Genomic DNA, 72,089 nt, shown 5'->3' with positions numbered 1-72,089 from the left:
GGGATAGAGTTCTGCACTTTGGATAGCTCCTTTAGAGTTCCGACTGGTTCTGGCTGAAACTCAGAGCAGATTCACTGCCCCACTAACATTGGAGCCACCAGCCTTCACTGGATGCTATGTCGTCTACCTGACCACCGCCTCCAAGCTACCTTGCTGTCCTCAGGTGTGGTGAAGGATGCTGTCCCATTGCCAGTGTTGAAGTAAGATCCATCTAGCACTCTGGTTGACTTTTGTATGTGCAAGGGTGTGGCCAGAAGCCATTTCCATTTTTAGACTGCCAGAAAAGGTGTACCAAAATCACAGTTGCTGCCTCTCCAGGAGTACAACCCAGCTCACACTAACTTTTCCCTGTCTGGACATGGTCATGTGCCTCTGAGCATGATCTCACAGAGGCATTTGGCAGCTCTTCTGAGAGTATTTACAGCACAGAAGCACATTATGTTTTAGATGTATCTAATGAGCTAACCACCACCACCATCTCAGCATTAATATTTGGAAAGATGCAGCTCCCTTTCCCCTAGTGGATAGCTAGGAGGAGAAGGAGAAAATGCATGCAGATGATCTCAGCTATCCGTTTTAATTTTCTACAATTGCCTTAGGACTGAGGCTGTTGGATAGTCAGGGGGCTCACTGGAGTGGATTCACCCATCTGTGCTGAATTCAGATGCTCCATCTGGCAGCCCACCAAGGAATAATCAATGTATTACAGCAATTCAAGAGTGGTGGGTAGAGTGCTGGACATGGCCTGGGAAGGCCTGGGTTAAAATCTCCACTAAGCCAGGAAGCTCCCTGTGTAAGGTTGGGCAGGCCCTGTGGTGCAGCTAAGCAATTTTAGATCCTGGACTGAGTGATCTTATGCGGGCGGAGGCTTTCGACTACTATGTTGTGTTACTTCAGTTGTGAAGCACACAATTAACATTCTCCCGCCCACTGCCATATCTTGCTCTACAACTGCTTCTGCAACTTCTTCCTGTTATATGTTAGAGCAAAACAAAACCGTTTGCCAACCCTGATAAAATAACAGATACTCCGAGCTTGTGCAGTTTTGCATTTCAAGCTCATTTCAGTCATAGCACCATCATGATGATGAGAATAAAAATAAGACAAGAGGAAGGATGCTGCCTTGAGTAGCTTTAGTCCCAGTGGACCTGCTGGGGTTGAAGCTACTGATGTTGGGCCTGTTGGTTGCTACTCCAATCACCTGCCATTGGGGTGATGGTGGCCTGTGGGGGCCCTGGACTCTGAGGTCCTGCCCTAGCAGTACCACTGTGCTGGCCAGCCACACTCTAAAATAAAGAAAAGAGCACAACTTCCTCTATGCTGTCCTGACCTCTTTGGAGGAAGAGTGAGACAGAAATGTAGTACTTACATCTAGCAGCTTGCAATATGCATAGGTAGAGTTGCCTGAATTGCAGCTTGCAGAGTCCAGTTTGTGCATATCTGTGCTTGGAGAGTATTGCACCTGACTACGCTCTGACATTGTCTACACTCAGGACCATAGTGTCTTTTGCATGACTGTAGAGCAAATAACTCTATAAACCTGGAAAAGTAGGTATCCTGCTTTTTAGTTTTACTCTGATGGTGTGTTCCTGACGAAAAGTCTCTGTGCTGTTTGAAAGCTTGCTTCCCCCTCCCCCTTCTAAATGGCTATAGTTTGTCCAGTAAAATATGTCACCTGGACCTATTCTATAACACAGCCCATAGAGATTTTACTGTATCCTGGGGTGGGGGGCAGGCGGAGGGATTTAATGTTAAACACAGACTACAAAGGAAATATTTGTATTGGACATTTAATTCAAAGTACAGATAAATGTCATCTCATCTTAAATACTGGCAGCTGCTTTTTCTGATTCAGTACCTGTGTGGAGTTAACTTGGCAGAATTTTCTGACCCAGCCGATTTTGACATCTATAGATTGTTTTGCTGTTTCATCACCAGCTAACAGCATCAGTTTGTTACTGCAGTTACTGAAGCAGATGCTAAGGGATGAACCATGCAACTCAAAGAAACAGGGATGCTATTGGCTATAGAGGATGAAGAAGGATAATATTTTCATGGATAATGGAGGGACTGTCTGCCTTGCCTCCCCCTGAGTTCTAGCATCTTTTTATCTGAGAATTGTGCCAGACTAAGTCCTCGTTCACACATACCCATAATGATACCATTCATTGGGAGATGAGGGATCAGTACCTCTTAAGCTGTTTCTCCTTCTGCCCCAATAACAGCAATTAACTAACTGTATAATATTTAATAGCAATTAATATTATATTTTATTTATTTAAAATATTGCTAAGCTGTCTTTCAGGGCAGGAGCCCTCCCAAGGCAGCATGCAACAATAAAACTCACATAATAAAAGCCAATATGGTAATAAAAACCATAAAAACAGCACGACAGTAACACTCACATAGTAAAAACCGATAGGGTAATAAAAACAGTAAAAACAGCAACAGTAGCAAACATCCAACCCCCCCCCCCCCACTGTTTATTAATTTATGTTCCACTTAGTATTTTATGGAAATGTGTTAGGTATGTTATGAGAACCAGTTCCTTACATATTATGGTCATGATAGGGGTGTATAAAACTATGCAAGGTGTGAGGAAAATGGGTAGGGAGAGATTTTTCTACAGTTCCCACATAATACTAGATTGACCCTGGGGTCATGTAATGAACCTAAATGGTGGGAGATTCAGAATGGAGAAAAGGAAGTACTTCTTCACACAGCACATAGTTAATACATCTCTCTGATGTATGCCGTCGTGTTCCTGTGTCTACAGTGTCCCCAACTTCCTGACAGCCTTATTCCCTGAGTAGGTAGAAATAAACACTGTATTTGCATTTCCGACCCCAACCCCCAAAAGCCAGTTGATCAGAATAAACAGTTTCTTCACTTTTGAAAGCCCACTCCCCAGGGACTTGTGACAGATGCTTTGCCTCAAGGAATTGCCTCTCCAGGCTCTTTTCACTTGCCTTATTGTACCATCTTAAGGCTACTATCCTATACACACCAACTTTGGAGTAAGTCTCATTGAATTCAATGGGACTTATTTCTCAGTAGACATTTTACTGTAAAGTACTTTATATCAAAGAAGGATTATGCTGCAAATTACTTTATATCAAGGAATCAAAGGAGATTTCACAACTTTAGCCTTTGTCCCATCTTCACTTTCCTACCTGTGCAATGCTGGCGAGTATGAGAAGAAGGCTGTTTCTATCAGTCATCAAGCAAGTGAGCAGGTATACATTACTTTGAAGGGGAGGAATAAATTCCTGCACTTCAGCAGAATGGGATGTATATATCATCTGCCGGTAGGAAGGCCTGCAACTATAGAACAAGCAGACATTTACTGTTGGAAAGGTGAAGGCAGTTTTTAAAAGCTACCTCAAGGATTAAAAGTTGAAAGACCTTTCTCAGTTCTGTTGAACCTTGTTTAGGTAGTCTTTTCACTTGAGCAGAGTCTGTTACAGATGAATAATGAATGGATAAAAATCAGGGGCAATGGAGTTTAGAAGGTGGCTCAAGATGATTAAAGCGCTCCTGTTTACATTTCAGCTGTTAGTTTGAGGCCAGAATTGAGGTGCTGGTAGATAGTTGGCTGTTGTCAAATCCAGCAACTCAGCATCTCTTCCTCTTCCTCCTCTACCTCTCTGATAACAGCTAACACTACAAACACATATGCATTTATTACATGTGCATTCTATCTTTCCTCCAAGGAGTTGGAGGTAGTGTACATGGTTCTCCTCCCACATTATACACACATAACAACTCTGTGAGGCAGGTTAGGCTGAGAGATAGTAACTGGCCCGAAGATGATGCAGTGAGCTACATGGATTAGTGGGATTTGAACACCGGTTTCCAATGTCCTAGTGCTACACTCTGACCACTACACCACACTGGTGTCATTATGTCATCATAGTACTGCAAGTAAATGCAGCTCTGCCACTTGAGAAGAAGACACTGGACTGCTTGTTTTCAGTGGCAGTCACTTGTCTCCCATTACGTCAGCTTCTAGTCTAATGTAAACAATAAAAAATAAGGAAATGCAGGATGAGAATAACATGGCTCAAAAGATACTGAAATAGTTTTATTCTTCTTTACTAAACGTAAAAATCAAAATTCAAGGTCATATGATAATGAAGGCTGCAATCCTTTGCACACATACTTGGAAGTAAGCTGCATTTAACTCAGTGGGACAGTTCTCCCTTTCTCCCATGTGCTCTTTTAATGTTAAAGGAAGACCCCTTGCCCTTGCTGAATATGGGAAGGGGATGGACATGCAAAAAGTAATAGGTGTCCATCACTGTCATGGACACTTTGGCCCACAACCATCCTTTCCTTGTGCTAAGGGAGTCAAAGCCTACTTTTTAAACTCTGAGTCGCTCACTTCTCCCTTTACTATTTAAGATGCTTGTTCAGGATAATAAACACATGCCCAATGACTGGAGTAAGAAGTGGCCCAAGGAGACAAGGAGAGTTTAGAGGTAGATGAAGACAGAGGTTTTTGTTGCAAATCATATTATTGAAAAGCATCCGTAAGAATAATCCAATTCATTGTATCTTGTTATCCTGCCTTCATGCTGCCTCTTTCTGAATTATTCCAGAAAAACCAATTAGTCAATTACTTGTGGATATGACAATATCAGATCATCACACTGGGTTGGATACAGACTTAGCCATACTTACAGTGGTCTCACTGAAATCAATGGAATGTACATTGGTCATGACTAACTTAAGTACCATTGATATCAATGGGTCTACTCTAAGTATGAGTAAATTTGGATCCAACCTACTATTCCTTGCAACAGGCTTCAGAAGCTTATTAGTAAACTGTTAAGTATTCTTGAAATTGAGGGAAATGCAGCAGATGCCGTAGACACACCTTCAAATGCTTCACTGTCCTTTTTAATAGCTGGATTCCATTAGAAGTGCATTAGCAAAATTTAAAACCCATAAAACTGGCCAAGTTACTTTCAGTTTTGATGAAAATCCCAGAGCCAGACAGTGGAAACTACATTTTCTTTAGTTAGGTTCAGACTAATCCTTTTCTCTATTACACAGAAGACAAATTCATGATTTGCACAAAAGAAAATTTGGACCTCTTAAACTGAATTGTTCATGGATGGTGACTAGACTAGGTGCCAGTCTTGTCTGACGTACCAACCCCTTATTTGGAAGGTGAAAAAGTAACTTCCAATCTATGTCCTTGGTTTTGTATAAAACGTCTTTACTCAAAAGTTCAATGGACTACAGCATTGAGTGCAACTGAAATCAATCCTGCCCTTTTCCTGAAATCTCCATACCTGGCCCTCTACCTGCAGAGAGGCCTGGTAGGCGGACATCTGTATTAAATGACAAGTCACAGTGCCTTTTCCCATATGTTCCTGACCATGCCCTGAGACCAGAGACCCTGCTCCAAGTGCTGCCACTTACTGAAATTCAGTAGGTGGCTACTCATGAGTGAGCCTTTTCTGTGGTGGCCCCCAAATTGTGGAATGCCCTCACTAGAGAGGTCGGCCTGGTGCCTACTTCGTTGACTTTTTGGTGCCAGGCAAAGTCCTTTTTCATCACTCAGGCTTTTTAAAATAATGATTAAGTGCGGCTTATTTTATTGTTAAAGATACATTTAATGCCGCATTTTAAAATGGCCTTTTCCCTTGTTTTTGCTGCTTGGAAATTTGTCTCTTCTTTTAATCAAAATTATTTAAAATCAGTATTGCTGCCTTTAAAAATTAAAAAAAATCTTTTGATTTTGTTTGCCACTGGTTTTGTTGTATTTGTTTTTATTGTGGATGCCGCCCTAAGAGCTTCAGCATTTGTCTCCCTCTCTCATAATACTAGAACCTGGGGTCATCCTATGAAGCTGATTTTATCTTCAGGACAGATAAAAGGAAGTTCTTCTTCACACAGCACATAGTTAAACTATAGAATTTGCTACCACAAGATGTAGTGATGGCCATCCATTTGGATGGCTTTAAAAGGGGGCTGAAGAAATTCATGGAGGATAATGCTTTTGATGGTTACTAGTCCTGATGACTATATGCTACCTCCAGTGTCAGAGGCAGTATGTCTATGTACACCAGTTGCTGGGGAATATGGGCAGGAGGGAGCTGGGTTTTCCACAGGCAGCTGGTTGACCACTGTATGAACAGAACGCTGGATTAGATGGATCCTTTTTTATGTTCTTATAGCTATAAGTTGTCTTATAAATTGAATTAAGAATAATAATTCTTACTTATGACTCATTGTGGGTGGCCATGCATAGACTACCTTGTACAAAGCTTTCCGCTCCTCCTCACAGGGCCCCCTACCAGAATTTTCATCCCATTGTCCTAGCTATGTTGCACAAACAATGGTTTACACTAGCACAATGTCATTAGGACTAGCACTGGGACACCTTTGGATACTACTGATTAGGTTGCCAGCACATAATAATGTGGTAAATTATGGACAGACAAACCCTTCACCTACTCAGTAGACCATTAATGCCTAATGGCTATAATAGCTCCTTATTCTCCTGTTCTAGTTTTCATAGTTGGGTAGGATAAAGAACACAACACTATATATTATATTTCTACAAAACAACTATTTTTTTTTTGCTCTTGAAAGTACACATGTTGCTGTTTGCTCCTTCGAGAAGCCCCTTTACCCCTCTCTCACATACTTATTTTATGCCTGAGGTAAAATTTTGCCCTAGCCATAGATTTACTGAGTGACCATGAGCATACCACAGTCCCTCAGTCAGCCTTGCTTTGCAAATTAGCAAAATGGACATTATAATGTCTCCTTCACAGTGTTATTGTGATGAAAGAAACATGATAAAACAATTGTAAAGCACTGTGCACATTCATATATAAAAGTATTTATACAGACAGACATCACATTTAAACAAATGGCTTTTTAGCAAATAAGGTGTCATATAAGTATGTGTGTGTGTGTGTGTGTGTGTGTGTAATAAATTACCACTTTCCAGCATCCAAGGCAGCCTACAAATATTAAAATCAAATTTAAAATAATCTTCAATGCAAACCAAATTAAAGTAGCAGCAGAAGTATAACAAAACAATCAACCATCAAGGCATGGGTGGGGACTCTCTGGCCCACAGGCCAATCTGGTGCAAAAGGCAGGCCCATCTGGCCCACAGGGCCTCAATCAAGGCCCCTCCCCAAGTCCCACTCCTTCAGGACTAGAGGAATCCCTGCCATCACTGGTTGGAGATAACAGGAGGGATTTTCTTAGCATGCCACTCACTATCCCAACTGGGAGTGCAAGCAGTGTGCTAAGCGCTTCACCTGCCTTGCATCCACCCCACTGGGGGAAGGTGTGAGGCAGACAAATCCTCCCTGGCTTCAAGAAAACTTCTGGCTGGATTCAGATGTTAGTCAGAAACTCTGAGAAGAAATTCCTGGCTCTGTGCCATTGTTATCCCTCACACGGTCTGCTGCAGGCTTACAGATTCATCGGTAATGGAAGGGGCAGTAACTCTGTGGGCAGCTGGAATGCCTGGGAGATTCAATCTTAGGCCAATCAGTGGTGAAATCTCTTCAGAAGCACCTGTGGTGGAGTTCTCCTTTACAGGCAAGGGGTGTCCTGCTATGACCATTTGAAGAGTTAATCTGAAAGTCATCAGATACTACTGAGTTAAGGTTGAGTAAAATTTAATTAAACTGTGTTGCATCCTTGTGGAAGGGTGTGCCTTGGTTTCAGTCAGGGGTGGAACATTGTTAAAGACCTTGCACCACAAGGGAAACACCCATTTTTGAAATCACTGATACCAATGACATACGCTTTGTATGGGAGGCTGGCTTGTAGAAGAGAGCGAGCTTCTAATTTGCTTTCTGCCAGCATGATGATTAATGCAGCTTCAAAACACCTCATCAACCATTTATGATGGATAGCAAGCTCAGTAATAGGAATGTGCGGCTCCGTCATCGTTACTTGGGGTTTAGCGTTCAGACCAGTTAGGCCATAAATTACTTTTGCCTTGGGAAAAAAGAATGAACTTCTCAGGATGATAATAAGGGACTCAATTTTGTTTTGTACATACCAACTCCATTACAATGGAACTGTTTTTAACCACATACTTTGTCTCGATCATTTGTCCAATTAAGAAGCACAGCTTTGATCTCTGGCAAAATGTCCATTTATAAAACACCCTGCAGTTTGGGAAATCTTAAACTGCACAGTCAACCTTGAAAGAGAAATCAGGCTTGATTTGTCTTTCTTGAGGGGAAAAAGTAGGATATTATCTATGTACATGTTTCCAAACCACTTTCAGTGATCTTGGATATGGACTCCTGGATCCTGTTCACATGTGCTTCTATGACACTGGATTACTCAATGACCCATGGTTGAATGTGTGAACTGATTCAGCTGAATAGAGTTGTGTTTGACATTCATATGATCACCTCACATAATGTTTCATCTGCGGTGTCTGAGCTGCAATGGCTCATTGACACATGCAGACCACCACTTGATGCTGCAGTGATCAAGTGATGACCACGTATATGTGAACATCCCTAATCTCCCATATCCAAGCACATTCTGTCCAGTTCTGACCCCTCTACCACACTTGCTTTGATAGAAAGAATTGTGTGTGTGTGTGTGTGTGTGTGTAGTTCAATCCAGCTGGGTGTGTGGATGTGTCTGTTGGAGGGGGAGGGGGAGATATAATGAAGGAACTTGGGGAAGGCTAATGGGTAATGTTGGGGAAGGGGGCTGTTTAAATGAGAAGGGATCTGTCCATGAGGGCTGAGTTGAGAGGGTGAAGCTTCCATAGAGTATCATATTTTGAAAACCTAAAATGTTTGTGTTTGAGTGAGTGGGTGAAAAAGATTTTAACAACCCTGCATTTTTTCTCAGACGTCTAGTTGAAATACCACTGCCTTACTCTCAGTTGCACTGTTTTTGGATCCCAGTTAGGGATGTACAAAACACCTACCTGGTTCCGTGCTGGGACATCTGTGGTGGGGGGGAGGCGCTCCGTCCCTCCCCCCGGAATCCTCCCTGGCCGGCTCCGCTCCACAGCAGGTCCGTGAAGCCGCTGGCCGGGGCCAGCTGCAGCCAGAGTTCCGGCCTCGGCTGGACTGCTGCGGCCGCAAATGGCGGCTGTCGTAGCGGCCGCCATTTGCGTCCTTCCAGGCTGCCGTGATAGGCTACTTAAATACTTACGTAGCTTATCACAGCAAAGGCAGGGACGCAAATGGCAGCCGCTACGCTGTTTGTGCCCCTGCTCTTTGCCATGATAAGCTACGTAAGTATTTAAGTAGCCTATCACGGTAAAGGCAGCTACGCAAACGGCGCCTGCTATGTCATTTGTGTGGCTAGCTTTACTGTGATAGGCTACATAAATACTTACATAGCCTATCACGGCAAAGAGCAGGGGCGCAAATGGCGTAGTGGCTGCTGTTTGCGCCCCTGCTCTTTGCCGTGATAGGCTACATAAATACTTACGTAGCCTATCACGGCAGCCTGGAAGACACAAATGGTGGCCGCTATGACGGCTGCCATTTGCGGCCACAGCAGCTGGCCGAGAGACCAGCCGCTGCCACCCCAGGTAAGCTTCGTCCCAGGGGGATTCCGCGGGGTGGCGGGGGGTGGCGGGGGGTGGGAGGCCGTTCCGCCATGGGTTTCGGGGGGCTGAATGCCAGTGCATTCAGCCTCACTGAAATCTGTGGCAGAATTCTCCACCATCCCTAATCCCAGTTGAAGGCTGTATATTTTACAAGGTTGTATAATCATAGAAGGAGGCATGGCTGTAACTGTCACAAAGGGACCCTGCACTTCTGAATTTGCCACTACACTACTGATTCTTTCCATCATATTTCTTATCCTGACCACCAGAAATGCATCTGGTGGGGCTAAAGCATCTGTCACAACAATTACATATTGACACAATGCATCATAGAACCATCCGTCATCTCTCTCTGCTTTCATGACTTGGCACATAGCTGCTAGTAATGTCTGGTTTGGGGCCTGTTCATACATGGGATCATGAAAGTATTCCTCTGCTGCAATGTGAAGTGTCACTGCAGTCCTTATTACAGAGACCCATTAGTCTGCTGCTGCTCTGTGTGGTGATGTATTGCAGTGGCTGCCGACAGTTGCAATGCATCATGTCAAAGCATAAAAGAGGGCTGCTATGACAGCCCTGAATCCATATGGAGGAGTTGTCTGACTCAGGAGAATGGAAATAGAATATGAAGCCTTTTCTTCTCCAAGTCTATCCGTTAAAGCCCAATAGTGAAAGGTAATGAGGGCTCCTTGATGGATGTTGTTTGGTGGCACGTGCACAACAAATGGTGTATGAAGTCCAATCCCAAGAGTGAACATGCTCCTAATTGGCTCCCTATTTACCAGCCTCATGGGAAAGATGAAAGAGAAGAGTTTCCCAATGGTGCCTGGTCGACATTAAATTCAGCTGCTCTGTTTCAAGGCAATAAATTAGCAGTGTGATATTTAAAGGCTTCAGTGGCATTTACCTGTGAGGGACACACAAATGTAGGTTGTAAACCTATCTACCCATAACTGGGAACAAGTCCCACTGAGCTCTGTGTGACATACTCCTGAGTAGATGCATATATGATTGCACTGTAAGTATATTTTCAGGCTCAGGTTTTAGAGATATCCTAAAATTGCAAGGATTGGAAAGGAGAAAACGGGACCAAGGATTTGCTCTGAAATATTCTAGAAGAAAGGATACAATACAGGCATATCAAAGAGTAGCTGAGTGGTTAAGAAAATAAGCTGTGAGTTTGGAAGCTGGCGCGAGAGATTTGGATTCTGGGACCATGGCCTATACTTCCTGGAAGATGGGCTGGTGGCAAGGGATGGGTTGCACCTCACAAAGGATGGGAAGAATGTGATTGGCCACAGCATGAAGAACTTCATCAGGAGGGCTTTAAACTGAATCCTATGGGGAAGGGAGATGTAAAGTTGTGGGTAACCATGGACGTAGGTGCATGCACTGCAACAGAGAGAACAGCTCTGATAGTGCCCAATAATAGTCTTCAGATACATATAGGAAGAAAGCTACACTATGAAGCACATGGTCTTCGATGTCATTATACTAATGCCCAGAGTGTGGGAAACAAACAGAATGAACTTGAACTCTTAATACAAGAGGGAAATTATGACTTGATAGGTATAACTGAGACTTGGTGGGATGACTCTCATGACTGGAATACAGTAATTGAAGGATATAACTCGTTCAAAAAGAACAGGAGCAACAGAAGGGGAGGGGAGGTTGCACTATATGTGAAAAATACATATCTCTGCACAGAAATACAGGGGGATGAGCTTAGTAGCCCCATCGAGAGCATCTGGATCAGAATAAATGCAGCAAAGAATAAAAGGAACATGGTGGTTGGAGTCTACTACTGGCCACCCAATCAAGGAGAAGGTGAGGATGAAACTTTTGAAAAGCAAATAGCCAATGTTTCAAGGAAGCATGATGTAGTAGTAATGGGGGACTTCCATTTCCTCGATATTTGTTGGGAGACAAATTCTGCAAAACATGGCCCCTCCAGGAAATTCCTGACTTGTGTGGCAGAGAACTTCCTCCTACAGAAAGTAGAGGAGGGAAATAGAGGATTGGCTATCCTTGACTTGATCCTAACCAACAGAGATGACTTAGTGGATAAAGTAGCAGATAAAGTAGCAGTTACAGGAACTCTGGGGGAAAGTGACCATGTTATACTTGAGTTCTTGGTTCTAAAGGAAGCAAAAGCTGAGTGTAGCCAAACGCATACCCTGGATTTTAAGAAAGCTGATTTTAATAAACTCAGAACCATGATCAATAAGGTCCCATGGCAAGCGGCTCTAATGAGAAAAGGAGTCCAAGATGGGTGGGAGCTTTTAAAAAAGGAAATTCTCAAGGCACAATTACAAACAATTCCAATAAGAAGAAAAGGTGGAAGACAGAAGAAGCCAGTGTGGCTTCACAAAAAGCTTAGAGATGACCTGAAAACAAAAAAAGGACACATATAGGAAGTGGAAAGAAGGCCAAGCAACAAAGAAAGAGTACAGGCAGGTGGCACAGAATTGCAGGGATGGTGTCAGGAAGGCTAAAGCTGAGAACGACCTGAGGTTAGCGAGGGATGCTAAAAACAACAAAAAGGCTTTCTTCAGCTACGTGCATAGTAGAAGGCAGAGGAAAGAAATGGTGGTTCAGCTATTAAATAAGGATGGCAAAATGATAACAGAGGACATAGAAAAGGCAGAAGTGCTCAATTCCTACTTTGGCTCAGTCTTCTCCCAAAAGAGGGTCTACGGCCCCCCTGACAAAGGTGAAATACAGGCTGAAGGGGCAGGATTGCAGCTTGAGATCGATAGGCATATGGTCAAGGAACACCTAATTACTTTGAATGAGTGCATATCTCCAGGGCCAGATGAACTGCATCCTAGAGTAATAAAGGAACCACTGTCTATTATCTTTGAGCAATCATGGAGGACGGGTGAAGTGCCAGATGACTGGAGGAGGGCTAATGTTGTCCCTATCTTCAAAAAGAGTAAAAAGGAGGAACCTGGGAACTACAGACCAGTCAGTCTGACATCAATCCCTGGGAAAGTTCTGGAGCAGATGATAAAGCAATCCATCTGTAAGCACCTTGAAAACAATGCAGTGATTACTCGAAGCTAACATGGATTTGTCAAAAACAAGTCCTGCGAGATGAATCTGATCTCATTTTTTGATCAGGTAACCTCCCTTGTGGACTGTGGGAACGCTGTGGACATAATATACCTCGACTTCAGCAAAGCTTTCGACAAAGCGCCCCATGATTAGGGATGTTCAAGAATTCCGCCACGGATCTTGGTGAGGCCGAATGCCAGTGCATTCAGCCCCCCGAAATCCGTGGTGGAACGAAGCCCCCCACCCCGCGAAAGGTGTGCGAAATGGAGCACTTACCTGCTGCCATTCGCGCTGCTTTGCGAATGGCGGCCGCCATTTGCTTCTTCATTATAGCCGTGATAGGCTATGTAAATAATTACATAGCCTATCATGGCTAATGCAGGGATGCCATTTGCGCCCCTGCAGAGGCTGTGATAGGCTATGTAAACATTTACGTAGCCTATCGTGGCAAAAAACAGGAATGCAAATGGCGGCTGCTGTAGCCCCCACCATTTGCGTTCCCTTTTTTTTTTTTGCCGTGATAGGCTACGTAAATATATACGTAGCCTATCATGGCAAAATACAGGGATGCAAATGGCGGCGGCTACGGCGGCCACCATTTGCGTCCCTGTGCTGCCCAGTGCCCGGATGTCCAGAGCGCCTCCCCCCCACTGCAAATGTCACCCTTCGAAAAGGTAAGTGACTTTCGTACATCCCTACCCGTGATATCCTGATAAGCAAACTAGCTCAAAGTGGGCTAGATGAAACAACAATCTGGTGGATCCACAGTTGGCTACAGAATCGGACTCAAAGAGTGCTTATCAGTGGGATCTTCTTCTACTGGGGAGAGGTAATGAGTGGGGTACCGCAGGGCTCAGTCCTGGGTCCAGTGCTCTTCAACATTTGTATTAATGACTTGGAGGAGGAGGTGCAGGGAATGCTGATCAAATTTGTGGATGACACAAAATTGGGTGAGATAGCTAATACTTTGGAACACAGAAATGAAATTCAAAGTGATCTTGATAGACTGGAATGCTGGGCAGAAAACAACAGAATGCAATTTAATAGGGATAAATGCCAAGGTCTGCACCTAGGAAAAAGAAACCAAATGCACAGTTACAAGATGGGGGATACGCGGCTCAACAACACTACAAGCGAGAAGGATCTTAGAATTGTTGTCAATCATAAGCTGAATATGAGGGCAACAAAGATGATCAGGGGACTGGAAACAAAGCCCTATGAAGAGAGACTGACAGAACTGGGCTTGTTTAGCCTTGAGAAGAGAAGACTGAGGGGAGATATGATGGCGCTCTTCAAGTACTTGAAAGGTTGTCACAGAGAGGTAGGCCAGGATCTCTTCTCGATCATCCCAGAATGCAAGACACGGAAGAATGGGCTCAAGTTACAGGAAGCCAGATTTCGGCTGAACATCAGGAAAAACTTCCTGACTGTTAGAGCAATACGACAATGGAACCAATTACCTAGGAAAGTGGTGGGGTCTCCAACACTGGAGGCATTCAAGACGAGCTAGACAGCCTTCTGTCAGGGATGCCCTGACTTGGATTCTTGCACCGAGCAGCAGGTTAGACTCGATGGTCCTGTAGGCTCCTTCCAACCCTACTATTCTATGATTCTATGATTCTATTCTAAGTCTGCAGCTCAAATTTCTCTTCAGCCATGAACTTTCTGGGTGCCCTTGAGCAAGCCACTACCTTTCAGTCCCATCCCATACCTGTAGCATGACAATAATAACTAGCTTACGTTCCCATAGGGAAGTTGGATGGATTACTGAGATAGATAATGTACATGATGCACACTAAGCACTTAAAAATTGCTGTATAAAGTGCATGATCCTGCCAAAGCTGAGCATGAGATGTTGGTGATCTGTGACTGGATCATCTTCTTTCTCTTAATTTATTGTTAAAGCAGCCAAAGGGAAGAAGGGGCTTAGATCCAGAGCAAGGTGATGAGCTTGGGGTTTGCACTCCCACCTCCATTGATGTTTTCCCAATTTAAATCACACACACACCCTGGTGAGGGCATCAAGTTGGAAAAGCCTGCTTTAGAGGGAGTGCCACCCCATCCAGAACAGGTTATACTCCTAATCCGGAACCCACTGGTCTACTGTCCATAAGTATCTCTGTCTTTTCTGGATTGAGCTTCATCTGGTTAGGTGTGTCCAGGCAATAGCTCAGAGCTATTACAGCAGAGATGGAAAACCTGTGGCCCTCCAGAAGTTGCTGGAGTACAGCTCCCAGCATCGTTCACCATTGACCATGCTGGCTGATGTTGATGGCAATTGGAGTCCAACAACATCTGGTTGGCTACAGGTTTCTTGTCCCTGTTTTACAGCCTCCTTGGTATTAGTTAAAGGGGAGAGATAGATTGGATGTCATCAGCATTTTGATGGCTCCCCACTCCAAAACTCTAGATGACCCTAGACTATGGACATTCTGAACTTGTTTCAAAGTTTGATCAGGGATTTCAAACCCTGATGCAGTTCAGTCAGTTAGTAACTGACTGAATAAAGGCTTCAGTTATTTTCTTATGACAAAGAGCTGCACATAGTCTCTGGACCAATAAGCTTTGGCTCAGCCCTGCAAGGTAAAGGGTAATAAACAGTAACCCAAATAGTTAAGATTATTTCTAGTTCTAGCTCAAACACTTGCTAATTCCCTGAGCTAACAACACTCTTCATCCTTCAATGAACATTCCGCTGGTTGAGTGATACTTACATAAAATGGGTCAAAGTCATTTCTCTCACAATCAATGTTTTCCTTCTTCTACAAGCTCTTGGGAAGCTTAAAGACTCAGTATATGAAACATTAACTACTGAGAGGCAAGATGTGGTGAGATAAAAACAAGAATTAAACCACATTCTTCCCATAGTATCCCTCATTCTTCTAGTCGCTATTAGGGCCAAACTTGACATCAGGGGTGCAGTGCTCTGGGGTCACACCAGCGCTTCGCTCCTGCACTTTTATTAGAGCCGGCTCCTAGCCAGGTTGCAGTCTGCTGCTGTGGGGCAGACGCGGCAGGAGGAGGAGGGAGCAGAGGAAGGGAGTGCAAGCAACTGGCAGCTGCCTCTCGCTTAGGAGGGAGCAGAGGAAGGGACTGCGAGCGACTGGCAGCTGCCTCTCGCCTACCACACAGAGCCGGCCAGACAAAGGGGGCGAGAGAGGGAGCCTGAGGTAGCTCTGCAACCTCCTCTCAGCACCCCCTATTCTCCTCAGCTCTCGGCTTCTCCGCCTTCCACCCCCGAACAGCTGCCACATCTCGCAACTCAACCGTCCCCACCCAGCCCCTCAGCTTTCTGACCCTTTTCCCACCCTGCTGTCCATCCCCGCTCCGTCCCTGTGTGCCCAGTGCTGCCCTTGTCCTGCAGCACTGGCCACCTGTTCAGGGCTGCTGCTGCTGGCCACAGCAGGAGCTGGCGGGGGGGGGGGGGAGAGGCGCCGCTGCCGCCACCATTGTCTATTGCTCGTGCTTAGGTGTGGGGCTTGCTGTGTGGGGGAGAGGGATTCTAGAGGGCTCGATGTGCAGACATTAGCAGGGGATCATGTTTTAGCACCATGCAGTGAAAAGTTTTCACCTGCTGTTTGTTTGCACAACAAGTTTGTCCTTCAAGGCACAGGAGGGGGGCCTGGGGTTGGATCCAACTCCTATGGTTGACTGGAGGATCCTAGGCTTGTTTACTTGGAAGTAAGTCCCAGTGTGTTCAGTGGACTTTATGTTGGAGGGACTCGGGCCATGAATCACTTAACTTGAGCTTGAAGGGTTAATATGAGTAGGGTGGGAGGGAATGAGAGCCCCCTTCTGCCTTTTCCTTGTCTCTACTTTCCTATCTTCTTCCTTCATCCTCCTGCAAGTGATGCTGACCTCAGCCAGCTTATATTGAGATGTAAGCTTGTCATAATTAAGTCATAATTTAAATTAGCTTATGTACCATCTATGCAGGTTCTGACGATGGATGGAGCCGGAGCCAAACGTGGATGGAGTTTGTAGCATTCCAGGACTGCCTAGCTCTCTTTCTCCCCGTGTCACCTCATCTCCGTGTGTCTGCTGCCATCCCATCTGACTCTTTCTCTCTCTCTCTCTCTCTCTCTCTCTCTCTCTGTGTGTGTGTGTGTGTGTGTGCCATCCTTCCCCTCCTCATTAGCCATGCACAGGAGATGATAGGCAGGAAGCTCCACCTCCCCTCCATGTCAGGAATTAGCGATCAGAAATCTCTGGAAAAAACACCAAGGCATCCTTTTCGTTGCCCTCATAGGACGAGGGCTAAAAGGAACAGAAGGGAAGGCACAATTTGGGTTGCCCTTGCTCCCTTCCCTCTAACTTCTCACAACCTTTTCTTTGGAAGTTGCTTGCTTTTTCTTTCTTTTTTTGTTGTTCTTGAATATATCTAATAATAGGTCTTTGAACCTTTATGTGAATCTTGCTCTCACCACACACACACACACACACACACACACACACACACAGTTCACATGTAATGAGAAACCACCATGGGTGAATTTCCCTGTGGGTCTTCTCATTTCAGTGGTGGTGGCCATTTTGAATATTTGGGGTGCGGTGGGGGCACACTGTGGCTTCTCATTAGGGATGTACGAAAGTCACTTACCTTTCGCGGATTATGTTGATGGTGGGGGGGAGGCGCTCTGTCCCTCCCCCCGGAATCCTGGACATGGGGGAGGCGCTCTGTTCCTCCACCCCGGAATCCTGGCCGGCCGGCTGTGCTCTGCAGAGATTCTGTGGAGCCGCTGGCTGGCTCCACCAGCAGCCGGACATCCGGCCGCTGGCTAGCAGGGACGCAAATGGCGGCGGCCGTAGCCACTGCCGTTTGCATCCCTGCACTCAGCCGTGATAGGCTACGTAAATGTTTACGTAGCCTATCACGTCTGACTTAAAAAACACACACAACAACGTGCGTACGCAAATGGCGGTGGCCACGGCCGCTGCCATTTGCATTCCTTATTTTGGCACGTCTTAGTCTACATCAAGATTTACATAGACTAAGACGGCGAAAACAAGGGGAACGCAAATAGCGTAGCGGATGCTACGCTATTTGCGTTCCCCTTGTTTTCGCTGTCTTAGTCTACATAAATCTTGACGTAGACTAAGACGTGCCAAAATAAGGAACGCAAATGGCGGTGGCCGTGGCTGCCGCCATTTGCGTACGTGCGGGTTTTTTTTTTTTTAAAAAAGTCAGACGTGATAGGCTACGTAAACATTTATGTGGCCTATCACGGTTTTTTTTTTAACCTAGCCGTGATAGGCTACGTAAATCTTTACGTAGCCTATCACGTCTTTTTTTTTAACTGGAAATGGCGGCAGTGGCAGCCGGTCGGAAGACCGGCTGCCACCGCCGCCAAACCGCCACCGGAGCCGCCGCCGGAGCCACTGCCGCCAGGAAGATCCGCCCCAGGTAAGTTGCGTCCCGGGGGGGCGGGGGGGGGCAGACCGTTCCACCACCGATTTCAGGGGGCCGAATGTGCTGGCATTCGGCCTCCCCGAGATCCGTGGTGGAATTCTCTGACATCCCTACTTCTCGTTATGTGCGAACCTGGCAAGGGTGGGTTGTTCGGGTGGTTGACAAGCCACCTGCAACCCTAAAACAGCCCATGGGTTCTGGGTGGCTTGTCAGCCACCCCAACAACCCACCCTCATGGGCTTCACATGTAATGAGAAGCCATAGCATTGAGGCTTGGATTGGCAACTTGGCTCCCAGAGGTGCTGGAACAGGGCTGCAGTGATTGTGCAAACCAAGTCACTGAGTGCAATTTCTTTGCCCCTTCCCCTCCCAAATCTGAAACAACACTGAAGATATATTGGTGGTGGTAGCGATGGGTGGGAATGTTTCATACCCCATCTTTGCAGGGCATCTACCTGATCCTGATGAAATGGACTCTGGTCCTCAAAAACCTGTGCCATAATAAATGTACCTTTAAAGTGCCACAACGCTCTTTCTTGTTTTTGCTGCAACAAATTAACACAGCTACCCCTTTCACTGATTGTTGCTTAAGATAGGACTATTGTCCTTCTGTGCAAATCACTATTGCTTTGGTTGACCCAAGTACAAACATTAATTGCTATGAGTTGCCAACAGTTACATTCTTATACATTCCTCTGCATTGGTTTCCCTATTGTTAGTTTGTAGACAGATTAGACCTGGCAGAGAATCAGACCAATTAACCTAAAATGTGCTGTGTCAGTTTACAGCTACAACAATAGCTCTCAGTGACTGCCTAGAACTATTGTTAGAATTTAGTTTGGATAAAAGATTGTATTCCATTGATGAAAGAAAGAAAGAAAGAAAGAAAGAAAGAAAGAAAGAAAGAAAGAAAAGTTCAGAGCCCTCTCAGTTCTTTTGTTAGGCTAACGCGCATATACATACATATGTACATACATACATAATCTCCAGTAATTCAGTCACTCCTCTAATTCCTTGATTGTGTGTGAAGTTATTTGTGCTGTTGTTTAGGTTTCTAAAATAAAAGTTGCTGGACTGACATCTTCCTAGGAGACTCCCCCTTTGTTTCAAAAGCCTTTCTAATGCAAGAAAAGTGGAGGGAGAATATGGTTGCACAGTAGCTAGAAGAGGCACTCTGCATATGTTCAAACTCATTCTTAACTGCACATTCTAAGGCCGAGCTCTGGCATTGAAAACAGGTTCTTGCAGTTTGCCTTCAGTCTGCAACACAAGTGGAGACTGAGGGCCAAACTAGATGTGAGGTTAAGGGCGCAATCCTATCTAGATAGGCGGCCGCCTCTGATCTCGGAGGCGACCACTTATCCAAAGCAAGGCAGGAGAAGCACGGGGGTGGGGGGTATTGTTTCCTCCGCACCTCTCCTCCCCTGCTTTTTCTGCTAGACAGCCGTTTTCAGCTGTCTAGTTGCGGGGGTGGGGGCAGAGCAGGAGAGGGGCTGCTGTACAACGCATAGGATGTGTCGTAGAGGCAGATCTGCTCTCCCCACCCCGGAACGCCCCCAGCTTCTGGGGAAGGATGTGGAGAAAGGTCAGTTTTCCGGGAACCGACCTCAGAACGTGGGCTCCAAGGTCAGTTCCCAGAAAACAGCATATCCTATGGCCGTCTGGCCACTGTCTAGCAGCCATAGAATTGTTCCCTAAATGCATCTTTGGAAATGCTGTGATCCTGGTAATTATCAGTGCCACCACTCCAGCCCACTCCACACAGTATAGTTTGGTCCTGAAGGTGGTGACAGGGCTGTATATCTATCAGCCCATGAAGAAGCCTAGCACTATCATACTACCTACGACCAGAGCTGTCCGTACCATTACACAGCATCTATACATTAGGCAGACCTGCCTAGGAGTGGCAGTGAGATGTTGGAGGACAGAGCTGTGTGTGCTGTGTGTGTGTGTGTGTGTATGTATGCACTTATTTAAAATATTCCTAGGCTTTGAGGGACATGCCCTCACAAAGCAGATACATAACACTAAACAACAACATAAGCACATTAGTGAAGCCAAATCTGCTGTCACAAGTTTTTGAAAATAGTTCTAAGTCACTAAAACTATTTACACTCTTAGGAGAAGGCAGTCCTGAAGAACTTTTTTAAGCCATTTGAATGCCTAAGGTGGCAAGTGCAATTCATGCAGAAGGGAGGTATGATATCTCTCTTTGTTTGAAAACTAAAGGACCAATTGCAAATTTGACTAAAACCACAAGGAGAATATTTCTTTGCCTGATGTTTTGTGGAACATTCTTACCAACTGCCATATAGCTAAATGAGAGGGTTAATAATAAAATACACACAAAAGCACATTAGAAAAAAAAGTGATGCAAGCCACTCAGCATGGTTGCTAGATAGGCATATATTTTATACTTTTTTTTAGCCTGAAAAGAAACTGTAAGGAATACCTTATATATTATATACATGGTCATCATTTTAAAATTCTGTCTTTTATTGAATTGTATAGATAGCAGTTAACAAACAGCCTTACATCTTTGGAAATATACAAGGCATAACGGTAGACAAGTGGAAGCCCAATCCGCTGTCCATTCTACTCCAACCCTCTTGCCTCCCATCCAACAACGTCCTCCCTCAATATAAAGAAAAAATACCCTTCCAAAAAACTGTCCACCTCTCCATGTCTTGACTTTCACCCAAGATAGTTCCCTATTCACCCCCCTTCCAAAATACCCCTCACTTCATATTTTTCTTTCTCTGTCCTTTGACCAGAAGAAATCCATCCTGTAATCCGATCTTCAACCGATACTATAACAAGTCTTTCTTCCAACAAGGCCAGGACTGATCATAGAATCATAGAATAGAACGGTTGGAAGGAGCCTACAAGGCCATCGAGTCCAACCCCCTGCTCAATGCAGGAATCCAAGTCAGAGCATCCCTGACAGATGGCTGTCCAGCCTTGTCTTGAATGCCTCCAGTGTGCGAGAGCCCACCACCTCCCCAGGTAATTGGTTCCATTGTCGTATTGCTCTAACAGTCAGGACGTTTTTCCTGATGTTCAGCTGGAATCTGGCTTCCTGTAACTTCAGCCCATTCTTCCGTGTCCTGCACTCTGGGATGATTGAGAAGAGATCCTGGCCTTCCTGTCTGTGACAACCTTTCAAGTACTTGAAGAGCGCTATCATATCTCCCCTCAGTCTTCTCTTCTCAAGGCTAAACATGCCCAGTTCTTTCAGTCCCTCTGCATAGGGCTTTGTTTCCAGTCTCCTGATCATCTTGGTTGCCCTCCTCTGAACTCTCTCCAGTTTGTCTGCATCCTTCTTAAAGTGTGGTGCCCAGAACTGGACACAGTACTCCAGATGAGGCCTAACCAGTGCTGAGTAGAGGGGAACTAGTAGTACCCAGGATTTGGAAGCTATGCTTCTATTGATGCGGCCCAAAAGAGCATTTGCCTTTTTTATAGCCAAATCACATTGTTGGCTCATATTCAGCTTGTGATCGACAACAATTCCAAAATCCTGAGCACTGCAGTACCCCACTCATTACCTCTCCCCAGTTCGAGAACGTCCCATTGATAAGCACTCTTTGAGTCCGATTCTGTAGCCAACTGTGGATCCACTGGATCATTGTTTCATCTAGCCCACTTTGAGCTAGTTTGCTCATCAGGATATTATGGGGCACTTTGTCGAAAGCTTTGCTGAAGTCGAGGTATATGATGTCTACAGGATTCCCATGGTCTACAAGGGAGGTTACTTGATCAAAAAATGAGATCAGATTTGTCTGGCAGGACTTGTTCTTGACAAATTCATGTTGGCTTCGAGTAATCACTGCATTGTTTTCAAGGTGCTTCCAGATTGATAGCTTTATCATATGCTCCAGAATTTTCCCAGGGATTGATGTCAGACGACTGGTCTGTAGTTCCCAGGTTCCTCCTTTTTATCCTTTTTGAAGATAGGGACAACATTAGCCCTCCTCCAGTCATCTGGCACTTCCCCCGTCCTCCATGATTTCTCAAAGAGAATAGACAGCGGTTCTGAGAGTTCTTCTGCCAGTTCCTTTATTACTCTAGGATGCAGTTCATCTGGCCCTGGAGATTTGAACTCATTCAAAGTAATTAGGTGTTCCTTGACCATATGCCTATAGATATCAAGCTGCAATCCTGCCCCTTCAGCCTGTACTTGGCCTTTGCCAGGGGGGTCATAGACCCTCTTTTGGGAGAAGACTGAGCCAAAGTAGGAATTGAGCACCTCTGCCTTTTCTTTGTCCTCTGTTATCGTTTTGCCATCCTTATTTAATAGCTGAACAACCATTTCTTTCCTCTGCCTTTTACTATGCACGTAGCTGAAGAAAGCCTTTTTGTTGTTTTTGGCATCCCTCGCTAACCTCAGCTCGTTCTCAGCTTTAGCCTTCCTGATGCCATCTCTGCAATTCTGTGCTACCTGCCTGTACTCTTCCTTTGTTACTTGGCCTTCTTTCCACTTCCTATATGTGTCCTTTCTTGTTTTCAGGTCATCTCTAAGCTTTTTGTGAAGCCGCATTGGCTTCTTCTGTTGTCTTCCACCTTTTCTTCTTGTTGGAATTGTTTGTAATTGTGCCTTGAGAATTTCCTTTTTTAAAAGCTCCCACCCATCTTGGACTCCTTTTCTCGCTACCATCGCTTGCCATGGGACCTTACTGATCATTGTTCTGAGTTTATTAAAAGCAGCTTTCCTAAAATCCAGGGTAGGTGTTTGACTACACTCGGCTTTTGCTTCCCTTAGAACCAAGAAGTACAACATGGTTGCTTTCCCCCAGAGTTCCTGTAACTGCTACTTTATCCACTAAGTCATCTCTGTTGGTTAGGATCAAGTCAAGGACAGCCGATCCTCTAGTTCCTTCATCTACTTTCTGTAGGAAGTTATCTGCCACACAAGTCAGGAATATCCTGGAGGGGCCATGTTTTGCAGAATTTGTCTCCCAACAAATATCGAGGAAATGGAAGTCCCCCATTACTACTACATCATGCTTCCTTGAAACATTGGCTATTTGCTTTTCAAAAGTTTCATCCTCACCTTCTCCTTGATTGGGTGGCCAGTAGTAGACTCCAACCATCAGGTTCCTTTTATTCTTTGCTCTATTTATTTTGATCCAGATGCTCTCGATGGGGCTACCAAGTTCATCCTCCCATATTTCTGTGCAGAGATATGTATTTTTCACATACAGTGCAACCCCACCTCCCTTTCTGTCCCTCCTGTTCTTTTTGAACAAGTTATATCCTTCAATTGCTGTATTCCAGTCATGAGAGTCATCTCACCAAGTCTCAGTTATACCAATCAAGTCATAATTTCCCTCTTGTATTAAGAGTTCAAGTTAATTCTGTTTGTTTCTCATACTCTGGCCATTAGTATATAGACAACGAAGACCATGTGCTTCATAGTCTGGCTTTCTTCCTACATGCGACTGAAGACTATTATTGGACGCTATTAGAGCTGTTCTCTCCATTGCAGTGCATTGTTACCACCAACTTTACATCTCCCTTCCCTGTAGAATTCAGTTTAAAGGCCTCCTGATGAAGTTCTTCATGCTGTGGCCAAACACATTCTTCCCAACCTTTGTGAGGTGCAACCCGTCCCTTGCCAACAGCCCATCTTCCAGGAAGTATAGCCCGTGGTCCCAGAATCCAAATCTCTCTTGGCGGCACCATCTTCGTAGCCAGTCATTCACCCGGAGTATTTTTCGTTCCCTTTCTATCCCTCTTCTGACTACTGGAAGGATGGAGGAGAAAACTATCTGGGCCCGAAGTTCTTGAGTTTCCTTCCCAAAGCTTCAAAGTGTGATGTGATTTCTTCGTAGCTCCGCTTGGCGGTATCATTTGTTCCCACATGGATGAGAAGAAAGGGATACCTGTCAGTGGGCTTTATGAGTGCAGGCAACCTTTCAATCACATCTCTAATCCGTCCTCCCGGGAGACACATACCTGGCGAGTCCACGGGTCTTTGCGACATACTTGGGTCTCGATCCCATGAAGCAAGGAGTCTCCCAATACTACCACTCTTCTATTCTTCTTGTTGTAGGCCTGGGTTTCATCACCTGTGTTTGACTGACCTTCAGCCTCTTGCTCACTCTCATGTAGGTTCCCCTGTGATTCTTCCTCTGCAGGCTGTCCTCCAGTCTCATCCGCAAGTACCTGGAATCGGTTCCACAGCTCCACTGCTTCCATTGGTGGAGAGTGGCATCTAGTTCTTCTTTTCCTAACCGTCACCCTTTTCCAAGGAGTATCCTCTACTCCATTTTTCTTCACCTCAGCATTTCCCACTTCTGCCTCATCTTGCTGTTGCTCTTCAAGCTTCTGGTCTTCCCTTTGCTGCTGTAGTTCCCCCATTCAGTCCAAGAACTCTTCGTGTTCTCTTATTCCCTGGAGGGTCGACAGTCACTGCTCCAGTCCACTTACTTTTTCTTCCAGCAGCGTGATCAACTTGCACTTGTTGCAGGTGTAGGCCATGTTGTTCTCAGGCAAGAAAACAAACACTGCACACACCTTGCAGGTCACCACCACTGGAGAGTAGGGGTGGACGAAAGTGACTTACCTGTCCTCGAAGGTTGTTCGCGGTGGGGGGGAGGCGCTTCGCTGCTCCACCCGCGAAGTTCAGGCTGGGGGGGGGAGGCTTCCTGCCTCGCCTGGCCGAAATTCAGGCCAGGGAGGAGGCACCTCGCCTCGCCCGGCCGCGAACTCCAAAGTTTTTTTTAAAAAAAACAAACGCCCCCATGATAGGCTATGTGACGATTAACGTAGCCTATCACGGCTAGATCTGCAAAGTCAGCCATGATAGGCTACGTTAATCGTCACGTAGCCTATCACGGGTGACTTAAAAAAAAAAAAAAAGTGTGTACGCAAATGGCGGCCCCCATAGGGAGCCGCCATTCGCGTTCCTTATTTGGTCGCTGTAGTCTATGTAAATCTTTACGTAGACTACGGCGACCAAATAAGGAATGGGAATGGCGGCTCCATATGGGGGCTGCCATTAGCGTACGCGCTTTTTTTTTTATTTTTTAAGTCACCCGTGATAGGCTACGTGACGATTAACGTAGCCTATCACGGCTGACTTTGCAGATCTAGCCGTGATAGGCTACGTTAATCATCACGTAGCCAATCACGGGGGCGTTTTTGATTTTTTTTCTTTTCTTGGAATGGCGGCGGCGGCGGTAGCCAGTCGAAAGACCAGCTGCCGCTCCCGCCCCGCACGAACACCCGCCGAACCGCCGGCTGGACCCGCTGCCGGGAGGGACATTCGGCTAAGGTAAGTCCCGTCCCGGGGGGGGTGCGGGGTGCGGGGGGGTGCAGAGAATTTCTCCCCAAAACTTGTTCGGGGGGCCGAACACGTTGGCGCTTGGCCCCCCGAAGTTTCGGGGAGAAATTCTCCGCCATCCCTACTGGAGAGTCTTGTCCTTCCATAGCCTCTTTCCCCTTTTTGTGTCTAGCTTTGCGGTTGTTCTAGACTAGCCTGTGCCTGCTCCTCTACTCACTAGAGGTTAAAAGCAGAGTCCCACTGGTGTGGAAGTGTGTGTTACAAGATAAATAAATGAAAAAAAAGTTAGTTAAAAAGAAAAAAAATGTTAGGGCCCTTGACCTTCCCTGCCGAACTCCCCTGGCCAACTCCTGTTTGCTCCCCCTGCTCACTTGCTCTGGTCCCTCGCTCTCTGGGAGCTTGCTTGCTTCTGTAGTCCCTGGACCAGCTGGACCAGCTTGCTCTGCTCTGCTCTGTTCAGCTGGGAGGCAGGAAACAGACTGAAGCTTCCTGCCCACTCAGCTGCTGGGAGTACTCAGGCCACCCCCCCCCCAATTCAGTTGGAGCTCTCAGAAACACCTGGTGAGCTCACAGCCACCCAGAAGGATAAAGGGCAGCCCCCAGGGCTTCCTGTAGCCCACTTACCTCTTAGCCTCTGTCTCCTTTGTCTCCTCTGTCTCTTCCATCACTGCAACTCCCCTGGCCAACTCCTGTTTGCTCCCCCTGTCCGCTAGCTCTGGTTGCTCGCTCTATGGGAGCTTGCTTGCTTCTGTAGTCCCTGGACCAGCTGGAGCAGCTTGCTCTTGTCTGCTCAGCTGGGAGGCGAGAAACAGGAGGGGTGATGCATCACCCCTCCTTCGTTATCCTCCACATCCTGATTACTTCTCAGTCTAGATCCTCTATCGCTAAGGTTTGCCTCAGGAAGGGCTGGCCCTACCATTAGGCAGAGTGAGACAGTTGTTTCAGGCAACAGATGCTAGGAGGTAAGGTGATGGAAGACAGAGCTGTGTGCCATGCAGTCTGCTGTGCAGCTCCTAAGCTAGCCTAGTGCCTTCATTTGCAGTGGAGGATGACATCCCATGCCTAGTACTGAAGTAAGATTCAATTGGCAGTCCAGTTGGCTTTTATGCATGGAATGCAAGGGGCTGCCATCTTGTTCTTTGCTTTAGGCAGCAAAATGTCTTGGGGGAAGCCCTGGGGGAAAAAGGGGAGGAGAAAGCTCATACGGTTCCAGTGGAATCCCTTCAGTGGTCCCCAAACTGTTGATACTGTGTGGCATCACCATTTGGCAGTTGTGCATAGGTTAGCAGGTTTGCTCATGCAGACTGAGATTTAATCTGGAATTTTTCTAGGCATGTACGAAAGTCACTTAACTTTTCGCGGAATTGATTCGTGGTGGTGGGGAGGCGCTCCGTCCCTCCCCCCGGAATCCTCGACGTGGGGGGGAGGCGCTCCGTCCCTCCCCCACGGAATCCTGCCCAGCCAGCTCCACTCCGTGGCGGCTCCGCGGAGCAGCTGGCCAGGGCCGTCCACAGCCGGAGTTCCATCTGCGGACGGGCTGCTGCAGACGCAAATGGCGGCTGCCGTAGCGGCCGCCATTTGCGTCCAGCCAGGCTGCTGTGATAGGCTACATAAGTATTTGAGTAGCCTATCATGGCTGGGCAAAAAAACAAACGGCGTACGCAAATGGCGGCGGCTACGGTGGCTGTCATTTGCGTTCCCTATTTTTTGCCGTTTTAGCCTACGTAAATATTTACGTAGGCTATTACAGTGGGAAAAAAGGGGAACACAAATAGCGTAGTGGGAGCTATTTGCGTTCCTTCCCCCCCCCCTCTGTAATAGCTTACATAAATATTTACGTAGGCTAAAACGGCGGGGGAAAAAAGGAACGCAAAAAGCTCCCACTACACTATTTGTGTCCCCCCCCTTTTTTTTGCCATAATAGCCTACATAAATATTTACGTAGGCTAAAACGGCGAAAAATAGGGAATGCAAATGCGTATGCCTTTTTTTTTTTTTGCTTGGCTTGCTGTGATAGGCTACGTAAATACTTATGTAGCCTATCACAGCAAAGACCAGGAGGCAAATGGTGGCCGCAGCAGCTGGTCGAAAGACCAGCCGCTGCCGGAGCCGATGCCGTCGCCGTCGGGAACATCCGCCCCAGGTAAGCTTCGTCCTGGGGGGGAATCCGCGGGGTGGCGGGGGGTGGCAGGCTGTTCCGCCACGGATTTTGGGGGGCCGAATGCCAGTGCATAAATGCAGTGATGCATTCGGCCTCACTAAAATCCGTGGCGGAATTCTCCGCCATCCCTAAATTTTTCCTAAAGTATAAAGCAATGGGTTTGTTTGTTTTTTAAGGATAGCACTGCAGTTCACAACAATCAATGATAGCCCACAAGCAGCTTTACATCTAAATACCATTATTCACCCTCATTATAGTCAGAGAGACTTAAAAAACCCCCATCCAAATTGCTTGCTGAATTATAAAAGGTAAAGGTGTCCCCAGCCAGTCGTGTCCGACTCTAGGGGGTGGTGCTCATCTCCATTTCTAAGCCGAAGAGCCAGCGCTGTCCGAAGACGCTTCCGTGGTCATGTGGCCGGCGTGACTGAACACCCAGGTGCACGGAACGCTGTTACCTTTCCCACAGAAGCGGTACCTATTTATCCACTTGCAATTTCTTGCTTTCAAACTGGTAGGTTGGCAGGAGCTGGGACTGAAGACGGGAGCTCACTCCGTCACACAGCACTCAAGTCTCAAACTGCTGTCCTGCCTCCTGGTCTGCAGTTCAGCGTCTAAGCCACTAAGCCACCACGGCCCTGCTGAATTATGGTACAGGCCAAAAAGCAGCATTTTCAATGGAGTGGCATTTTCCATAATGCTCTATTTTATGTTTGACTCAAACAGAAGAGTGCCATCTACTGAATATATCAATATACTTGCCAGCAACAGCTTCCTGTTGCTCCATGTAGTGTTTTTTTTTTCAAAAAAAATCTAGGGATGGCGGAGAATTCCGCCATGGATTCCAGTGAGGCTGGATTCTTTAGAATCCAGCCCCCTGGAATCTGTGATGGAACAGCCTCCTGCCCCCCCCGCCCCCCCACGGAATCCTCCTGGGACGGCGCTTACCTGGGCCGGATACGGTGGTGGCGGTTCCGGTGGCGGCAGCTGGTCTCCTGGCCGGCCGCAGCAGGGCTGCTGCCGCCACCATTGCCGTCCTTGGACCATGACAGGCTACGTAAGAATTTACGTAGCCTATCATGACTAACCTAAAAAAACACACACACAATGCAGCGTACGCAAATGGCGGAGGCTACGGCGGCCGCCATTTGCGTTCCCTATTTTTCGCTGATTTATCTTACCTAAATATTTATGTAAGATAAAATGGCGAAAAAAAAGGGGAATGCAAATAGCGTAGCGGACGCTGTTTGCGTTCCTTTATTTTTTGCCGTTCTAGCCTACGTAAATATTTATGTAGGCTAGAACGGCAAAAAATAAAGGAACGCAAATAGCGTCCACTACGCTATTTGCGTTCCCCTTTTTTCCTGCCGTTTTATCTTACGTAAATATTTACGTAAGATAAATCGGTGAAAAATAGAAAACGCAAATGGCAGCCACCGTAGCCGCCGCCATTTGCGTACGCTGTGTTGTGTGTGTGTTTTTTTAGGTTAGTCGTGATAGGCTACGTAAATTCTTACGCCATTTGCATCCGCACCAGGCCATCCAGGGCCGGAAATCTAGTTGTGGATGGCCCTGGCCAGCTGCTCTGCGGCCTGGCCATGGAGCAGAGCCAGCCGTCGAGGATTCCGGGGGGAGGAGCGGATCGCCTCCCCCCCACTGCGAAAGATTCTGCGAAAAGGTAAGTGACTTTCATACATCCCTAAAAAAATCTCACCAGAGGAAATACCCAAGGTAGAATTTGTAGGAGATACAATCACTGGTGCTAACTTCAAAGGTACAGTGCTCTTCTCCTTACTGGTAGTTTCCTATGCTACAGTGCTGATTAAAGGCATTGTTAATTATTATTTTATTTCTTATATTTCCACACCACTTTTTAACAAAAGCTCTCAAAGCAGTTTACATTAAAAAGTACTGAAATCCAATATAAAACAACATACTGTGCTTTTGACTTGCATAACTTGCACGGAGCATTTATAGTGGTAGGGTATACATATTATCTGAACACATTACAAATTTGGCAGATTTTTCTTGCTCAAACCTGTGATCCAGCAAGAACATGACCATGGGGGACAGCACAGGAAGAGACATAGATCAGTCGTAGCGCACCTGCTTTGCATTCAGAAGGTCCCAGGCTCGATCCCTAGCATCTCCAGGTAGGGTTGAGAAAAACTCATGTCTGATACCCTGGAGAGCTGTTGCCAGTCAGTGTAGACCAGAGGTGGAGAACCTGTGGCCTTCCAGATGTTTTGGGGTACCAACTCCCAGAGGTCACGGACAGTGGGAGTCATAGTTGAATCACTTCTGGAGGGCTACAGATTTCCCAACCCTGGTGTAGGCAACAGTAAGCTATTTCTACCAAATAGTCTGACTCAGTCAAAGCAACTTCCCATATTCCTAACAACAACATATGTATGTATAGAAAGGTCATAAGTCAGCCAACTTATGCCTGGCTTGTGGCCTAACTTGCTGTCCACACAGTGTAGCCGGCCAGTAAAACCTCTTTGCCCAACAGAGCAAAGTGACAAATGGCTATTTCTAGGCATCTATAAAAGAATATTCTCAGTCCTGACAAAGCCAGAAATCAGCTTAGGTTTGGGCAGCTGATAAGATGATAATATCCCATACGATTATGATGTCCCATATTTTGGAACTGCCTCTTAGATCACCTGTGTAATGACACCTCTATTGCTTCTTCTGATCCCTCCTCAAAGCCCACCTTTTCTGGGATGCCTTTAGATCCCATGCCTTACTGTAACTCAGCCCATAACTAGGCCTAAGCACATGAAACTGGAATAATCACATATTGCTTTCCTGTTTACCCCTGACTCCTCTTCCCTCCACTTCCTCTGTTGCTCTCCTGGGTCGCATTTTAGATTGTGAGTTCCTTGGGTCAGGGACCTGACCTCTTGTATTCTGTAAAATGCCATGCACACCAATGGCATCATCATCTCACTAAAAGTTTGCTCATAAATGCAGATTGCATGAATCGTTCCATCCAAGGAGAAAGTAGTGTTGCCAGATTACAACCCAGAGATTCCACTTTTACCTTTAAATCTGTCACTGAATTGGAAGACATGCCCCCCTCCGCCTGTTACCCCTACTCCAGGTCTTTTGCCTGCTTGCCTCCCCACTCCCCACTCTGTTGTGCAATACACTTCGGCAGTATTGCAACCGAAACTCTCCCCACGACCTGAGTTCGATCCCAGCAGAAGCTGGGTCCCAGGAAGCTGGCTCAGGTCGACTCAGCCCTCCATCCTTCTGAGGTCGGTAAAATGAGTACCCAGCTTGCTGGGGGAAAGGTACTCACAACTGGGGAAGGCAATGGCAAACCACCCCGCTATAGTCTGCCATGAAAACGCCAGCGAAAGCAGCATCCCTCTAGGGATCAGAAATTACTCGGCGCTTGCACAGGAGGAACCTTTCCTTTCCTTCTCACCAAGCAGGCAGGGGGCCTTAGAGAAACTGGGTGGGAGCAGCCGTAGACTCCTGATTTCCTGCTTGATCAGAGCATTCAAACATAAATGATCAGTACTGAAACCTGGAAACCCTTGAAAGTAAGTCTCCTATCTGGTTATTTTCTCATAGTATCTAGAATGCTCGAAGGTTATTTTATCTTTGTATTTTTCCCACATGGATTATAGTGCAAAATTGCCACATATATTACAAAAATAAGCCTCTTTCTACAGGCTATTGCCTGTTAGTCAGACCACCCGAGGGTAAACTTTCTTCCTTTTGGCTGACTTAATGATGGTTTTGTTTTAACTTTCCTGAGCAAGGTGCTTGAGTAAGTGGTTGCTGATCCACTCCAGGTACTCTTGGTTAAAACTGATTTTCTAGAGCTGTTTCAGTCCAGCTTCAGGCCTGGCTTGAGAACAGAAACTGCCTTGGTCGCCCTGTGGGGTGATGTGTGGTGGGAGTTAGATGGGGGGGGAACCATGGGAGCTTTCTGGAGAGGCTGAGTTGGGATGTGGAGGCATTGGACTGCAGAGGTTCTGCTCCTACTTGGATGTAGGGATGTTGGAGGAATCCAGTTGGAAGGTGGAGCTTGATGAACTTTTGTGGGCTTGGCCCTCCACACTTCAGCTCACCTTCTGCCAATTGGTCTGACTCAGGTCAGCTGGCAGAAGCTGAGCCAGGTGGTGGATTTTCTGTATGATTTTGATTCATGAAAACAGAAATTTGCACGAATTTCAGCCGTGAGTTGTGCAAATGTCTATTTTTGCGAATTTAAAAACAAATTTAAAAACAAATTTTTAAAGTCCCTGGAATTCAGGATAAACATGCAGCTCAGCTTGCAAATGCAAGTTGTGCTGCGGAAGTCTGGCATTGTCCTGTTTCAACCCTGGCAAGGCACAGATAGTCCCAGGAGTAGCCGCGAGAGAGCAGCCAGTTCAGTCCAGGGCCATGCACAGGAATTCCAAGGAGGTTTTGCAGGTACAGGCAGAGGCAAGGTCAATTCACAAGCATCAGTTTTGTCAAGTATCAAGGTCAGTCACGGGGTGTCTGAAAGTGTTGTGCAGGTGGGTAGCTGAAGTTCTAGGAGCCTGTCAGGTTTGGTGTATTGAAATGCAATACCGAGGTTAAGGTGCTGTTATTCGCAGCAGAGAGCTGACATTGGCTGGGTTGATTTATAGCTGGTTGTTAATCAACATGGCTGGCTAATTAGGTCAGCATGTTGCTTTTAAGAGAGGCCTCATGCTGTGACTTCCTTTTATTCTTTTGCTGCTCATGTCTGATTCTACGTTCAGAGGGATGGATTATCACAGGCTCTGCTTCCAGAATTTGGGGGAATTCAGGAACTGTTTGAGAGGGGCCAGGTTGCTCCTGTAATGTTTCCAGGGGAAGACTGTCAGCCAAGGCCTCTTGTTCCTTGCTTAGCTCTGGCTGGGCCCGTTGTGCTGGCTCTCCCTCTCCTCAGATGAATCCTCCTCCAGGTAACGCATGACAGCTATGCCCAAACAGCGCCAGATATCCTGGCAACAGGCATCCCTACCTGGATGGCCAATTACAAAAGGTAGTACTAGAGGATTACTACTCTGCCCCATGCAAGTTCTGCTATAGAGTTTTGTTTTATCCCCCATGCCTTTCAGCATCTATAGAAGTGTCCAGCACCTCGGTTGAAGCAGAGGAACCTTGGAGTGGCTGGTCACAAATGGCAAACCGGATCAGTATCTTTTACTGACAGTGCAATTCTTTTCTTTGTATGTTTACTCAGAAGTAAGCCCCACTGTGTATTTAGGATTGTTTCGGCCTGAGCCAAACTGCTGGCAGTACATGCGTTCGAGTCACACACATGACATACTGCTTCGTTACGTTATTTGTGAGGATTTTGATTACTTCTGAAAAGGAATAGTAGGTGCATTTTTATCACGTATAAAGACTGCAAATGTTAGCCTGAAGCAAACAAAGATCATTATTCTATCTTGTGTCAGCAAGAAGTGCATACACCAACCTTGCCCAATCCAGTGCACTCCAGACATTGTAGTCTAAAACATCTGGAGGACACCAGGTTAGGAAACACCAAGGTAGGGGTGAGGAACCTCTGGCCCTCTCATAGTTGTACGATTGCAACTCCCATCATCCCTAGCCAGCATAGCCAATGGTGAGGGATGGTGGAAGTTGCAGTCCAACAATATCTGGAGGGCCACAAATTGCTCACCCCTGCATACTAAGTTCTCATTGAGGTAATAAGGACTCTACCACTTCAGACTGCAGGATGGCATGCACTCATATGATGGAGTATTCCTCCATATAAATAAATTGCCTTCACATAGAAAAGTAGACATCAGGGAGAAGGCAGTCTGTCCCAGCTTTCTCCTTGACATGCTAGTTCTCTGTGTGCAGGCATATTATTTTTTTTAGTTTTGTTTTTATAAAGGAGCATTCCATCATGTGAGCCCCCACCTGCATTCAGAAGTGGAATCAACTCAGGTTTATCTTGAATGCCCCAAAATTATGACAAAATTTGGCCAGAATACAGAGGGGCCGCAATTTGGCTTCACGTTTTTCCACTTAGTATTCACTCTGATCTCTCATTCATTTCAATACAAGCATCAAGAAAATGCAAACTACTTTCCTTGTGTCAGGTAGTCCTGATCAGTCAGTTTACAGCTCTCTAGAAATATATCTGTCCTAGGGAGAGTTTGTAATTGAAGTTAACCCCTGAAGTCTCATCAATTTCCATGTCATTCATGGTATTCTAGTTGACAAAATCATTTGAAGTTTACCCCAAGGTGGTAAAACCACCCTGGAGTAAAATCAAGACAGCTGGTGGTGCCATTACAGATTGGGGGGGTGGGGGTGGGACTGATGAGTCATAAAAAGACAAAGTAATACTCATGATAGGACCCATTCTAAGAAATTGTTGGCTATTTTAAGATACAAGAAACATCTGCAACAAAATGTTGCAGTGTAGAGGGCTCCTGTTCTGTGTTCCAGCTATGTCTTCTTTCGGGACAGTTAATTTTCCCCCATGCCTCTGGTTTTCCTCCCGCACACCCCTACAAACTATCAGTCAATGTAACCCCCATGTACTGGCTGCCTTAGCCCAGTAGGGGTGGAATCATGATTCAGGGAAGAGCTGGGAGGAAAAAGTCAGTTTGTTCTGCTGGGGAGCTGAAGAATGATGTCCTCTTATCACCTTGTATAAAATAAACTGAATTGATAGATGTGAATGGTTGATGTGCAAGGTGATGGGGAATCCATTTTTGTATCTCTCCTAGTTGTTACATTTGCATCGTTAGTGCAGGCCTGTGGCTTTCAAGCCACAATGTACACGTTGGCATTTGCTGTTGTTGCCCTGTTGCTTTGGGACTAAAGTTGTCAGCAGAGACCTATAGAACCCACACAGGCAGAGGTTACGTCAGTATTTTGTGGCCACTGGACATGTTCAGTCCTTGTTGGGCTCTTCTCTGGCTTTGTTTTCCCCCAGGCTTTTCCCCCTACAGATTTCTTTAATAGTTCTGCAGATTTTGAGGTTTCCCCAAGCATGCTGACGCCTCCCTCTTGTTTCTCAGTGACCCCAGTTTGGTTACAATCCTGTCTGCCCTCACCAGCTCAGTTTGCTATTAGTATATAGCAGGGATGGGCAGCTCTAAGGGGTCAGGGGGCTGCATTGCCCCTGGACCGCAGTGGGAACTGCACCTCTGCACCCAGTTTCCCCAGCATTGCCACATCACCTAAATTCAGCAGCATGGCGGGGAGGGGGGGCCCTTTTGAAAGGGAAATTGGTGGTTGGCTACTGAATTTTGGTGGTGAGGTGGCAGCAGCAAAAAGGGGATATTTTGCTTTAAAATAGCCCCTTTTTGCTGTTACTGCACGACTGAAATTTGGCTGCAAACCATTGGTTTTCCTTTTAAAAGTGGCTTTTTTTCATGCTGCTGTACTGCTGGGGCAAGTGGGGCCCCCAAAAAGGCCCAGGGGGAGGCTGTGTCTGGCCTGCAGGCTGTATGTGGCACACCCCTGGTATAGAATCATAGAATAATAGAGTTGGAAGGGGCCTACAAGGCCGTCAAGTCCAACCCCCTGCTCAATGCAGGAATCCAAGTCAGAGCATCCCTGACAGATAGCTGTTCAGCTTCATCTTGAATGCCTCCAGTGTGGGATAGCTCACCACTTCCCCTAGGTAATTGGTTCCATTGTCGTATTGATCTAATAGTCAGAAAATTTCTCCTGATGTTCAGCTGGAATCTGGCTTCCTGTAACTTGATGTCAGGGTGGAAACTGAGCCCATAGAGCCCCAGAGCAGTTCTGATTCTGAGGAAGAACAGCAATCCATGGGAGAGGAGCTCGCTCATCCCTCACAGGCACAGCAGCTGGCAGAGATTCCTCCTGCCAGCATTCCTGGGAGAGATAGTGACCCTGGCAGCAAGAGAGCACTGGAGGGGGGCTTACCTCACGCTCGGCGCAGACGCAGGGAGAGGCGACAGATGGAGGGTGCCGAAAGGAGGCTCTCCGCTCATTTGGTGCTAAAACAATGGTCATGTCCTGAGGACCCAAGGGTAAGAGGGAGGATCTCTCCATAGCCCATAAGTTCAGAGTCTTCCCGCGGTTCTCCTTCAAATGGGGACCAACTGCCTTACCTGGAGCTTAGGCTACTCTGCTATCTATCCCCAGTGCAGTTCCTTGCTTAGTCGCTAGTGATTAGTATCTGTAAGAGTCATAAAGGAATAAAGGAATAAAGCCTTGGAAAGAATCCTCGTCATCTGTGTCCTGAGTTGGCTATTGGAGGGGACTGTAAGAGGCAGCTAGGGCGCTCCTGACAGCTTGGTCCCTGTTCCTCTTTTTTTCTCTCTCTCTGCTCCTACTGCTTCTGGAGGGTGCCATGGACACAGCGGTGCAAGCTCTCGCGCAAGAGAACCAGGCTCTTCGTGATCAAGTGGCTCAACTGATGACTGCCGTACAGGCTCTGCAAGCTGCGGCTCAACCCCCACCACCCCTGATTCCCCCCCGCTGCAAGTGCCCGGTGGCTCTGCCAGGTAAGTTTTCTGGTGAGAAAGGACTTTTTCAGATTTTCCATGCCCGATCGGAGCTGTACATGAGCCTTCGACCTGAGGATTTCCTGACAGAACAGGTTCGTGTGGGCTTTATCATTAACCTACTTTCAGGCGTGGCAGCTAAATGGGTGCATGACTTCTAAGTGTTGAATTCGGTCTCGATCCCCAACAAGTATCCCCTCCCCCTCATACTGGAGATGCTGGAGCGCCTGGCACGAGCCAAGTTTTTCACAAAGTTGGACCTGTGTGGCACCTACAATCTGATTCACATCCGGGAAGGGGATGAGTGGAAGACCTGTTTTGGCACCCAGTACGGAGCATATGAATACCTAGTGATGCCGTTTGGGCTCGCCTGTGCCCCTCCCACGTTTTTGCATTTTATGAATGCCATCTTCCGGAACTATTTGGACACTTTCCTCATTGTGTATCTTGATGATTTACTTATATTTTCTGAGGACCCCCACACCCATCAACACCATGTCTCTGCCATCCTCCGCGAGAACCATCTGTATGCCAAACTGGAGAAATGTGCGTTTGACCTAACTTCTTTGGACTATCTTGGCTACATTATCTCAGCTGACGGTATCAGGATGGATCCTGCAAAGGTCCTGGCTGTCCTCTCCTGGCAGGCTCCATCCACCAAGAAGGACTTGCAACATTTTCTGGGTTTTGCAAATTTTTACAGAAAGTTCTTGCCCAGCTTTGCTCGGCTGACATCTCCTCTCACGGACCTCCTTAAAGGCAGGAAATCTCCTTTTCATTGGACGGCATCTGCCCAACAGACTTTCGAGGAACTTAAGAAGTTTTTTAGTTCTGAGCCGATCCTGTTACATCCCAACCCAGGGAAGCCTTTTGTGGTGCAAACTGATGCCTCTGACTTTGCAGTGGGGGCTGTGCTTTTTCAGCCAGATCAGGCGGGCGGCGGGTTGCAACCCTGCGCCTACCACTCCAGGAAGCTGAACATGTCTGAGAGGAATTATACCATCTGGGAGAGGGAACTGTTGGCCATCAAGTCCGCTTTGGAGACCTGGTGTCATCTTCTGGAGGGGGCACAGCACCCATTCGAAGTTAGAACCAACCATCGCAACCTGGAACATCTTCAGACAGCCCATACCTTAAACCAGCGGCAGATTAGGTGGTCGCTTTTTCCCCCCCGGTTCCACCTTAAGATTTGTCATGTGAAAGCCTCTGACATCCTACAAGCAGATGCTCTTTCTCGTAAGCCTGACCTCCAGCCAGGGGGTGAGGGGAATCCCCCCCCTCTGATTCTTCCCCCCCCCCGAGCCTGGTGGCAGCTGCGGTGCCTCGCTCTTGGGAGCAGCTCCTTCACTCTGAACAGGCTCAGGATGCTTTTGTCTGCACAAAAGTGGAGGAATTGGGGCTAGTCTCTGCCCCCCCAGTCTACCCCCTTCTCTTTGCGAGGTGGCCTGCTTTACCATTCCGGCTGGGTCTGTGTGCCTTCTAGACCCCTCTGAAAGAAGCTTCTCCATCAGTGCCACGACTCCCGCACCACTGAGCATTTTGGCTTCACCAAGACCCTGCACGGAGTGATGCGGGATTTTTGGTGGCCTCGTGTGTGTCAGGACGTCAAGACCTATGTCACCTCCTGCCCAACCTGCCAGCGGGCAAAGGACCCCTCAGGCAAGCCCACAGGCTTGCTTCACCCCCTGCCCACCCCCTCAGGACCTTGGAAACTGCTCTCCCTTGACTTCATCACTGACTTGCCTCGCTCACACGGTAAGACCACCATTCTGGTGGTGGTGGATTTGATGGCCCATTTCATCCCGTGCTCTGGGTTGCCCACAGCTAGGGATGGCAGAGAATTCCGCCACGGATTTCAGTGAGGCGAATGCACTGGCATTCGGCCCCCTGAAATCTGTGGTGGAACGGCCTGCCACCCCCCCACCCCCATGCGGATTCCCCCCAGGACGAGACTTACCTGGGGCGGATGTTCTGGACGGTGGCGGCTCCAGCAGCGGCGGCGGCTGGTCTTTCGACCGGCTGCTGTGGCCGCCATTTGCATTCTGGTGTTTGCCGTGATAGGCTATGTAAGTCTTTACGTAGCCTATCATGGCTGGGTAAAAAAACACACACAGTGTACGTAAATGGCGGCTACATTCCTTATTTTTTGCCATTTTAGTCTACGTAAATATTTACATAGACTATTACGGCAAAAAAAAAAAAAGGGGAACGCAAATAATATAGTGGGCTCTATTTGCGTTCCTTTTTTATTCGCCGTTTTAGCCTATGTAAATATTTAAAGACTTACGTAGCCTATCAAGGCTCCGTGGCTGGACGCAAATGGCGGCCACTATGGCGGCTGCCATTTGCTTCCTCACTAGCCAGTCCGCAGCCGGAAATCCGGCTGCAGATGGCCCTGGCCGGATGCTCCACAGAGCTGCTGCGGAGCAGAGCCGGCCGTTGAGGATTCCGGGTGGGAGGACCGGATCGCCTCCCCCCCGTTGAGGATTTTGGGGGGAAGGATGGAGCGCCTCCTCCCCCCACGAACACAATCCACAAAAAGCTTTGTTTGGCGCATGTTTTCCGGCTCCACGGATGGCCCGAGGGTCTCATTTTGGATAGGGGGGCCCAATTCACTGCCCATTTCTGGAGGGAACTACTTGGGCTTCTCCATGTGACGCTCTGTCTTTCCTCCACCCACCATCCACAGACGGATGGTCAGACCGAGCGCACCAATGTGACTCTGGAGCAATATTTGCGCTGTTATGTCAATTACCAGCAAGATGACTGGTTTTCCTTGCTGCCTCTCACAATTTGCTCATAACAATGCCTGACATGCTTCCACCCACCAAACTCCATTTTTTGCCAATTTTGGTTACCACCCCAAGGCTTTCCCGTCCATCCTAGCTCCCTCTTTGGTGCCTGCGGCCCATGAGTTTTTAGAGGAGTTGTGAGCGGTACACCACCTCTTATGGGACTCCCTCGAGCAAGCCAAGACAGCCTACAAGGCCTGTGTGGACTGGCAGCGCCAGCCGGGTCCGTCTCTGCAACTGGGGGACTGGGTTTGGTTGTCCACCCAATTAGGGATGGCAGAGAATTCCGCCACGGATCTCGGTGAGGCTGAATGCCAGTGCATTCGGCCCTCAGAACACCATGGCAGAACAGCCTGTCCCCCCCGCCCCCCCACAGATCCCCCCCGGGACGAGACTTACCTGGGGCGGATCTTCTGGGCAGCGGCAGCGGCGGCGGCTGGTCTTCTGACCGGCTGCCGCCGCCGCCATTTGCAGTCTTGTCTTGTAAAAAAAACCCCAAAAAACCCGATATGATAGGCTACATAAAGATTTATGTAGCCTATCATGGCTGGGTTTAAAAACAAAACAAAAACAAACCGCATACGCAAATGGCGGCAGCTCCGCGGCTGGAAATCCGGCTGCGGACGGCTCTGGCCTGGGCTGGGCCTGGCCGGCTGCTCCGCGGAGCTGCTGTGGAGCACAGCCGGCCATGGAGGATTCCGGGGGGGGAGGAACAGATCACTTCCCCCCCCGTCGAGGATTCTGGGGGGAGGGACGGAACGCCTCCCCCCCCCATCAACATAATCTGCGGAAAGGTAAGTGACTTTCGTACATCCTTACACCCAATACCTCTCCTCTCACTCACCCTCAAAGAAGCTCGTGCCTCGTCACATGGGGCCTTTCCAGATTACAGCCGAGTTTAACCCTGTTGCTTTTTGCCTGGCTCTCCCCTGCTCCATGAAGATCCATCCTGCTTTTCATCAGTCCTTGCTGTCCCCCCTGGTTTCTGGCGACCCTCATTGCTTGGCCGGCTCCCCCCCGCCGCCAGTGCTGGTGGAGGGGGAGGAGGAGTTTGAGGTCATGGAGATTCTGGACTCCCACCTTTGTCACAGCCGCCTGCAATGTCTGGTGGACTGGAAGGGATACGGGCCAGATGAACTATCCTGGGAACCCACAGAAAATGTCCATGCCCCGTTGCTGCTGAGGCGTTTCCACCAGCTGTATCCCCACAAACCTGGGGCCCCAGGGGAGGAGCACGAGGGGGGGACTCATGGGAGCGGGGATGATGTCAGGGTGGAAACTGAGCCCATAGACCCCCAGAGCAGTTCTGATTCTGAGGAAGAACAGCAATCCATGGGAGAGGAGCGCGCTCATCTCTCACAGGCACAGCAACTGGCAGAGATTCCTCCTGCCAGCATTCCTGAAAGAGATAGTGACCCTGGCTGTGAGAGAGCGCTGGAGGGGGGCTTGCTGGATGCTTGGCACAGACGCAGGGAGCGGCAACAGCTGGAGGGCACCAAAAGGAGGCGCTCTGCTCATTTGGCACTAAAACAATGGTCGCATCCCGAGGATCCAAGGGTAAGAGGGAGGATCTCTCCATAGCCCATAAGTTCAGAGTCTCCCCGTGGTTCTCCTTCAAATGGGGACCACCTGCCTTACCTGGAGCTTAGGCTACTCTGCTATCTATCCCCAGTGCTGTTCCTTGCTTAGTCGCTAGTGATTAGTATCTGTACGAGTCATAAAGGAATAAAGGAATAAAGCCTTGGAAAGAATCCTCGTCGCCTGTGTCCTGAGTTGGCTATTGGAGGGGACTGTAAGAGGCATCTAGGGCGCTCCTGACACTTGAGCCCATTCTTCCATGTCCTGCATTCTGGGATGATCGAGAAGAGATCCTGACCTTCCTCTCTGTGACAACCTTTCAAGTACTTGAAGAGCGCTATCATGTCTCCCCTCAGTCTTCTCTTCTCAAGGCTAAACGTGCCCAGTTCTTTCAGTCTCTCTTCACAGGGCTTTGTTTCCAGCCCTCTGATCATCTTTGTTGCCCTCCTCAGAACCCTCTCCAGTTTGTCTGCATCCTTCTTAAAGTGTGGTGCCCAGAACTGGACACAGTACTCCAGATGAGGCCTAACCAGTGCTGAGTAGAGGGGAACTAGTACTTCCCGGGATTTGGAAGCTATGCTTCTATTAATGCAGCCCAAAAGAGCATTTGCCTTTTTTGCAGCCACATCACATTGTTGGCTCATATTCAGCTTGTGATCTACAGCAATTCCAAGATCATTCTCGCTTGTAGCATTGTTGAGCCACGTATCCCCATCTTGTAACTGTGCATTTGGTTTCTTTTTCCTAGCTGCAGAACTTGGCATTTATCCCTATTAAATTTCATTCTGTGTTCCAAAGTATTAGCTATCCTGCCCAATTTTGTGTCATCTGCAAATTTGATCAGCATTCCCTGCACCTCCTCCTCCAAGTCACTAATAAAAATGTTAAAGAGCAATGGGCCCAGGACTGAGCCCTGTGGTACCCTGCTCATTACCACTCCCCAGTGATCCCACTGACAAGCACTCTTTGAGTCCAATTCTGTAGCCAACTGTGGATCCACCTGATAGTTGTTTCATCTAGCCCACTTTGAGCTAGTTTGCTCATCAGCATATCATGGGGCACTTTGTAGAAAGCTTTGCTGAAGTCGAGGTATATGATGTACACAGCATTCCCACAGTCCACAAGGGAGGTTACCTGATCAAAAAATGAGATCAGATTTGTCTGGCAGGATTTGTTCTTGACAAGTCCATGTTGGCTTCAAGTAATCACTGCATTGTTTTCAAGGTACTTCCAGATGGATTGCTTTATCATCTGCTCCAGAATTTTCCCAGGGATTGATGTCAGACTGACTGGTCTGTAGTTCCCAGGTTCCTCCTTTTTACCCTTTTTGAAGATAGGGACAATATTAGCCCTCCTCCTTCATGGAGGACTTCACCCGTCCTCCACGATTGCTCAAAGATAATAGACAGTGGCTCTGAGAGTTCTTCTGCCAGTTCCTTTATTACTCTAGGATGCAGTTCATCTGGCCCTGGAGATTTGAACTCATTCAGAGTAATTAGGTGTTCTGTTCCTTGACCATATGCCTATCGATCTCAGGCTGCAATCCTGCCCCTTCAGCCTGTACTTGGCCTTTGCCAGGGGGGTCATAGACCCTCTTTTGGGAGAAGACTGAGCCAAAGTAGGAAATGAGCACTTCTGCCATTTCTTTGTCATCTGTTATCGTTTTGCCATCCTTATTTAATAGCTGAACCACCATTTTTTCCCTCTGTCTTTTACTATGCACATAGCTGAAGAAAGCCTTTTTGTTGCTTTTAGCATCCCTCACTAACCTCAGCTCATTCTCAGCTTTAGCCTTCCTGATTCCATCCCTGCAATTCTGTGCCACCTGCCTGTACTCTTCCTTTGTTGCTTGGCCTTCTTTCCACTTCCTATATGTGTCCTTTTTTTGTTTTCAGGTCATCTCTAAGCTTTTTGTGAAGCCGCATTGGCTTCTTCTGTTGTCTTCCACCTTTTCTTCTTGTTGGAATTGTTTGTAATTGTGCCTTGAGAATTTCCTTTTTTAAAAGCTCCCACCCATCTTGGACTCCTTTTCTCATTAGCGTCGCTTGCCATGGGACCTTACTGATCATTCTTCTGAGTTTATTAAAATCAGCTTTCCTAAAATCCAGGGTAGGTGTTTGGCTACACTCAGCTTTTGCTTCCTTTAGAACCAAGAACTCAAATATAACATGGTCGCTTTCCCCCAGAGTTCCTGTAACTGCTACTTTATCCACTAATTCACCTCTGTTGGTTAGGATCAAGTCAAGAATAGCCAGTCCTCTAGTTCCTTCTAGAGGAACTAGGAAGTCTAGGAAGTTCTCTGCCACACAAGCCAGGAATTTCCTGGAGGGGCCATGTTTTGCAGAATTTGTCTCCCAACAAATATCGAGGAAATGGAAGTCCCCCATTACTACTACATCATGCTTCCTTGAAACATTGGCTATTTGCTTTTCAAAAGTTTCATCCTCATCTTCTCCTTGACTGGGTGGCCAGTAGTAGACTCTGACCACCGAGTTCTTTTTATTATTTGCTCCATTTATTTTAACCCAGATGCTCTCAATGGGGCTACCAAGCTCATCCTCCTGTATTTCTGTGCAGAGATATGTATTTTTCACATATAGTGCAACCCCACCTCCCTTTCTGTTTCTCCTGTTCTTTTTGAACAAGTTATATCCTTCAATTGCTGAAGTCCATGTAAACGTCTAAGGGGGAACACAAATAGCGTCTGCTACGCTATTTGCGTTCCCCCTTAATTTCGCCGTCTTAGTCTACGTAAATATTTACATAGACTAAGACAACCAAAAATAGGGAAAGTAAATGGCGGCGGCCATAGCTGCCGCCATTTGCGTATGCGTGTTTTTGTTTTTGTTTTAACCCAGATGTGATAGGCTACATAAGTCTTTACATAGCCTATCATGAATGGGGGAAGAAGAAGAAAAAAAGACTGCAAATAGCGGCGGCAGCCGGTCGGAAGACCAGCCGCCGCCGCAGCCGCCACTGGAGCTGCCGCCGTCCGGAACATCCGCCCCAGGTAAGTCTTGTCCCAGGGGGGATCTGCGGGAGGCGGGGGGGGTGGCAGGCCGTTCCGCCACGGAGTTCGGGGGGCCGAATGCACTGGCATTTGGCCTCACCGAGATCCGTGGCGGAATTCTCTGACATCCCTAATAATTTCCCTCTTGAATTAAGAGTTCAAGTTCGTTCTGTTTGTTTCCCATAGTCTGGGCATTAGTATATAGACATCAAAGACCATGTTCTTCCTACATGTTTCTGAAGACTATTATTGGGCGCTATTGGAGCTGTTCTCTCCATTGCAGTGCATTGTTACCACAAACTTTACATCTCCCTTCTCTGTAGCATTCAGTTTAAAGCCCTCCTGATGAAGTTCTTCATGCTGTGGCCAAACACATTCTTCCCAGCCTTTGTGAGGTGCAACCCGTCTCTTGCCAACAATTCATCTTCCAGGAAGTATAGCCCATGGTCCCAGAATCCAAATCTGTCTTATCGGCACTACCTTCGTAGCCAGTCATTCACTCAGAGTATTTTTCATTCCCTTTCTATCCCTCTTCTGACTACTGGAAGGATGGAGGAGAAAACTATCTGGGTCCCAAAGTTCTTGAGTTTTTTCCCCAAAGCTTCAAAGTCTGATGTGATTTCTTCGTAGCTCTGCTAGGTGGTATCATTTGTTCCCACATGGATGAGAAGAAAGGGATACCTGTCAGTGGGTTTTATGAGTGCAGGCAACCTTTCAGTCACGTCTCTAATCCGTCTTCCTGGGAGACAGCATACCTGGTGAGTCCACAGGTCCTCGCGACATACTTGGGTTTCATTCCCATGCAGCAAGGAGTCTCCCACTACTACTACTCTTCTCTTCTTGTTGTTGTAGGCCTTGGTTTCATCGCCTGTGCTTGACTGACCTTCAGCCTCTTGCTCGCTCTCATGCAGGTTCCCCTGTAACTCTTCCTCTGCAGGCTGTCCTCCAGTCTCATCCTCAAGTACCTTGAAACAGTTCCCTAGTTCCACTGCCTCCACTGGTGCAGAGTGGCTTCTAGTTCTTCTGCTCCTGTCACCCTTTTCCCAGGAGTATCCCCTACTTCAGCGGTCCCCAACCTTTTTGGCACGAGGGACTGGTCCAATTTTTCCACGGACCGGGGTGGGTGGGTTTCCGCTGGCGGACTTCCAGCTGCTGGGAGGCAAATGGCATCCGCTACATGGACGCTATTTGTGTCCCTATTCTTTGCAGTAATCAGCTATGTAAAGATTTACATAGCCTATTACTTGTAGAACAGGGCCAGAAGTCCACCAGCGGCCGGTGCTGGCCAGCAGCTTTGTGGACTCGCCGCAGAGCAGAGCCGGCCGGGGCTGGCGAGGATTCTGGGGGGGGGGAGATGGATCGCCCCCCCTCAGACCCCCCGTGGACCCAAAGTGAGGGGGTTTCGCACACCCCTGCGGCCCGGTTGCTGACAGGCCATAGACCAGGACCGGTCCGCGGCCCGGGGGTTGGGGACCCCTGCTCTACTTCATTTTTCCTCCCCTCAGCATTTCCCTCTTCTGCCTCAGCTTGCTGTTGCTCTTCTAGCTCCTGTACTTCACTTTGCTGCTGTAGTTCCACTATTCTGTCCAAGAACTCTTCGTGTTCTCTTATGCCCTGGAGGGTCAACACTCGCCGCTCCAGTCCTCTTACTTTTTCTTCCAGCAGTGTGATCAACTTGCACTTGTTGCGTGTGTAGGCCATGTTGATCTCAGGCAAGGAAACAAATATACACACACACACACATACACGATGGCTGATGAAAAACAGAAGGAAGGAAGAAGAGCAAGAGGAAAGCCCAGAAAAAACCTTCATAAAACAAATTAAATAGTATGGATATCAGCTGACCTGTAAAGACTTTAAGAAAAGAGGGAAGGAGAGAGAGAACAATGAGTTCCTCGAGATCAATTTACTATATAAAGACAAGAGATTATTTTGCTAATCCAACAAGGGAGATCAGCTATGTGTGTGTGTGCGCGTAGCCAATGCAGAAGTGTGTATCTGAATATATGTTCCATCTGCACTGTGTTGTTCATGGTGAGTCCCGCTGAACTGTCTGAATGTCCCTTCTGAAATGGATGCACAACTCCATGCGCAAATGGGCCTATAGTGAATTTGCATTTCCTTTTTGTGGTGGTTGGGTTATCAGCCTTCTTCCTTGGAAAAAACAGCAGAAAAGAATTGTGGATATGTGTGGTGATGGAGAAGCAGTTTGTGTGATCATGTATTAATTGGACTTTTCTGCTATTCAATTTCCTGAGGCCTCATATTTCCTAGTCAAATGGCAGAGTTACAGTGATTGTATTTTGAAGAGCAGGTAAGGCTCAAGCTCTCAATCAGGACCAGGTCAAGGCTTTGAGAGGCCCTTGGCAGTTGCCATCCTGAATTGCTCCTACCTGGGCATCTGGCTGGGTGGTTCCCTCAGCAACTGTGGTTGTGGCTGCTATCTTTATTTCCCCCAAATGGAGTGTGCTGGTTCTCGAGTATTGTGGGGAGGAAAACTTGGCTGCCACCATTTTTTGTCATGTTTTTTTAAACCCACAATGCACCAGAACTTCCAGTGGATTGCATTTCAGGGAAATTAAAGATGGTGGCTACAATTGCTGCTCTCAAGGGGAGCTGAGGAGGGGCTCAGACTGTAGTAGGCCCCTTGTAGGAGTCACCAGTGGCTTGAGCCCTGTCATTTGCCTGATCGTGCCATATGCTGGTGCTGGGTCTGCCTCAGTACTTCTCATTCAGATTGTTGAATTATATACATACATACACATTCACAATTTTCCTCTTACTTACATTTGGGATGATATTTCATTTTTGCATTTCCTCTTTTCAAGAAATGAATTCTTTCCTCTAAACTTTTAATTCCTCGTTATGACCTCTCACTGAACACTGTTCTACCCCTGCAGCCAGGCTTGCTGTCAAGTCCTATTTGCAATTTTGGCTAAGCCGGCTTCAAATTTACTAACTGAAGCTGAAGGAGGCTGGGACAAATGTAATGTTAGTACTATTTTGGCAATTACCAGATGTGATCTTTGAATCAGCTGCTGGAAAACACCTCTCTGAGCCCTACCACCCCTGCTAATAGGATCTTGCCAGTTCTTGCATAATCCAGTCTGTGTCCTTCCTCTCAGCATCCATTTGAGCTTCATCTGATCAAGAGCTCCTAATTAAACACCTCTTAGGGAGTCTTCAGTCAAATAGAACCCTTACTGTTCTGATATATATCACAGTTTTGTAACCACAATGATGAGACATCTCAACTTGTTGAGAGGCTTATTATTCTATAATAATAAGAGGCTTATTATTCTATATTCCTGGTACATCATTGCACCCAATTAGCTTGAAGTAAGGTACAGCCAGAGCAGCTGAAAATGGAATTTAGGAATGAACAGATCAGCCACTCACAGAATTGTTGTCATTCTAATGGAGAACACTATGAAATCATTTCAGTTTTGGAATTTATTTATAACTTTATTGCACTTCTGGTCCACCCAATAACCAGAGTTCTCTGGGCAGTGTACAATTAAATTTAAAATATAAAATACAAAGCAATAAACACAGTAGAAAATGATGGAACTGCACACCATTGTTTTAAAATGGAGGGGTCAAACTCAAATGGGTTGTTGAGTGTCACCATTTTGGATTATATGGTCCACATGTACTGTGGCTAAAAAGATAAACTCCCAAACAGTGGCATGCAGGATGCTACTAATACTGCCACATAAGATTGTGTGTCACGTACCTGCAAGGAGGATGTGTGGAGAAATGACATGTGGGGTGCCATGAAGGTAGCCAACTTCTTTTTTGTTCCCCATGCACTTGGCACCTGCATCTTGTGCATGATATCATCAGGCACTTGCATCTCATGCTCCACACCTCAATATCTGGTGTGATCGTGGTGTCCCTTTGAGGTTCTTAGCCAAGAAATGCAATCCTCCCTTTCAGATGCTTATGTTATGTGGCACAATTCTTCCATTGCCATCATAGCAAGGGAACAGTTTCCATTTGCAGTTTCCTGCACTAATAACATCTGCATCGAGGATCCATGTGGGAGAGGTGGATGATGTGGTTACTGCCCATGCTAGTGCCAGTGGCTGTTGCTAAAAGCCAAGAGGGGGGTTGAGATGGGCAAAGGTTTATAAATCAGGGAAGGGAAGAAGGTTCAGCAAGGACAAGTCTCCCTCCTCCCTGCTTATTGAACATATAGTAGGGCTGAATTCTGACACCAGAGACTATATCAATCAGTGATACTCTCTGAAATAAATCAGTCGGGTAATCTGCCTGAGGATGCCTGAGTGCACGAATGTCAGACACCAAATTTCTCTGCAAGTGTCTTCAATCGGGGCATGTATCCTTTGCTAAGAGAAGCGCTTCCTCAGGAAAGCAAAAAGTAAAATCCTTAAGTAGAATCCTGCGCATGGAAAAATGAATTACAGCAAAATCCTACCACTCGGAGAACCTGCTCAGGGAACTGGGCTACAAATGGACAATTGAGCATGCTGTGAAAAATGCTCTGTGCTTAAATCAACCTTTCCTTCTTAGATTTAGCATAAACTGGAGATGGGTAAGTATTGGCAGCCCGCAGGAACCATGGATTGTATGGTTCACCGAGTGCCTAAGTCACCTTGAAGCTCTGGCACATCTCCAGATGTCCCACATGTCGCACAGAATAATTAGATCATGGTGACAGCTCCATGCAAGAGGCTGCCTGAGTATGTGCTCTGCAGCCAGCCTCTGCTCTGGAAAATTCATCCTTCATAAAAAGAGTTCCTGCCCACCTTATACTTCTCTGTTCCTCAGAATGGCCGCTGCCTTCAATTTGCTCCCTGATGGTTGCAATACAAGTTGGTGCAGGCCCATTGCATTGAGGGGAAGCAGTTGACACTTCCATAAAACTAATCTATGTTTACTTTTAGTGCAGATAATGTGAATTCTCTTAAGATTTGCCTCTTCTTCCCCTGAAAGAAAACAAACTGAAACATATATTTTTCACATGACAATCAAGGAAATAATTTAACTGAACAATAATTAAACCATTAAGCTTCCTGTCCAATTTGTTGCAGCTTCCTTATCATTCATCCATTTGCAATCTCTCCCCCCCCCCCCGTATCAACTTAATGCAAAGCTGGCAAACTACCTTGAAAGAGACTCCCAAGTGTGTATTTATCTGCCAAATGGTTAGACAGTCCTTCAGAACAGGCTCTTCCTTAGCAAACAGTCTGAGGGTTGCTACATACATTGTGCAACAGATTCCCCCCCACCCCCGTGTGTTCACCATCAGTCTACATAGTAAACATCACAATGTTTAATACACAGATGTGTTTCTGAAAACATTCTTCATGAATACACAACTGGAGGCCAATCATGGCTTTGCCCATATCTGTTATATGCCACATGTGTTAATTCAGGGGCAGGGAGCCTCTCCCAGCCCAGGGGCCAAATTCAAGTTTGGGGAAACACTCAGGGGCTCCATTCCAGTGGTGGGCAGCACTGAAGGCAAAGGGGTAGGGCCAAAAATACAAAAAATACCAGCATGTTGTAGCTTAAAGCTCTTGCTGCTGCCAGTAATTGAGCCTTATGAGAGGCATTTCAACCTTTTAGAATGAGGGGGGCAACTGCCCAAAAGCTGGGAAACCACCAGGTTGGGGGAAAGGGGTATGTGTGCCAGGGGAAGGGTATGTGGCCATCTGGGCACCCCAGATGGCCAGATTTGGCCCCCAGGCTTGAGGTTCCCCTCTCCTGTGTTAATTGATGTAGGTCTCCCTTTCAAATGTTCTATATTTGAATTGCATACTTTGTGTCATCTGTGAAAACATCCTTCTAGTTACTGATTCATGCTTTAATTGGCTGGTGACATGCTAGGAGATCTCATCCTGTCACATTAGAAAAGCCAAGAGATGAGGGGGAGAGTGAACAGTTCACATGCATTTGTACTCTCCTTCCCACTGATAATAGGACAAGGACAATAGACTCAGTCCAGAGATGGTCACACTAAAGTCCCATTGAAAGCAACAGGACTTCAATGCAACTAACTTTCTTTGGACCTGGACTGATATTTATTCATTTATTTTAGGAATTTATACCCTGCCTTTTGTGTGCACCTCAGCTCACAACAATAAAACAATAGGACACTGATCTTCACTATTTTTCAAGCCGGAGCCACTGTGGCTCCAAGTACCACCACTGAGGCCACTTGGGAGCCTTTCATGGGCCATGGGGGGGGGGGCTCTTTTTTTCCCCTGGCAGTAAAGTGCCAATACACTGGACCCAGCTGGATGCCCCCCAGCCACCTCACAGCTGAGGAGTGGCAGGTCTCCAGACTACCCAGCCCCGAAGTCTCCTCCGGTAGCCCAGATCACAGCAGCTGGACCACTGCTAAAGCAAACAGCAAGAGCCCCTGCTGAGCCACCAGTGTCCCTTGGGCCTTGCCGTGAAGAACAGTGCCATAAACAATGCAGCAGCAAATAAAATCAACAGGAAAAATGACCCAGTAGACAACTTGAAAACAATTGTCCAGTTGTTCCTGATCACTCAGCAAGAGCCCATGCATGACAACTTGTACAGGTGGAGGCTCAGTTCAGAGCTCAACTCAAATGAATGCATTTAGGTCAGAGCAGAGGCAGCAGGGCAGGCAAGATCCCCATTCCCCATCCACATATATCCACAGAAGATCTGAAAAGAGCTTCTGTGAAACTCTGATCACAGATCTCTTGTCACATAGCCTCGTTATTTAATAATTGGAAGGAATAAGGAGATGGCGAACCTATCATATGTTTGCTGTCACTTAAACTGAACCCACCTAAAAGTAAAAAAAAGCATGCCTTTTATCACTGATTTCCGTATTGATAAGTGAATCATCACCAGTTCTGTAAAAGCCTCCAGTGGGGTCCATAATGCAAGACCATTTACCATGCTGGCATGTCCAGACCTCCATAACAACCACACTCAAGGATTCTAAAATAGGGTTAAATATTTGGGAACTACATAGCATGTTATGGGGATCAGACAATAGGCCACTGCAACAAACATGGTTCATTTGGGGCAAATGAGTCCAACATGTGACTTCATGCAGATGTAGCATTGCAAGTTAGAATATACAAGGCCTTTGAGGAATGTATCTCCATGGTGAAGATTATGTTAAGCGGCTCCTTTTTATGCAAAGCAGGTGACCCCACAACATTGCCAAGAAAGCCTGTAGCTGAATGCTCCTTGCCAAGTGTTAATTGCCAGGTGTTTTAATCCGGAGGGCTGCCAAGGGAACAATGACTGGCGGCTCTGAAAGACCACTTTAATAAAACAATAATCTCAAATCTATTTAGCACCTGGCAATGACTGTGTCTCTAGTGATCGGCCACTTTGTCTACAGCATCCATCTGCGAATGAAGATGACCTTCTCCAGAGTTTAATGTGGCATTATAAATGCAATATATGTGATATTCAGGCCAGAGTGGGAGGTAATAATGAACAGTAGCTATTTTGGCAGCAACAGTAAATTAGTACTCAGCCCACTCAAATTCATAGCTTTCTCCATTTGATCTGCCATATGCATGAGATACAGAACTCTACTACACAAGACAAAATGGATACATCTGGCAATGCCATAAGGAAGGACCGAGAATCCAGCAATTCAAATTGACAGTGTAAATCAGAAAGGTTTTCTCATTTTCTTAATTTACATACTTCTGGCTATTGAAATGATGTACATGAAAAGCCTGCAGCCAAGAAGCTGGCTGGCTGCTTTGTTCTGGATGTTTCGGCTCCTTTGCCCTTCCGGGTATCAGATCGCAGTGTCTTAGTGATAGTAAAAGCCACCACGGTTGCTTCCAGATGAACCACCCCTACGACTACCCATCCAGAAGGCACTGTGCAGGCAGCGATTCCATTTTCCCTCTTTTATGGATTTTCCATTGAAAGAAGAAAGACAGTGGTGGGGAAACACAGGAGGGTTGCAAATAGAAGATGATATGATCTGACACAGGAGGTAGATTGACTGCACAATTAAACCCTCACTTGGAAGCACTTGGAAGCACCCTGCAAAATACTGCAGCCATGATCTAGGATCTAGACTTATTAACCCATTGCCCCCTTGGTTGGCTCCTTGGCCTATAATCCTCAGCCCACCAAATCTGCCTTGTAGGTCCACTGTTTTCCTGACAACAGTTCCAAGCCCTTTTTGTTCATGTGTCATATGGCCAGTGTTTGGGGTGAGACCAACTTTCTCCCTAGCCCTTCTCTCTTCAGTGACATACCTATATCACCTGCTATTTTCTCAGATGCTTGCTTTTCAATCTAATGCCTATTCTGGTCATTTTAGCCACCCTCTCTCTTTGCCAGCTGTCCTAGCACACTCCCCCCCAATACACACACAAAACTGCCCCTCATGGACTCAAGCACTGTGTGGTTTCATCAGAATCCCATCTCTCATTTGTCCATTCCTACCTCAGTTCACTTTCTCAGTTGCTGTTTCTTCAAGGCCTTTCATCTACCCTTCAATCACGTTCCTGTTTCTGAGCTCATTCTCTGCTGCACCCTCTCTTCATCTGCCTTGTCTTTTAACTTGCCTTATATTCTTCATACTCTTCCCAGTAGGGATGTACGAAAGTCACTTACCGTTTTGTGGATCTGCTTCGCGGTGGGGGGGGGAGGCGCTCCATCCCTCCCCCCGGAATCCTGCCTGGCCGGCTCTGCTCTGCGGGGATTCTGTGGAGCTGCCGGCCAGCTCTGCCAGCAGCCAGACATCCGGCCGCTGGGCAGCAGGGACGCAAATGGCGGCGGCCGCCGCTGTTTGCATCCCTGTACTTAACCGTGATAGGCTACGTAAATATTTACGTAGCCTATCACAGCAAAGTAAAAAAAACCATGCGTACGCAAATGGCGGCGGCTATGGCGGCCGCCATTTGCGTTCGCTATTTTTCGCCGTTCTAACCTACATAAATATTTATGTAGGCTAGAACGGCTAACAATAGTGAACGCAAATGGCAGCCGCTGTAGCCGCCGCCATTTGAGTTGGCTGCACCCAGCCGCAGCTGGCCAGGAGACCAGCCGCCGCAGCGGCAACTGCCGCCTCTGCCGCCCCTGCCGCCGCTGCCACCGCCGCACCTTCCGCCGCCACACCTTCCGCCACTGCACCTGCCACTGCCACTGCACCTGCCACTGCTGAAGCCGCTGCCGCATCCGCCACAGGTAAGCTTCGTCCCGGGGGGTTCCACGGGGCGGTCGGGGGGCAGGAAGGGGTTCCGCCACGGATTCTGGGGGGCCGAATGCCAGTGCATTCAGTCTCACTGGAATCCGTGGTGGAATTCTCCGCCGTCCCTACTTCCCAGTCCTTTGTTTACCCTATGAAGACTCCTCTGTTCATAGGAGCTCTGTGACAAATCCCAGCCAAAGTGACAACTTTCACTTCCCTCACATAAGTGGACTATAAACATTCTGACATCTGGAAGCACCCTGATCATTTATTTATTTATTTATTTATTCATTCATTCATTCATTCATTCATTTCATTTCTATACCGCCCAACAGCCGAAGCTCTCTGGGAGGTTCACAAAAATAAAAACCAAACGGCACACAATAAAACAATGTAAACTATATAGAACATTAAAACCACAATATAACAATGTTGTTGTTCAGTCGTTAAGTCATATCCAACTCTTCATGACCCCGTGGACCATAGCACACCAGGCCTTCCTGTCCTCCGCTCTCTCCCGGAGTGTGCTCAGGTTCATATTCATTGCATCAGTGATGCTATCTAGCCATCTCATCCTCTGCCGTCCCCTAATCCTTTTGCCTTCAGTCTTTCCCAGCATCAGGGTCTTTTCCAGGGAGTTTTCTCTTCGCATTAGGTGGCCAAAATATTTGAGCTTCAGCTTCAGTCTCTGTCCTTCCAATGAGCACTCAGGGTTGATTTCCTTTAGGATGGACTGATTTGACCTCCTTGCAGTCCAGGGGACTCGTAAGAGTCTTCTCCAGCACCACAGTTCAAAAGTGTCAATTCTTCGGCGCTCAGCCTTCCTTATAGTCCAGCTCTCACAGCCATACATTACTACTGGGAAAACCATAGCTTTGATTAGACGGACCTTTGTCGGCAAGGTGATGTCTCTGCTTCTTACTATGCTGTCTAGGTTTGCCATAGCTTTCCTCCCAAGGAGCAAGCGTCTTTTAATTTCATGGCTACAGTCACCATCTGTGGTGATCTTGGAGCCCAAGAAAGTAAAATCTGTCACTGCTTCCATTTCTTCCCCTTCTCTATGCCAGGAAGTGATGGGGCCAGATGCCATGATCTTAGTTTTTTTAATGTTGAGTTTCAAACCAGCTTTTGCACTCTCCACTTTCACCCTCAACAAGAGGCTCTTTAGATCCTCTTCGCTTTCTGCCATTAGGGTGGTATTGTCTGCGTATCTGACGTTGTTGATAATTCTCCCGGCAATCTTAATTCCGAGCTGTGATTCATCCAACCCGGCGTTTCTCAGATGTACTCTGCATATAAGTATGGATGGCGGAGAATTCTGCTACAGATTTCAGTGAGGCCAAATGCACTGGCATTCGGCCCCCCGAAATCCGTGACGGAATGGCCTGCCACCCCTGCGCCCCCCTGCAGATTCCCCCCAGGATGAGACTTACCTGGGGTGGATGTTCTGGACGGCGGCAGCTCCAGCGGCGGCTTCGGCAGCAGCGGCTGGTCTTTTGATCGGCTGCCGCAGCCACCATTTGCATTCTGGTCTTTGCCATGATAGGCTACGTAAGTCTTTACGTAGCCTATCACGGCAAGCCAATAAAAAAAAAAGGCATACGCAAATGGTGGCGGCTACGGCGGCCGCCATTTGTGTTCCTTATGTTTCACCGTTTTAGTCTACATAAATATTTACGTAGGCTATTACGGTGAAAAAAGAAGGGGAACGCAAATAGCATAGTGGGCGTTATTTGCATTCCTCCCCCCCCCCCCGTTTTAGCCTACGTAAATATTTATGTAGGCTAAAACAGCGAATAAAAAAGGAACGCAAATAGCACCCACTACGCTATTTGTGTTCTCCTTTTTTTCATCATAATAGCCTACGTAAATATTTACATAGGCTAAAATGGCAAAAAATAGGGAATGCAAATGGCAGCCACTGTAGCTGCCGCCATTTGTGTATGCCGTTATTTTTTTTTATTTTTTTTGCCTAGCCATGATAGGCTACGTAAAGACTTACATAGCCTATCACGGCTGCCTGGCTGGACGCAAATGGCGGCTACTACGGCAGCCGCCATTTGCATCCGCACTAGCCAGTCAGCGGCCGGAAATCCAGCTGCGGACGGCCCTGGCCGGCTGCTCCGCAGAGCCGCCACGGAGCAGAGCCGGCCAGGCAGGATTCCAGGGGGGAGGACCGGATCGCCTCCCCTCCCATCAAGGATTCTGGGGGGAGGGATGGAGTGCCCCCCCCCGTGAAAAGAATCCACGAACAGGTAAGTCACTTTCATACACCCCTACATATAAGTTAAATAAGCAGGGCGACAATATGCAGCCTTGTCGTACTCCTTTCCCAATTTGAACCAATCGGTTGAATCGGAGAGCCAGCGTGGTGTAGTGGCAAGAGTGTTGGACTAGGAGCCGGGAGATCCGGGTTCTAGTCCCCACTTGGCCATGGAAGCTCACTGGGTGGCTTTGGGCCAGTCATAGACTCTCAGCCCAACCCACCTCACAGGGTTGTTGTTGTGAGGATAAAATGGAGAGAAGGAGGAGGATTATGTAAGCTGCCTTTGGTTCCTTGCAAGAGGAAAAAAGGCAGGGTATAAATGCAATAAATAAATAAATAAATAAAATTGTTCCATGTCCGGTTCTTACTGTTGCTTCTTGACCCTCGTACAGGTTTCTCAGGAGACAGGTAAGGTGGTCTGGTACTCCCATCTCTTTCAGAATTTGCCACAGTTTGTTGTGACCCCCACAATCAAAGGCTTTAGTGTAGTCAATGAAGCAGAAATAGACGTTTTTCTGGAATTCTCTTGCTTTCTCCATGATCCAGCAAATGTTGGCCATTTGATTTCTAGTTCCTCTGCCTCTTCGGAACCCAGCTTGTACTTCCAGTAGTTCTCGGTTCACATACTGCTGAAGCCTAGCTTGGAGGATTTTGAGCATCACCTTGCTGGCATGTGAAATGAGCGCAATTGTACGGTAGTTTGAACACTCTTTGGCATTGCCCTTCTTTGGAATTGGAATGTAAACTGACCTTTTCCAGTCTTGTGGCCACTGTTGAGTGTTCCAAATTTGTTGGCATATTGAGTGCAGCACTTTAACAGTATCATCCTTTAGAATTTTAAATAGCTCGGCTGGAATACTGTCATCTCCACTAGCTTTGTTGTTAGTAATGCTTCCTAAGGCCCACTTGACTTCACTCTCTAGGATGTCCGGCTCAAGTTCAGTGAGCGCACTATCATGGCTATCAGGGACATCAAGATCTTTCCTGTATAGTTCTTCCGTGTATTCTTGCCACCTCTTCTTAATCTCATCTGCTTCTGTTAGGTCTCTGCCTTCTTTGTCCTTTATCATGCCCGTCTTTGCACAAAACGTTCCCTTGAGATCTCCAATTTTCTTGAAGAGATCTCTAGTCTTTCCCATTCTGTTGTTTTCCTCGATTTCTTTGCATTGTTCATTTAAGAAGGCCTTCTTGTCTCTCCTTGCTATTCTCTGGAACTCTGCATTCAGTTGGGTATGTCTTCCCCTTTCTCCCTTGCTTTTCGCTTCCCTTCTTTCCTCAGCTACTTGTAAAGCCTCATCAGACAGCCACTTTGCTTTCTTGCATTTCTTTTTCTTTGGGATGGATTGAGTTGCTGCCTCCTGAACAATGTTACGGACCTCCGTCCATAGTTCCTCAGACACTCTGTCTATCAGGTCTAATCCCTGAAATCTATTCCTCACCTCCACTGTATATTCATCAGGGATATGATTTAGGTCATACCTGAACGGTTTAGTGGTTTTCCCGACGTTCTTCAATTTAAGCCGAAATTTTGCAAGAAGCAGCTCATGATCTGAGCCACAGTCAGCTCCAGGTCTTGTTTTTACTGACTGTATGGAGCTTCTCCATCTTTGGCTGCAAAGGACATAATCAATCTGATTTCGATATTGACCATCTGGTGATGTCCATGTGGAGAGTCGCCTCTTGTGCTGTTGGAAAAGAGTGTTTGCTATGATCAGCGTGTTCTCTTGGCAAAACTCTATTAGCCTTTGTCCTGCTTCATTTTGTATACCAAGGCCATGCCTGCCTGTTATCCCGGTGATTTCTTGACTTCCTACTTTAGCATTCCAATCCCCTATGATGAAAAGGACATCTTTTTTTGGTGTTAGTTCTAGAAGGTGTTGTAGGTCTTCATAGAACCGATCAACCTCAGCTTCTTCAGCCTCAGTGGTTGGGGCATAACTTGAATTACTGTGATGTTGAATGGTTTGCCTTGGATTCGTACTGAGATCATTCTATCGTTTTTGAGATTGTACCCCAGTACTGCTTTTCCCACCCTTTTGTTGACTATGAGTGCTACTCCATTTCTTCTAAGGGATTCTTGCCCACAGTAGTAGATATAATGGTCACCTGAATTAAATTCGCCCATGCTTGTCCATTTTAGTTCGCTGATTCCCAAGATGTCGATGTTCAGTCTTGCCATCTCATGTTTGACCACCTCCAGCTTACCTTGATTCATTGACCTTACATTCCAGGTTCCTAAACAATATTGTTCTTTACAGCATCGGATTTTCTTTTCACCACCAGACACATCCACAGCTGAGTGCCCTTTCGGCTTTGGCCCAGCCGCTTCACTCTTTCTGGTGCTACTTGGAAATACCCTCTGCTTTTCCCCAGTAGTATATTGGACACCTTCCGACCTGAGGGGCTCATCTTCTGGCGTCATCTCTTTTAGCCTTGTGATACGTTCCATGGGGTTTTCTTGGCAAGAATACTGGAGTGGGTTGCCATTTCCTTCTCTAGTGGACCACATTTTGTCAGAACTCTCTGCCATGACCTGTCCATCTTGGGTGGCCCTGCATGGCATAGCTTATGGCTTCACTGAGTTATGCAAGCCCCTTCGCCACATAAGGCAGTGATCCATGAAGGGGAATAAAACAATACAACCACAATAAAACCTAGCAGCGGTGCAGGAATTTAAATACAGATTTAAAACAGCAAAGCTAAATGTCTAGAAAGCTAAAATGCCTGGGAAAATAAAAAGGTCTTCACCTGGCGCCGAAAGGAATGTAGGTTCCAGGCGAACCTCACTAGGGAGGTCATTCCACAGCCAGGGTGCCACAGCAGAGAAAGCCCTCCTCCTAGTAGCCACCCGCCTCACTTCCTTTGGCAGGGGCTCACAGAGAAGGGCTGCTGAGGATGATCTTAAGGTCCAGGCAGGCACATATTGGAGGAGGCGATCCTTCAGATAACCTGGCCCCAAGCCATTAAGGGCTTTAAATGTTAATTCCAGCACTTTGAATCGGGCCCGGAAATGGACTGGCAGCCAGTGCAGCTGAAAAAGTACTGGCGTAACATGAGCTCGCTGGCCAGTCCCTGTAAACAATCTTGCTGCCCTATTTTGGATCAGCTGAAGTTTCCGGACTGTTTTCAATGGCAGCCCCACGTATAACGCATTGCAGTAATCCAGACGAGAAGTTATCAGAGCAACTGTAGATAGACTATCTCTGTCCAGATACGGGCGTCGTTGGTATACCAGCCTAAGCTGATAAAAAGTGCTCCGTGCCACTGAGTTCACCTGTGCTTCAAGTGACAGTCCTGGATCCAAGAGCACACCCAAACTACGAACGTGATCCTTTAGGGGGAGTGCAACCCCCTCCAGAACAGGTTGAATATCACCTAGCAGGGCAGATGAACCACCCACTAACAGTACCTCCATCTTGTCTGGATTGAGTTTCAGTTTATTGGCCCTCATCCAGTCCATTACTGTGCCCAGGCACTGATTCAGAACAGCCACTGCCTCACCTGGGTTTGATGAAAAAGAGAGGTAGAGCTGGGTGTGATCCGCATATTGATGGCACCTCAGCCCACACCTCCGGATAACCTCCCCCAGCGGTTTCATGTAGATGTTAAACAGCATGGGGGATAAAATAGAGCCCTAAAAATCATCACTGATCATGGACACTGCCTCCTTGCATCTCTTCCTGAGCTGGCTGGCTGGGGAAAAATCTGCAAGAAGGTGCCAGGAAACAGCCTGCACTACTTGCATATAACTTTAAAAGTACTTCCCAAATGAAAAATAACATCTAACATTTCCTTTATTGCATTGTTCTGTCTAGATTATGTCCTACCATGTTTGTATTTAACGCCATGTGCCTAGAAACTAAGATGTCCTCATTGGTAATTTTGATTTTGTTCTATGATTGCTGCTCCATGAGACCATAAAATATGTGCTGTGATTAAACCACAGGCCCATAATTTAAATTTACAAATACTCCAACAGAGAAAGAGATTTAGAATACAGAAATGTACAAGCCACCTGAATAGGAATGGTGGCTATCAGGTAATGGGGTCTGATTTACAATGGAATAATCATATTGCAAAGCCATAATAACTGTATAGTTAACACATAATTGAATGATGTTACAAATGTGTTTGCAATACAAAGCTTGCCTTGTAAATTTTTTCTTTCACCAGGTTTATCACATCTACCATTTCACTGTAAAACAACCCATTTCTTCAGTAATTCAGTCCCACACATTAAACCAAGGGCACATCTAGACGTGCTTTTTACTCTGGGGCCGGTGCGAGTGGAGGTCCTTTTGATTAGACAACGCAGTCGCCACCTCACAGTCTCCTGTGGTTTCCGCCCAGAAAATGCAGATTTCCAAGGTGTAGTTTTCCTCTGAATGTTTCAGCTGCTGCGGGTTCACCGTGGCGGGGTGCTCTGTCTAACCATCCCTCAGGGTGACAGCACAGTTTGTGGTGGGCGTGGAGTGGGCGGTGAGTGACAGTGTGACTCCTTTTTCCTCCTCCCCTCTCTTCCCTCTCTCTCTTCCCAGTCGCTTCCCATCCTGCCCACAGTTGCGATGGGAGAGGGAAGTGGCGCTTCGTGCTGCTGCCGCCAAGAGCAACTGCACCCCTCTCTGCCAGGGCTCTGCTCAGCAAAGAGGGACACAGCTGTGATGGGAGAGGGAACCGGAGCTTCATGCTGCCGCGAGCAACTGCGTCCCTGCAAAACTCTGCAAAACTGCTCAGTAACTAGCCCCTGTATATAAGGGTCATTGAGCATTCACAGCACAGGAGCCGCGCAGCTCCAACGATGCAATAGACCCAGTCGGCACCATGTAGATGGGACCCAACTGAAAACAAGTAATGGTAGCAAACCAGTGATATAATAAAAGCCAACTTGACTGTACAGACAGACAATGCAGCTGCCTGGTTTAATTCAACAGACACCTATCTTGCCTCTTGCCTGTCATAGCCTGGCCCCAGGGACCCCAAAAGTGCTTTTAAGGAAGAGAGACTCAAGTTGGTCCAATATTAAGTTAATTTCAAATGAATCCCAAATGTACTGAGAAGACACAGCTCATGAATATTATAAAAGTAATTTATCATAATTATACTACATGGTGAGCTATATAATACTTTTATTATGTCATTATTCCAGGTGTTTAGATATGCTATGTTACCTACTGAAAGCATGGTGAGGGTGCAGGAGGAATGTTCCTAGACTGTTTTGCTCTGAGCCTTGGTTTACTTCTCTGCAGCCCTGGGGTTACCTCTCTGCAGCCCAGTATCAAACACTGCCCATCCAGCTCCACTCATTCAGTTGCACCCATAGGACTGACGTCCGGTGCAACAGGAAGCAAGTGTTTCCTAAAGCAACCCCAGAAATGAGCCAAAATGTGCATTTCTGGAACTGCCCCTCTGACCTGCCCCATTCCAGAAATGAGTGTTTCGGCTCATTTCCGGTTGCTTTAGGAAATGCTCGTTTCCTGCTGTGCTGGCGGTGGGTCCCACTGGAGTACAGGCAGTGTTGGATACTGTCCCTGGGTTTGGCTCAGCTCCCCCCTGCCCCATCAAAGTAGAAAAGTATACACCCCTGCGGCTTAGCCTCTCCACTCTTGACCTCAGCTCTGTCTCCCTCCCCCTTCTCTCACCACACATTAGCTCTCAGCTCAGCTCAGCTCCTTTCTCCACAGCAAAGCTCTGCTCCCAAGGCACAGCATGCGATGCACTGCAGTCAGTTGCTGCATCCAAGAAAATAGACTGAACCTTTCCTTTTATTTATCAGTTAGCCTTGACTATAACAGCAGTGTTTTTGCTGATCATGGACTGAGCCCCCCAGCCAAACTTGGGGGACTTTAGGTCTCTACTCCACTTTTCTAAGGGCCCTGCCTGGCTCATTCCTCCATGATTGCTCCTTTCTTCTATTTACAGCTGAACTGTCAGCATGCTTCCAAGACATCTTTGGAGATGGTGCAAGACACGTAAATTGGCAGGGCCAAACTCATACCTTGCACTAAGCTGGTCCATGGCTTTATGGAACCCCTAAATTTGTGCTTTGTTGCTCTGGAAGTTAGAAATAATTTGCACAGCTTTTATTAGAAATCTGATAGGTCATTCTGGGACAGCAAATGCACGGCAGTCCTTGCCTTTTCAAATGTCAGAGCTTATTTCCCCCCCATAGCTTGTGCACTCATTTAAAACATACACAAAAATAAACTAGATCAGACAGAGAGATTATCCTATATTTAGGAATAGAATGTGTTATGATTCTTTTCTTTTAACATGGTAGAGGAATACAGGCCTGGACAGGTGTGAAACCGTTATTATGCATTGTTAAAAAATCCTGGAAAATTTCAGATTTCAAGCCAAGGGAGCTTCCCTTCCAAATAAACTAACACTGTCAAAGGGATATTATTTATAGATTCCTCATTTCCCCTTGTGCTTTTAGTTTAGATATGAGTTGTGTGCAGCCTTGGGCTACCAGTTTGTCTCCTGACTCACTGTGATGGGAATACACTCTGTATCTGCTAGGCATTCTTGGCCTGCAGAGCTCTTGGATCTGTCAAAAAGATAAGGTGAGGAAAACATGGCTTTCAAGGGCCTATTTGTTATGGCAGAGCTACGGAGCCAGTCGAGGATGGCTCCAGCTGTGGAGGGACAAAGAGAGGCAGATGACACACTTGGCATGAGGCTGTGATAGTACTGGGAGCCTGCCTTGGTTACAAATGTTGACCCCTCAATGGCAGTTACAGGATATCTCTGCTAATAATGAACTTCCCCTGGAACAATTGCAGGGGGCAAAGAACATATCTGGACTCAAGTCAGAAGTTAATATATTTGTATGAAAAATATCACACAATTTTTCTCCTCTTGTGCATTAAAGAGTGATAGATCAGCCTTCCCCAAGCCGGTGCCCTCCAGATGTTTTGCACTTTAACTCCCATCAGCCCCAGCCAGCATGACCAATGGTCAGGAATGCTGGTAGTTGTAGTCCAAAACATCTGGAGGGCACTAGCTTGGTGAAGGCTGGCACAGATAGATACAACAAACATCTGAATGAGGAAGGGACATAAAAACTTCCAAGCAGGTGTGCCATCTGGGAATAGCCCTGCAACTCATGGGTCTGTCAGATAGCCACTTATGTATATCATTCATTCATTCTTTCATTCAGAGACTATGTTTATTTGTGCAGGGTTGAGTTTGTGCTAAGGCTGACATGGGCTTAAAACTGGCATCCATTTTCAATTCCAAGACTCCACTCTGGAACATATGAAGTAAAGACCCAAGAAAATGGCCCAAAACAGAAGAAGTGCATGTTTTTCACCACAACACCACAGAAAAGGATAGCAGAAGATCCCCTTCCAGATGCACATTCAGCTAAAAGTCTGAAGAGAGTCTCCACATAGACAAGTGGGTGTGCATAGGGTTCATTCTCTCTCTCTCTGGGCCGATCTACATTGCACCCGTCATCGCAACGAATTCGGTGTCCTGTCGGGTTAAACGCTCTCGCATTAAAACGTGATTATCCACACTCAGCCATTTTCCCCGTTGCGGTGCTTCATCGAATGCGTGCACTCAGTTCACACTTGAGCGCTGGGCTGTTTTCCTGCTCTTAAAGACAGCGGCTCTCATTGGAGGAGCAGAAACTCTTCCTGTTTCTGCTGATTCCACACCCACCGTGCGGCAGTGGCACAGGAGAGGCTTGTCGTTTTCCGCATGTTTTCCTGGCCTTGGGGAAAATGACCAGCTTGTCCCTTACCGCTGCTACTGTAGCAGGTGGGGGTGGAAGGAAGAAAGAGGCACCTATCCTCTTCTCCCCCCCCCCACTGGAGGCCAGGGCGAGCGGATGGGGGTGTCTGTCAATGCTCTTTTCCCTGCGCCAGCCCTTGACAGCTGGCGTGAGGAAGAGGGGCAGTGGTGGCGGCACCCAGTGCTCACATTTGGGGGGGGGGGCTGCTGGCATCTTTGAAGATTTGAAGCTTCACGTTGGCCTGGTCAGTAGTTGGATGGGTGATCGCCTGGGAATCAGGCTTCCTGCATTGAGCAGGGGGTTGTTCTATCCCTTCAAATGAGACTAAGTTTTACCCCCTCCTATCCGCTGCTTCGGCTTTTTAAAAGAATTAAGGCGTTATCTTTGAAGAATCATGGCTTCTCCGCGATGTTTTTTTTTTCTAATTCAGGCATGATCTTTGAAGATTCAAAGATGTGAAGCTTCACATCTTTGAATCTTTGAATCTTCAAATATCATGCCTGAATTAGAAAAAAAAAAAAAAAAAACATCTTGGAGAAGCCATGATTCTTCGAAGATAACACCTTAATTTTTTTTTTTAGGCGAAGTGGCAGATAGAAGGGAGTAAAACTTAGTCTCATTTGAAGGGATAGAACAACCCCCTGCTCAATGCAGGAAGCCTGATTCCCAGGCAGTCGCCCATCCAACTACTGACCGGAACAGACCCTAATTAGCTTCCAAGATCAGACAAGCGCGCGCCCCTTTGCTTGTCGCTGAGGAAACATTGAGTGCTGAGGAAGCTATGTGATCAGTAGCCAGAAGACGACATGGGGCCATCAAGAGCTGTGATTGGACAGGAGGGGGACTACAACCAGATATGGTAGCGAAGGCGGAAAATCAGAGCACATTAAAGGGAAATACCGGGATATCAGGGTATTGAAAGCGGGAGCATGGAAGTGGGAAATTCCGGTTCCAATTCGAGGCAGGTACTGCGTAGTGTGAAAGACAGGCAGTGAAACCTCATTGGAAGCAAAAAAAACCCTGTAAGTGTAGATCAGCCCTCTCTCTCTCTCTCTCTCTCTCTCTCTCTCTCTCTCTCTTTGGGTTGGCCCTACCATAAAGCAGAGTGAGATGGCCCTTAGGGATGCAATGTGGACAGAGCTGTATGTGCCATGCAACCCACCCTGCTCCCCTAAGCTAGCCAGATGCAGCGAAGGATGTTATCCTGTCACTAGTGTTGAAGTAAGATTCAGCTGCCAGTCTGGTCATCTTTTGTACATGGAATTAAGGGGGGCACCATTTTGTCCTTCACCTCAGATAGCAAAATGTCTTGGGCCAGCCCTGACTCTCTCTGCACCATTGGGAATCATGCATAAAGGGCCAACCGTGCATATGAGCAGAGGTTCACTTCAAGCTTTCAGATGAATACAGGTTCTTTGGAAATGGAGCCTGCCTCAGATCTCCCAGCCCCCATGCATTAATTTAAGGCAGCTTTTCCCCTGGTGCCCTCCAGATGTTTTGGATGAGAACTCCCAGTATTCCTGATGGTTTGGCCATGCTGGCAGGGGCTGATGGGAATTGAAGTCTAAAATATCCAGAGGGAACCCATTGGGCAAGGCTGACTCAAAAGCTTGAAAGGGGCTAAAGTTCCTCTATACATTAGATATTAATGGGGAGGGCTCTCAGTCCAGACAGTGGTGTTTCAGACAGACCAATTAATTTACATTTCATTAATTTTAATACAATCTTGTCAATCAATAAAATGGTTTGAAATTTTGAAATCAGATAGATAGATATAAATCCCCATTTAATCTCTCTATCCCCCATCCCTTTCCTTTCAACTTTGTCCTTACCATTTCAACCTGTCACAAAATTTCCTTCTCATTGAACCTTTTGGCCTTTGCTGTGAACCTTTTGTATGTTCAGCCCCATGCTCAACACCCTTTCATAGCTCCTACAAAAGGGAAAATCAAATGAGCAAAAGGCAGGACAGAAAGACAAGACAAGAAGGGAGATAGCAAAATTATGCTTTTGCTTTTAGCAACAACTGCACTTTGGATGGCTACTGTTAATATTAAAACTACTGTGAATATTAATAATAATAGTAGGTTTTTAATATTAGGCTATTAGGCTAATATTAAACTATTAATGTTAATACTAATACCACTGTGAATGTGAATTAATATACCACTGTTAATATTATGATTGTCACTGTCTGTACTTCCTGGATTTAGTTTCCTGCTGACCTCACTGTTTACAATTCTCCCACTGCCTCCCATGTGTACTATTTATAAACCTGAAATTCTCTATAATACTCCATGCATCCAATGAAGTGGGCTGTAGTTCACGGAACCTATGCCAGAATAAATTTGTTAACCTCCAAGTTGCCACAAGACCCTTCGTTATTTAAGGGGGGGGGGGAGGTAGAAAAGCAAAAAGCCAAACAAAAGAGACCTCAGTATTACTTTCTTTTTATGCTCCATATTTCTTTATAACTTAATTCCATATTTTTACTTTTATATACCATTTCTTCCTGGGCAGCCAGGTCCACTAACTCTAATGTTCAAGTATCTATGTTTGGATTTCTCTTATCCTAACATGTATGCAATACCTGCTGTTTAGCAACCAATACTGCTCTGGGAAAGGAGTACGACAAGGCTGCATATTGTCACCCTGCTTATTTAACTTATATGCAGAGTACATCATGAGAAATGCCGGGTTGGATGAATCAGAGGTCGGAATTAAGATTGCTGGGAGAATTATCAACAACCTCCGATATGCAGACGATACCACCCTAATGGCAAAAAGCGAAGAGGATCTAAAGAGCCTCTTGTTGAGGGTGAAAGAGGAGAGTGCAAAAGCTGGTTTGAAACTCAACATTAAAAAAACTAAGATCATGGCATCTGGCCCCATCACTTCCTGGCATATAGAAGGGGAAGAAATGGAAGCAGTGACAGATTTTACTTTCTTGGGCTCCAAGATCACCGCAGACGGTGACTGTAGCCATGAAATTAAAAGACGCTTGCTCCTTGGGAGGAAAGCTATGGCCAACCTAGACAGCATAGTAAGAAGCAGAGACATCACCTTGCCGACAAAGGTCCGTCTAATCAAAGCTATGGTTTTCCCAGTAGTAATGTATGGCTGTGAGAGCTGGACTATAAGGAAGGCTGAGCGCCGAAGGATTGATGCTTTTGAACTGTGGTGCTGGAGAAGACTCTTACGAGTCCCCTGGACTGCAAGGAGGTCAAATCAGTCCATCCTAAAGGAAATCAACCCTGAGTGCTCATTGGAAGGACAGATAATGAAGCTGAAGCTCAAATATTTTGGCCACCTAATGCGAAGAGAAAACTCCCTGGAAAAGACCCTGATGCTGGGAAAGACTGAAGGCAAAAGGAGAAGGGGACGGCAGAGGATGAGATGGCTAGATAGCATCACCGTTGCAATGAATATGAACTTGAGCACGCTCCGGGAGAGAGCGCAGGACAGGAAGGCCTGGCGTGCTATGGTCCATGGGGTCACGAAGAGTCGGACACGACTGAACGACTGAACAACAACAACTGCTCTATATTCCTTCTCTGTATTCCAGATAGCTGGGATGTATCCAAATATCAACATTTTGAAAGACTATTTTCCACTTTTGCCAGATTAATATGTTTAACCCACTTCTTCCCCAAATTCCCAATTCACATTCTCCAGATTGGCTTCTTATATCCCATATCTTCACTGGGCATCAGTAGAAATCCATTTAAAGCATTCCACTGGAACCCAATGTGTTCTATGCAGAATATTCTGCCCAGTCACTCTTAAATTTAAATCCACTGGTGGAATTTTAATAATACTGGCCAGTGCCTTATCCCAGTATGTCATGGGGGTGGAGAACGTCAGGCCCAGGAGCCAGATCTGGCCCTCTGGGAGTACCATTCTGGCCCTCCAAGATTCCCCAGGTGGCCATGGCACCTTCTCTGGTCCCATCTCCTTTCCCCAAACCATAAATTGTTTCAGAGTTTCCCAGCTTTTGTGCAGTTTCCCCCCTTTCTAAAAATGTTGAAATGCCCCTCCTAAGGCTTAGCTGCTGGCAGGAAGAGCTTTGAGCTACAATATGATGGGGGTGAGTGTGTGAATGTTTGCAGCCACCCCTGTTGCCTTGGGCCCGGTCCCTATTTCCCTCAGCCCCACCCATGACTGGAATGTGGCCCCCCAAGAGCTTTCCCTAAGCTGAATTCAGTCCTCTGGCTGAAAGAGGTTCCCTGCCCTTCACTCTGTTGTGAAAATGTCCCCCTTCTGTTTCTTATTTTACTTTCCCCTAACTATATCCATTTCCCAATTTTTCCGGTAAATAACCATCATTAATTTGGAAAGGTAAGCCATTTCCTTCAGCAGTTTTAAAATATGTGGGGGTCTGTGATGCACCAATTGCGTCTGGATCAAATAACTGCTTAAGTGCATGTTTCAAGTGAGTATATTTATCCTGTGAATTAAACCAGACAGATAGAAAAAATCCTTCCTGATCCATTGTTTCCATAAGATTGAACCCTGGCACATATTTTTCTCCAGTATAGCAGTGACTTGTGGGAAACATCACATGTCTGTTTACAGCAGGTGTGGGCAACTTGTGGCTCTCCAGATGTTGTTGGACTGCAGTTCCCATCATCCCTTACCATTGACTATGCTGGCTAGGGCTGATGGGAGATGTAATCCAACAACATTTGGAGGGCCACAAGTTGCCCACCCCTGGATTACAACAGAAACCACTATAATTCAGCGCAGTGGAGGAATCAGCAACTAAGGACCCCCGCAGCAAATCTGCTCCCCATTGAAGTATTAACTGATCTCTGCTGCCTGAGTTGTCAACCCATGGCTCTGTAGAATGAATAGTGGGTGTGGCAGTGGTGCTTGCTGACTGTCTACAGCCTCTTTAACATGGCTGTCCCATAAAACTAGGTTCTATGTAGTGGTTATAGTGTTCGGCTGGAAGTGGGAAATCAAGGCTGATGTTCCTGCTTAAACATGGCGCTCACTGGGTGGCTTTGGGGAAGTCATTATTGCTTAGCTTAACCTACTCCAAAGGGATGTTGTGTGGCTAAAATACTGCTCGGAGTTACTTTGAGGAAAAGCACAATGCAAACGTAATAGATGAATTATGAGAACCAGCTGGAGCTCTTATTGTTTCATTACCTGAGCATTCTTTTTTGCTGAATCAAACACATTCTTGCAATACATAGGATATGCAAGACAACTAATAACAAATCAATCTAGCTGCATTAATCAATGATGGTCGAAGGGAAATTGTAATTGATCTGGATCTTCACACCTATGGAATGATGCAGTAATTGAGAAATAAATCTGTACTTCATTCTCTTTGTGCTACAACGTACAGAACAGACCCACCCACACACACACCCTGAATTTATCAACTTCCTCTCTTCTGAGAGCATCTGGATTTACCCGCCCTGAACTTGAATTTGAACTATTTGGCTTGGGTGTAGCACTAGTAACTATTTGTTGCATGACTCATTTCTAGCCAGGATGCAGCCTGAATGCAGTCACATTCATCGACACAATAGCTTTGTGAAAGAGAGTTCATTCTTCCACTCTTAGGTAATGAGAGCTGGAAGAAAATGAAACTGGTTTAGCAGCTTTCTATTCTGGTTCTCTCCCCACTCCATCCCACTATCTGGCATTCTCAGTGATATCACCTCCCCATCTAGTGATGTCACAGCAATATTCCACATTTGTCCTTTTTATTTCAGTGTAATGCAGAAGATTTTAATTGATTGCGAGCTAATAGCTCAATGCCCAGTGTTTCAGGATACTGCGGACTTGGCCAATAAACAGACAAATTAAGGCAATACTACAAAGGTGCTCCATTTCTTTACAGTTCAAGGAACAAGTCATATGAATCACTGGTCAGGGCTGACTGCCACATGGACATCCTTTTCAAACTTGTTGCTTCATGAAAGCTCTGAGAGGAGCCATAGCTCAATGGCAGAGCATCTGCTTTGCATGCAGAAGGTCCCAGGTTCGATCCCTGGCATCTCCAGATAGGGCTGGAAAAAATCCTGCCTGAAATTCTGGCTGCCAGTCAGTGCCAACAATACTAGGCTAGATGAACCCATGGTCTGACTCAGTATAAGGCAGCTTCCTATGTTCTGAAGAATCGTTGTCTGGAAATATGGAAAAATCACATTGCATTATGTTGCCTGCCTTCACTGTACCAAGCTGCTGTAATCTCAAATGATAAGGCTTTGGCAAAGGAAAGTTTGCCTCATCAACTTTTTGGAGTTCTTTGAGCAGGCCAAAAAGCACGTGGATAGGTATTTCCAGTAGACGTTATAGATTTGGACATCGGAAATAGTTTTTATTGAGTCCCTCACCAAAGGCTCTTGCATAATCGGTAAATGTAGGATGGGAGGGAAAGTTCTCTTATGACAGCCTCCAACCTGGCAACAATGCCTATCATCCCCAGACATTGGCCATGCTGGCTACGGATGGTGGGAATTGTCCATCCCTAGACAATTGTCCATCTCCAGATCCATCTCATCTGGAGGGCACTAGGCTGGGGGAGGCTGAGATATAACTTCATTTAAAAACATCTTCTGTGCAATATCTGAGAAGGTGTGTAATCTCCTTACACTGCACTACCTAAGTGACACTAAGGAACATGGCAGCTCTTCTTCAGCTAGGTTGATTGATCTCACATAACCAGGAACTTCTCATGAATGTTGGTGTCAAACAAAATTCAGACTCCTGCTTGTTCTTTTTAATCTTGGGGTGAACTCAGCTTGTAGCAGAATATGCATTGTACTGTGTGTAACCGATAAGAACTTATTGTATTTTGTAGACATGACTAGTTTCATCTGTGTGTGTTACGAAATAACTATGAGTAATGGAATATATTCTTGAAATTGAAGGAAGGCTGCTACAAGGGGGTCGATCAAGTACTGGAAGCATTAAGCTGCTGAGTCTAGCAGGGATACCTTTGTTTAGGTGTTACTGGTGTCAATGGCAGGCCTAGTTGCATTGAAAACAGTGGGGATAGTGGTAAGACCAGGAGCATTCTGTACACCAGCCTAAAATCCCACATTTAAAAGGGGGCCTTCTGCTTCCATTTTAAATGCAGGATCACAACGGACTCCCTTTACACGTGCTTCCTCCCTCCTTCCCCCCTTCTCTGAGTCTTCCTTATATTTCATTATACAGCTGCTAGATGGCACTGTGGTCTAGCTGATCGTATTGCAGGTTTTCCTTTTTTTTATGAGGGAACTCAAGCAGAACTCAAGTGTAGTAATTTGATGGCTCATTATCTCCGATTTTTTTAAAAAATGGAATAAAGGTCATTTAGTGTGGGAGACACCATGGAACATCATGAAAAGAACCTGCAAACTTCCCCGAGTAACCAATCTCAGTAGCAGGATAAAAGGTCCGTGTGAAGAAGCCCCAGGTCTGAAACTAAGAATGAGGTCATTGGCTTCATGGAGTTATAAAAGCTTAGGGTTTGATTTGTTTCGGAGAGAGATCCTGGGAGAACGAGAAACCCACCTTATGTGCTTAGGCTGGCTTCGCCCATCACGTTGTCCATTTAGGTAAATATGAACTTTTGATATTGACTGTTAGATTGAGAGGAACCTAGGTTTTACTATCTTAACAGTATGCTTGCTACTATTTTCATTATAGTCGTAGTGAGCATAACTTGTGTGTATTTAGGGATGTTTGCAATCTGCCTCATCTTAGCTAAAACTTGTTATTCTCTACTCAGCACTGGTTAGGCCTCATCTGGAGTACTGTGTCCAGTTCTGGGCACCACACTTTAAGAAGGATAAACTGCTTTAAGAAGCAGACAAACTGGAGAGGGTTCAGAGGAGGGCAACAAAGATGATCAGGGGACTGGAAACAAAGCCCTGTGAAGAGAGTCTGAAAGAACTGGGCATGTTTAGCCTTGAGACGAGAAGACTGAGGGGAGATATGATAGCGCTCTTCAAGTACTTGAAAGGTTGTCACAGACAGGAAAGGCCAGGATCTCTTCTCGATCATCCCAGAGTGCAGGACACAGAATAATGGGCTCAAGTTACAGGAAGCCAGATTCCGGCTGAACATCAGGGAAAACTTCCTGACTGTTAGAGCAATACGACAATGGAACTAATTACCTAGGGAGGTGGTGGGTTCTTGCACACTGGAGGTCACACTCAAGATGAGGCTGGACAGCCATCTGCCAGGGATGCTCTGACTTGGATTCCTGCACTGAGCAGGGGGTTGGACTCGATGACCTTGTCAGCCCCTTCCAACCCTACTATTCTATGATTCTATGATTCTTAGACTGTTCGAGCCATAAATATATATTCTTTAATAACATACATATTTGTGTTGTCTAGCTTGAGAGAGGTTTCAGGGACCACTGCCCATACATTAATTCTTGAAGCCCCAAACACTCAGTAAAGAGTTGGAAATTTATCACTAAGTGGGGTCCATCCTTAAAGCTGTTGTATTCTCTCTTGATTTGGTGAATCTCAGATACACCCGTTCAAATTTGGGAAACAAGCTAGTAGGATGGATCGAGAAGAAGTTACTTGTCTCAAGCTGTAATATAAAAACTGACCTTGCAGTAAATTCTCTGAGGTGCAAGCCCAGCTTCACAACTGAAATGACAGACCAGCACATATCAGCGAACTGAACACTGGCTGAGTCTCCCCCGCCTGTCATACTTTTGGCAGTCAGCCTTTCTTAAAAAAAAGAAAAAAGAAGAAGCACTGCATGAATGTACACACAATTATGTATTCATTCATCCCATTATTCATAAAAAAAGGAAACTTTTTTTTAAAAAGTGTAAAACTGTTCCAGCAATAGAGAAAGGGGGAAGTTTCTTATTGACATCACAGGGGCCAACAAATGTGAATTATGCATTGCTGCTTTCTGCTCGAAATGTGCAGAACCACCCCATCCCACCAAGATCATAACTAGAGAAGAATTGGTACATTTGCAGTGAAAACAGCAAGGGTGCTTCCAGAGCAACTCAACTGCGTTGCTCTAAAAAGGTTGTGTGTGCCTTCACTCTTGCATACTTAAAGGACAGATGTACTGAACTCAACCCAGGTGGACATGTTCTTTCCCAAAAGGCAGTCAGGCACCTGATTGGAACCCTGCTGGAGCAGACGCAGGTAGATTTTCACGCAGCTGTTGCTAGGCTGTAGTGGGCTCTCAATATGGGGCCGCTTATGACCTGCAAGTACAGAACTTCCTCCCACTAGCATTACTGCCACCCATGCCACTGGGACTCCCACCTTGTGCTGCTACTGCTAGTCATCTATCCCCTCTCCCTAGACACAGTTGCCCTGTGGTGGGCTATGCACTTTGAACAAGAGCTGAGCCACCTCTGATGAATGGCTTTTGGCAATGCCGGTCATCGACACTGGGCCTTGCATCTGGGAAATCTTAAGATGGCAGCCACCCACCACAGCTCAGATATGGCTTGACTCCCATCAAAAAATAAATGCTACCAGGTAAACATATCAGAGACAGGAAGGCCTGGCGTGCTATGGTCCATGGGTTCACAAAGAGTCGGACATGACTGAATGACTGAACAACAACAA

The sequence above is a fragment of the Heloderma suspectum genome, chromosome 1 (genome assembly GCF_057233095.1).
Source record: "Heloderma suspectum isolate Gila_16-S chromosome 1, 16-S_ref, whole genome shotgun sequence".
Classification (NCBI taxonomy): domain Eukaryota; kingdom Metazoa; phylum Chordata; class Lepidosauria; order Squamata; family Helodermatidae; genus Heloderma; species Heloderma suspectum.
Note: the sequence above shows the minus strand (reverse complement) of the source record.